Source organism: Cornus florida, unplaced genomic scaffold (genome assembly GCF_030987335.1).
Source record: "Cornus florida cultivar Cherokee Brave unplaced genomic scaffold, ASM3098733v1 CherokeeBrave_3.0.0_Hap2_Chr06, whole genome shotgun sequence".
NCBI classification, from domain to species: Eukaryota; Viridiplantae; Streptophyta; class Magnoliopsida; order Cornales; family Cornaceae; genus Cornus; species Cornus florida.
In genome coordinates, this window is record NW_026775576.1 from 30,474,482 (window position 1) to 30,546,570 (window position 72,089).

Sequence of the window (72,089 nt, forward strand, 5' to 3'; positions counted from 1 at the left end):
TTCCAGGATGTATTCCAGGAGATTCCAGGCTTGCCACCGAGTCGAGAGATAGACTTCGTCATTGATTTAGCTCCAGGCACTACGCCTATTGCTAAGGCGCCGTACAGAATGGCACCAGTGGAGATGCGAGAGTTGAAAGATCAAATTCAGCAGCTGCTCAGCCAGGGATTTATTCACAGGAGTACTTCACCATAGGGCGCACCAGTACTGTTTGTCAAGAAGAAGGATGGATCTCTTCGTCTTTGTATTGATTACAGAGAACTGAACAAGGTTACTATTCGCAACAAGTACCCGTTGCCCAGAATTGATGACCTGTTTGATCAGTTGAAGGGAGCTACTTACTTCTCAAAGATCGATTTGAGGTCTGGTTATCATCAGCTACGAGTCAGAGAACAAGATGTTCCAAAGACAGCATTTCTCACAAGGTACGGATCTTATGAGTTTCGTGTTATGCTTTTCGGTTTAACGAACGCTCCAGCTGTCTTTATGGACTTGATGAATAGAGTATTCAGAGAGTACTTAGATCAGTTTGTCATTGTTTTCATCGATGATATTCTGGTTTACTCTAAGTCGGAGAAGGACCATGCCAGACATTTACGCACAGTGTTGCAGACACTTCGAGAACATCAGTTGTTTGCGAAGTTTGAGAAGTGTGAATTTTGGCAGAAAGAGGTCAAATTTCTGGGTCATGTAGTGTCAGAAGAAGGGTTAGCAGTAGATCCAGCCAAGGTTGCGGCCGTTATGGAGTGGGGACAACCTACCTCACCGACAGAGATTCGCAGTTTTCTGGGATTGGGAGGGTATTATCGCAGGTTCATCCAGGGATTTTCCAAAATTGCGGGTCCACTTACTCATTTGACTAAGAAGAATGTACCATTTGTATGGGATGATTCTTGTCAGACTGCTTTTGCTGAATTGAAGAGTAAATTAACTTCTGCACCTGTCTTAGCCACACCTCAGAGTGGAATCGAGTATTTAGTATTTACCGACGCTTCTCTGAAGGGTTTGGGTTGTGTGTTGATGCAAGAAGAGCGACCAGTTTCTTATGGGTCTAGGAAGCTTAAGCCTCATGAGCTTAATTACCCGACTCACGATCTAGAGCTCGCAGCAGTGGTTTTTGCCTTGCGTATTTGGAGGCATTATCTTTTGGGGGAGACTTTTCGATTGTTTAGCGATCATAAAAGTCTACAATATTTGTTCACACAGAGGGAACTGAATATGAGACAGCGCAGATGGTTGGAGTTCGTGAAAGACTATCATTTCTCTATACAGTATCATCCAGGGAAAGCGAATGTTGTAGCAGACGCACTCAGCCGCCGACCCTATGTCAGCCTTTCAGCTTTGTTTGCAACAGAGTGGGATGCTTTGAAGACTGTTGATGAGTTAGCAGACGCTTTTATGGCATGTGTGGTAGTAACTCCTTCTATCATTCATCAGGTCATTCAAGCGCAACTCTCAGATCAACAGTGTATTGATCGGGTTTCGGAGTTAGCCTCCGGAGATGTTCCTTTTTATTCTATAGGGACTGATGGAGGATTGAGGTACAAGGGACGTTTAATTGTGCCTTCAGCTGACAATTTGAGAAATGTTGTGATGAGAGAGACACACACTTCTCAGTTCTCTGTACATCCAGGGGGAGACAAGATGTATCAGGACATGAAACGCCAGTTTTGGTGGGCCGACATGAAGAGAGACATAGCTATCTTTGTCTCTAAATGTAGCACCTGTCAGATGATTAAGATTGATCATCAGAGACCGCCAGGATCGTTACAGCCACTTCCCATACCAGAGTGGAAATGGGAGAGTATTTCCATGGACTTCATAGAGGGATTACCTACTTCACAGCATAATCACAACTCTATTTGGGTCATTGTTGATAGATTGACCAAGTCCGCTCATTTTCTGCCTGTTCGTTCAAACTTTACGTCAGAACAGTATGCTAAGCTGTATATTGCAGAAATGGTGAAACTTCATGGCGTACCATTGTCCATCGTATCAGATAGAGATTCGAAGTTTGTATCAGGATTTTGGAGGAGCTTTCAGCAGGCTTTGGGTACAGAACTTTATCTTAGCACTGCCTATCATCCTCAGACAGATGGACAGACTGAGCGAGTTAATCAGATTTTAGAAGACATGTTGCGGGCATGTGTTCTTGATTTTAAGGGCAATTGGGAGGAATATTTGCCGCTTTCAGAGTTTGCTTATAACAATAGTTATCAGAAAACTATTGGTATGGCACCATTTGAGGCTTTGTACGGTAGACCGTGTAGGTCTCCTGTCTGTTGGCTTGGAGTTGGTGAGAACAGCTTTTTGGGTCCTGAATTTATTAAGGACACGTCAGAAAAGATCGCTATCATTAGGGATCGGATGCGTACAGCTCAAAGCAGACAGAAAAGTTATGCTGATCGTCGAACTCGTGTTTTGGAGTTTAAGGTTGGTGATCAGGTTTTGCTTAAGGTTTCTCCCATGAAGGGAGTAATGCGGTTTGGGTCAAAGGGTAAGTTATCGCCTCGTTTTGTGGGTCCTTTTATGGTTACAGATCGGATCGGGGCAGTAGCTTATCGTCTGGCTCTACCAGATAATCTTCATAGGGTACATAATGTTTTTCATGTATCTATGCTGCGAAAATTTCTACGGGAAGAAGATCGATATCAACACATTGATGTGGGTGAAATTGAGTTGCAACTCGATGCAACCTATTTGGAACAACCTTACTGTATTCTCGATCGTAGGAATCAGATACTGCGCACGAAGACTATTTCATTAGTACGTGTACAGTGGAGTCATCATAGTGAAACAGAGTCTACTTGGGAAAGGGAAGATATTATTCGTGCCAAGTATCCAGAGCTCTTCCATATAGGTATGTAGTGAATTTCGGGGACGAAATTCCTTTATTAGGGGGGGACGAAATTCCCGTATTTTATTAAAGAATTTAGTTTATTTAAATTCATTTATGTGTGGATTTCTTTACCTATTATTGTGCATGCTACATTATTATATGAAGTTCATTGAATGGTGCATGTAAATTAATTGTGTATGTTAAAATAGTAAATTTATTCATTTAATTGTGCATGTATTATTATTATTAATTGTATTTGTTGATTATGTTTAATTAAGCATTATTATTTAATTAAAGTATTATATTTGTGTTATAAAGTATTATGATGATATAATGTATTCTTATGTAATAATAATAATAATAATTATAATAGTTTAATAATAATAATAATAATAATAATAATAATAATATAATAATAATAATATAATAATAATAATAATAATAATAATAATAATAGTATTAAATCATAAGTCATGATGAAATTAGAGATTAGGATATGATTTCATTAATGTTTATGGGTAAGACTTGAAGCCATATGGTTGGGAATGTGGTTAATTAAATGCAAAATTAGATATTTGTAATATTTATATTATATAAATTGTATATAAATTAGCTAGCCCACCTTAGAAGGAATGGAAGGGAGTTAGAAAAAGTTATAATTTTTAGTGAGCCATTGTAAAAGTGTGGAAAGGAAGAGAGAGAAAGAAAGAAGCTTGGACCGGTGTAGAAGAAATTTACCCGACTACGCGCAACCGACGGATTTATTTTAAATCCAAAAAGGCAAGTTATTATCTACTTTTCCCCTTTGAGTCCATAAATTATTCATTACATTTATTCGGCTATTTTTTTTTAGTTAGAAACCATGCTAGGACAATGCTAAATTAATTATTTAATTTATTAAAATAATGTGATATTAAATATTTAAGGGTTAAATAATTTATTATTGGCCTAGGTAATTAATTGAATCTTAAGAATTGTTATTTAAAGCTTTAGAATTTTTTCTAGAATTTTTGGGCAATTTTCGGAATTTTTCTGTATTTTCCGGCGACCTTCCGGCGAGTTTTCCGGTCGCCGGCAGTGGGGGAGATGACCGGAGTAATCCGGTGTGATACGGCGCACTATAGTTACTGTGCGCATGGATATCCGGCCGTTAGATGAGTAACTAATCAGCAGATTGATTCGGTGTAGTCCAATACACCATAGGATGGTGCGCGCGCGAACCAGGACCCTTGGATTAGAAGAACTAAGATAGAATTATCCAGTGTAGCGCGCCCACAACAAAGCCCATGCAACCACCGAATCAGGAGCCGCCGCGTCAGCAAGAAGCATTAGAGGGCGCGTAGAAGCGCGTGCGCGCGCGTGGCTGATGCCAGACGCGCGTGGGGGCGCGTGTAAGCGCGTGCGCGTGTGAGAAAAATGGCGGCGCGTGTGGGAAGCTCTAGGAGGCGCGTGAGGGCGCGTGTGGGGTCTCTACAGCTACTGGAAAAGTCCAGAATACCCCTAGGGCCTATTTTGTAAATTCCAGAACCTTAAACGTGGATTTTTTGGTACTGTGTTGGTATTTACGGGTTTAACGGGCCACGAAATTATTATTTTAATACCCGGTAATTATTCTTATGGCCGATTAGTCTTTTCTAAGCATTTATTTGCTCGTTTACAGTACGGATATTAATGTGATTTATTTAACGACATTGTTAAATATAGATGGTGTTATTATTTTATTAAATGATATTAATCATTGCTTTGAAATTTAATAATGCCATGGTTTTCGTCATATAAATTATCCATGTTATATTATGGGATGTTTATACTGTTAATCATATATAAACCATGATTATTAGGCTGTGTGCATTTCAGAGAATAAATGGACTGTTTTAATTATGTCGCATTTATATTATATGGATGTGTTGCCATATAGAACCATGTGAGCTGGCTAATAAGTTTAGACTCATTTATACCTTATGCATTCGTTGTGATAGACAGATGTGTGGCTGTCGGGGTATGTGGTTTAATATTATTGGCATGTGTTGCCTAATTGACATGCTCAGTATATTTAGTAATATTATTGGCATGTATTGCCTAATTTATATGCTCAGTATATTCATCAGTACTTTGAGAGGTGTTATCATTGTGTAGTTCGTTATAGTCTGTGTTGTCAGTACCGTGCACCATGTATAATAGCTGATCTCCCGGGTAGGGAAAGGCGACACTTAACCACCTAGTGTGAGTCTAAGTGATCACCGTCTATTCTGGTTGAGATCATGTTATACATTGGATAGTTCCCTTAGGATGTATACAGATATAGTACTCATCTGGATATAAAGGATTAATTTATTTGATTCTCTGATTTGGGTCATAGTAGAGAGGACTTGCTCGTGGGGTTGACCCACCATTGTTGTTATTTCAGGATACGGTTAGTACCCGTTCCAAGGTTGAGGTTAGCAGTGAGGGACCACCATCCGAACTCATCTACTCTTACGATCCAGTTCAGGGTAAAAGTTTTATGTATTACTTCAGTTTCAGTTTTTTTTTTACTTTTGACGTTGAACTCTCCGGTTTATATTTAGGGATCCTTGACATAGGATTTCCAAGTTGTAATGGAGTACTGTATTAAATAAAGGATGGATGGATGTTGTATTATTTAGTATTCCTTTCCTGTCTAAATTCTTTTATTACCATCATTTTGTATTCCATGCTTGTATATTGCCAATTGTTTTTGATATCCCTCGTTTTTCGTGTATAAGTCTGATCAACTTATGCGTGGAAAATGATGGGGGTGTCACAGTGGTGGAAGGTGGTGAAAGGCGATGGTGGTGGAAGGTGGTGCTAGTGGTGAAAGATGATGGTGGAATGTGGCGGAAGCCAATGGCGGTGGTGGCAATGTTGGTGGAAGGCAGTGGCTGTGGTGAAAGGCGATGACAGTGGTGGTGGTGGAATGTGGTAAAAGGTGATGGCGATGGTGGTGGTGGAAGGTGGTGGCGGTAATGGTGGTAATGGCGGTGATGAAAGGTGATGGCAGTGGTGAAAGGTGGTGGTGGTGGTGGTGGTGAAAGGTGATGGCAGTGGTGAAAGGTGGTGGTGGTGGTGAAAGGCGGTGGCGGTGGCAAAAGAAGATAGTGTCGGTGGTGAAAGGCGGTGGCGGTAGTGGAAAGCGGTGGTGAAAGTCGGTAGCAGTGGTGGAAGATGGTGGTAGTGGTTGTGGTGGTAAAAGGCGGAGGTAGTTATGGTGGAAGGTGGTTGTGATTTTTGGACTTAGAACATGAAGGGTTTTTTGGGAAGTTGATTTGCTTTTCTAAAAATTTTTACTTGGGAATGGAATGACCATTCCATAGGTTTAGTTGTGAAATTGATTTTCATTCTCAGGAATTGATCTTTATTCCAATGGAATGACCATTCTCACTTTAAATTGCATACCAAACAAATAAATGATTGGAATGAGCATTTCATTTCATTCCATTCTTGCACACCAAACACAGTATAAGGGTTGTGCCTCACTTACTCTGATATACTTTATTGTTTGTCCCACTCACCTTTTGACTTTCATCGTAAAAAGGGGGAGAAATGGACCTAGAACAAAAATTACTATATCCACCTTACATCAATGCAATCAAATTGAGGAAATTAATTGTGCAGTAAAAAAATTGTGGCTACAAGCACACAATCATGATCAAAAGAATATGTAAATTGCATCAACAAGCATAATATGGTAACATAACTAGTATTTAACCTAACAATTTTTATTTATCAAATCAATAGAATAGATAATGTTAATAGTTTTATATTTCGTGCGTCCTAGTTTCATACAATATTGCATATATAGGTCTTTATGTTAAATGTTATGATGAATTAATTTAATTATGTAATTATATACACTTTGCTAAGACTATATATTAATAATAGAAATAAATAATACAAGTTAATTTTTTTGACAAGTAAAAAATATATTTAAGCTAATATGCAACTCTATAATTTTTTTTAAAATTTTTGTAACTTCATCACTCTTTTAATTTCATTTAAAATTGGAATATCATAAAAAATAATAACAAAATAGTATTTAAAAAATTAATTATTATAATATATATAAACAAATTATAAAAATTGCTACGGTATTTTTTGTCACATATTTTTTATTAACATTCATTTCATTCATACTTTACCCGCACACACAAACACACACACACACACATATATGCATATTTTTACCATTTACATTTTCTTATGCCAAAATTTTAAAAGCATTTTTTAAGGAAAATCAAATTATACCCATACTAATTTTACTTAGGGATGGCAACGGGGCGGGTTTGGAGCGAGTTTCCCTAAATCCCACCCCGTCCCGTTTAATTTTTGGCAAGTCCATGCCCGCCTGTGCCCCGCAATGGATTGGATTTTCATATCCATCCCCACTCCGTTGGGAGATATTGTGCCCCGTGCCTGCCCCACTAACAATTTTTTTTTCACAATTTTCTTGGCTCAGAAATTGATCTGGTGTCCCCATTTGTCTTCCACAATTTTCTTGGTTGAATAGCCTAAATAGAAGAAGACGAAGAATAGATCAATCCCTATGCTTCTAAGAATAATAGATTTAATAAATTATAAAAAAGGGCGAAGAAGAATAGTCTACCTACGTGAGTGCGTACGTGGATTTACCTGAGGAAGAGAAACAGAGACTTAAGAAACAGAGATATTAAGCCTTAAGAAATTAGGGTTGTAAGAAATGGGTAACTGGGTAAGTCGGTAAAATAAGTTATTAATATATATATATATTAAATATAGTTATATGCTTAGTGGGGTGGGCGGATATGTATAAAAACCCTTACCAGCCCCGTGACCTGCAATGGGCACAAAATTTGTATCCATGTCCGCTCTAACGGTATAAAAAGTTATTTCCATATTCGTTATTAAAGGGGGCAGGACAGGGCGGGTCCTGGTGGAGCGGTAAAAATTGCAGTGTTTCTTGTGTAGGTATAAAACATAAATAAAAATAAAAGGTACGAGAGTATGAAAATCCTCTTTAAGAGGGTAGTAATGTCATTTTCTCACCCATCCCCCGCCCATCAAATACCCTAGTATCCCAGCAACCTCTCCTATATAAGGATTCTTTCATTCTTCACCGCCCCGCCTTGCCTCATTTTCTCTCTCTAAATCTGCATCGTACACCGGCGGCTGGAAGCCAAACTCAGAACCATGGTATGTCTCTCTATATTCTGTATTGTGTTTCTTTTATCTATATTTGATTACTGTATTAGTCTAACATATATGTTATTCGTACCAGGCTTCGGAGAAGAAACTATCGAACCCAATGAGAGAGATCAAAGTTCAGAAGCTCGTCCTCAATATCTCCGTCGGCGAGAGCGGAGATCGCCTCACCAGAGCTGCTAAGGTACTCCTTGTTATATCTCGGTGCACACCCATCTCACGATTACAGTCTCGTACTCAGCTATTGATCTAATTCCATATTCGTTCACTCACAGGTCTTGGAGCAACTCAGTGGCCAAACCCCTGTTTTCTCCAAAGGTGACTTTTCAATTTAATGCTTCGTTTTGTTGTTCAGACAATTTTGGGTCCTGGACTTTTTTTTCCCCTCCTTTTTCCATAAAATAGAAGTTTATTCTGAGCTGAGTCTAATTAGCATTACATATTTGGCTTATTCGATGTGTATATATCGTTTCTCTCTTTTTGGGTGATCTGAGCAACTCAATTCATAAGATTTATTATTATTTCTCTGTCTTCCCAGCAATCTAACTATGGGTAACTTTGATTGATTGGGTTTTGTCAAGCCTGTGAATTAATAATTATTTCTATTCAAATTTAATCTTATTTCCATTTGAAAATGTGGATAAGGGACAGGATGATAAATGTAGATAAATATATATATTTTTATTTCATCTGAGAAAGTATAGATCTTTTATGCTAATCGAAGCCTAAAATCAATATCAGTGGGCTGAGTTGAGTTTACAATTATTTGAAACTATATCAACTTAATTTGAGTTCAATGTGACAATGCTGTTTCTCCTTCAAGTAGTTTTCACATTTTATCTAAGTGACAGTACATGTGTTATGTTGCTGTTGCTGTGTGTAATTAGCTTATGTCTTTTTGGGTGATCGAAAGAACACAATTCATAAGATTCGTTATTAGTTCTTTGACATCTCAGCAACCTAATTATGGACAGCTTTGATTAATTGGATTCTTCTCAAATCTGTGATTTCAGTAGTAATGTTTCATTTTATTGGGATGAAAGCTTGATGAACCGTTCGAATATAATTTTATTTCCGAGAAAATTTAGGAGAAGGGAAGGATTATATATAAATGTGTATATACATATACATATACATATATATATACATATATATATATATATATATGTATATGTATGAATCTTTTATGCTACTCGGAGCCTAAAATCAATATTGGTGTAGCTGAATTGAGTTTTTCAATTATTTGAAATGAATCCACTTAATTTGAGTTCAATTTTGTTTCTCCTTCTATTAGTTTTCATATTTGCTCTAAGTGACAGTAAATGTGTTGTTGATTGGTTGAGCTCTTATTTTTTTTAGTAATTTTTTTTTTTTTTACTATCTATGATGTTATTTTTATGCGGATATCTGTTGTAATTGAACAGCAAGATATACTGTGCGGTCTTTTGGAATCAGGCGTAATGAAAAAATCGCATGCTACGTCACGGTCAGGGGTGACAAGGCAATGCAGCTTCTGGAAAGTGGGTTGAAGGTGAAGGAATATGAGCTGCTGAGGAGGAACTTTAGTGATACTGGCTGTTTTGGCTTTGGTATTCAGGAGCATATTGATCTTGGAATTAAGTAAGTGGTCTCTTTAACGATGTTTCATTTTTAATGAATTGAACATTTGTCACATTGAGCAGTTCTTTTTTAATTCCTAAGTAGCATAATTTCAATATATAATTGTGTGTTGTTTCTTCTTTTTTGAATATTACAAGTAAAGCAGTTTGGCAATAATTTCCCACAGTATAATGTATTGATCAACAAACAGACTTACGACATAAGTTATTTTCAGTTGATTATAGATCATTTATAATTAAGCTATTTGTCTTTCTCCCTTTCCCCAACTCCCTAACGGGAAAATGTTAATTTGTGGAATTTACTTGCATCTGTTGTTGAATGAGGTCGTAAGTTATTTATAAAAAAATTGTATGCGTAGCCAGGAACTTCTGTATGCTAGGGACATGATCAGAACAATCAACCATTTATGTGGACTGTGTATTATGCTTGGGAATGGGATATTTGATTGCTTAACATATTATTTGCATGTCGCTTTTAATATATTTTTAGGTTCCTGATCTATATGATGTATAAGTGTATGGAAGAAGTATTGAGGTATTGAAGAATTAAAAAAGGTCTATGTTTGGACGGTAGTTTTAGTGTTTCTCATTAGGTTCTTTCAAAGTCCAACTATAGAATGTGTAAAGACGGAAAATGGGTAGAATGATTTGCAAACTGCCCATATTTGGATGGGAGCCTACATAAATAATTGGACTGGGCTGTGTTTGGATTGGTTCCTCCATCATGAGTCAGATTTCATTGCCATCACTTGGTCAACCTTTTTCTGATCATGCCTAGTTGGGTTCTTTTACCCGAACTTGAGCTGATGACAAAATATGATCTGTATTGGCAAAATAGGACAGCAGACACTGCAATTTAGAAAGTATAATGTTTCAACATATACTTCTATTATATAATTAAATATATAACTATGATTAGTTTTTTAGATTTCTATATTGTGAAAGATGATCTTCCATAAATTTTGTAAAGGCTCTATTGTATATATTACTTCATCTTCTGTATTTCTGTCTTTACAAAATATATTCTTATCTTGTATTTAAAAATTTGGGAATAAACTTTGCTGAGTCAAGTATCCTATGTTAAAAGTGTCTGCTGGTTGCTTAACTCGTGATGATTGTGTGTGTGCATCTTCATAAAAGGGAGGTTAATCTTTTAAAAAAATATAACGATCTTGTTATGAGGATTTCGAGGAAGATATTTATTGTGTTTGTGCTGCAAAAGTCGTGCACTTAGAAGTCTCTGTAATTTATTGTTAAGTGTCCAACACAATGAAATTGATTTTGAATTATTGGCACATTCATAAAGTTGTCAGATACGTGTGTGTTTGTGTGTGTGTGTGTGAGAATTCATTAAGTGTCCTTTAACGTGTTTGTCAAGCACATGGCACCTATATAGTGTCCGTGCTTCGAAGGTTGCCATTGCCCGTTTCAACACAGTTGTTTTCTGAGTCATACTTCATGTTCCATTTCTAATATTGTTTTGCGATGATCATGTTGCAAATTTAGCAACATGCTCGCACACACTCTCCATGTTGGGCTTGAACTGCTACGGGGGTAGAGCTCGCACTACCTTGGCCAATGGCCCAATTAAAATTTCTTAAATAAAAAATTTCCTTTTGTCCTTTCTTAATAAGGTAGTGCCTCAATATCTATGTATTAACTGCATATCTATTTCTGGCTCCCTTCTTTTATTTGAATGGTTATATTTGCTATCAGGTATGATCCTTCAACTGGCATCTATGGCATGGATTTCTTTGTAGTGCTGGAACGCCCAGGCTATCGTGTTGGTCGTCGTCGTAGGTGCAAGGCTCGTGTTGGCCTCCAGCACAGAGTCACAAAGGAGGATTCCATGAAGTGGTTCCAAGTCAAATACGAGGGTGTGATCCTAAACAAGTCCCAGAATATCGGTTCTTAGATTTCAAACGGTATTGGACCATTTCGAAGTTTTGGTGAGCTTAAATTTATGATTTCTTCTAGCAAAAGTCATAATCAATCTTAGTTACAAATTTTAATTGTGTTGGTTTCTTTTGGGAACAAGCGCATATTATCATTATTCAATTTTCTTCTAAAGAGATTTCTGAGCTGTACTATTTTTGTAGTTCACAGTATTTAGACTGCCAAGACTATTGTGAGAAATGATGTTTTATGATTTTATGGTTGTTCTGGCTTTTTACTCTTGCCAAAAATTAACAAAAGAAAAATCCTACCTTTAGTCTTCAACTATTCTAAAGTTTGCAGAAACTTTCCTACCGTTTGTCCACTGTCAAGAAATAGACGATTGTAGTTATTATGTGCACAGCGCATGACCACATATTTTACGGTAATACACTTATGTTGGCTATCGTAATCTTTAACCCTTATTAATTATCATATGGTATAAAATCTGATCCATCTTCCATTTGCCTCGGAATAGAAATTCGTATTTGCCATTGTTAAAATTCAAAAATGTGTTTTACCCATTATATTTAGCTGCATGGAAGGAAATTTTAATTTATATTTTTGTAATTTTTTAACTATATATATTTTTTTTCTTTCAATTTCATGAGCCTGTTTGGGATTGGTTCTCTATTCTTTAAAAGCCGTTTGGGATTGCTTCTCTACTCAGTTTGGGATTGCTTCTCTACTCTTTAAAAGTGTGTTTGGTACTTTTAATGATTACCAAATTAAGCATGGTAGAGCGGGATTGCTTCTCTACTCTTTAGAAGTGTGTTTGGTACTTTTAATGATTACCAAATTAAGCATGGTAGAGTGACTTAATGAAGTTAGAATTTTGAATTTTTAAAAATTGAATATTTTAGGTAATTCTTTTTCATTATTCAACTATGTCTTTTTTTTTTTTTTTTTAAATAAAGACAATTACACTCCTTCCCTAATAAAGTTAGTATTAACAAATATGGTAATATTTTATTAAAGGGTATTATTATAAAATTAGCAATAAAAATATTTAAAAAACAATTGTTACAAATTAAATTAAAAACTAATTTAATTATGAAAAGTAGCTATTGATAAAAGTGCTTTTTTTTTCATTTCAACCGCAACCCCAAAAGAGACCAAATCGCAATTCATCAACCTGTTCAACTTCTCCAAAAATACAGCAATTCATCAACCTATTCAACTCCTCCAAAAATAGAGTCTCCTTAGATAGATGAGTGTTCTCTGTTCTATCGGAGCTTCTTTGTATGGATGGTTTTGTTTGCCATCTTATCTGTGTGTAGTTTTTTCTCGTTTTCGAATCACTCTAGCAAAGCTAACTATGTTTTTCAAGATATGGTGGAGCATCTTTCCTTTGCTTGTATCTTTTACCTCTTATTTTACTCATCTACTTTTATGGTTTCTTCTTAAAAATTGAAAGGCCATCATCATCACGTTACTCATTTTCAAAAGTATGAAGATGGCCATTGAAAGGCCATATTAGCATAATGAGTAAATATCCACTAATTACAAAAGTACACTGATACTCAAATATTATAATGAAAATTTAGAAGAAACATAAATGATCTAATTCTTTGTTTTTTCGTTTAATGGATCGTAAATTTCATTGATTTATAACTAAATTATGAACAAGCTCATCTCGAACTTAAAAACTAAGTAAAAGAATAAAAAAATCCCAATCATACTAATAGACCTGTAAATAGATCGAATTCGGACCGGATCAGGCTCCATCTAATTTGAATCTGATAAACATTTAGTCTATTCGATCCGATTCGATAATTCGACGGATATTTTGTAAGTTAATTCGAATCCAATTTGTTAATAAACGAATATTCGATCCGATAAAAATGTAAATTTTTTTATAACTAATATATATATATATATATATAAATTAATGTCAAAAGAGAATTAAAAAAATAATAATAATGATTATAAGAAAAAGATATAAAACAAGATAAGTAAACTATGAAAGGAAAAGAAAAGAAAAATTATTTACTCAGACAAAGAGTATGATATTATTAGTATGTTTATTAGGAGATTTATTAGTAACAGTATTATACATATAACATTATGAATTATTTTTCTATTTTTTGGCTTACCTTTAATACAAATCTAATAAGACTATTGATATATATATATACACATATATGTAAAATTATTGATAAATAATTATATATATATATATATATAATTTTATGAAGATCGGATCGGATTATTATCAAATCGCATCAGCATAATCCATATCTAATTTGTTAGGCTAACAGATTATCAGATTCGTATTGTAATCGGATTATTGGATTTTTTGTTCAAGTTAATTGAATTGAATTCGGATCAAGATCCGCTCCATTGACAGGCATAAGTACTAACATAAGATACAAGGATTTTGATTTAGCAAGCTTTATTATACAACATTGGTTATTAATAATCTAATGGCTTTAACTATGAACATAAACGTTTGCAAATATTAAACTTCTTTTTTTTCATCGCACAACGAATGATTTTTAAAATCATAGGTAGCATCTAGAGGGAGAACTTGATAAAGTTCACTAGGATGGCTACGACATAGACTAAAATGGTTAATGGTGGATGAATTATTAACATCAAACCACAAACGAGATGGGTACGACTGCAATATGGTTCAGTCCAGATATTTCTTTTACTCCCTCACCTCAAAATTCTTATGTTATTAAGAATAATTTTTCAAATTTATCCTTATTAAATGTTAAAGGAGTACTCCATGTGCCAAATGATAATTTGGAAATGTTCTAAAAAGTAAATACATTATTAGATGGTCCTGGTCTATTTGACACTTAGTGGACTAATTCAATGAAAACTCTCCAATCATGAAACTTTGTAATTTATTAATACACTTTTGTGAGACCATTTTTTCAATTCGAGAGTCTGTATTTTGAAACACACGTGCCTCCATTAAGGATCGAATTCCTGACTTTCCTTTGGAAAATAAGGCCATTGTCCGGTTGGTCACCTGAAGCAAAAATTAGGAAAAGAGAAGTGGTTTATAGATCAGTCACAAATACTATTTCTTTCATCCTGAGCAGGCAAAGCAGCCAAGCATTCTGTCCCGACATAAACAGCCTAACCTAATCAAACAACGGCTCAACGAAATCATATTCAAGTAGCAATTGTGCCAAAAAAAAAAAAAAAAAAGTAGCAATTGTATATTCTGAAAAGGTTTCATGACTGTCAATATGTTAAATGGCCCTAACCAGAAATAAAATTTTCTATTGATTCAAGGACTAAATCAGCCAGCAATATGATTCTTCTATATAATTTCTATTTGATTTGCCCCGAGAAAGAGAAAAAAAAAAAAACAAAAAAAAACTAATTCAAACATAGATAGCATGATTTCATGGCAACTTTTATGCTTCTCATAAATTTTGACTTGCATCAATAATTCTTGTCCCTCCAAATTATTCCAATTCATTGTCCACTCTAGGTCCTGTGAAGCCAATAAAGAACAAATTGGGAAGAGAACTGATTTTCATCCTCAGTAAGAAAATCAGCCAAGCATTCCATAAACAGGCTACTATAATCAGACAACGGCTCAATGTCATCACATTCAAGTAGCAATTGTAGATTCTGAAAAGGTTCCATGATTTTGTTTATATAATAAAAACAAATAAATTTCTCTATTGATTCAAGGAATAAATCAGCCAGCAATAGAATGTTCTGCTATCCTTCGACATGAGATATACTACCATGACTTCTTGTTGTAGAGGAAATTAGAGAACTAGAACATTCATAAAAGTCAGTATACTCACCAATACTAGCATGTTTCCACCCTATGACGGTGTATTGATAGTTCTTTATGGTACTAAAATCCATCAAAATTGTTTTTGCTGCACTTGTATGGAGAAAAAAGATGAGAGAAATTGCAGTGTATAATAGCAATTTACGATCATCAATCTTTATATTGTAAAGTTTTTACTTTCCCAAAATCACAATGACCCATCAGCCAGCATACCGCAAACAATCCGATGATTGAAAAAAATAATTGAAATTTCAGAAGAGAAAATCTGGAGAAACAAATGAGATTATTTTTACTTTCCAAAAATCACTAGAACATCAATTATGCTAAAGAGTTGGAGATATTTGAAACTTCAGGAGAGAAAAATCTGGACATTGACAATAACTAGTCAAAAACCTTTGAACTCACAAATAAAAGAATTTCAAATGACTCTTAAACACTAACTTCACCTATCAAATCCACAGGGAAAAGAGAACAAATTCAGCATACAATGCATGTACACAAGGTCAGATAAACACTAACTTCAACTATCAAATCCACAGGGAAAAGAGAACAAATTCAGCATTCAATGCATGTACACAAGGTCAGATAATCATTTAGATATTTAAACGTATATAAGGCTTAACTGTATGTCACTCAATTGAGATGACAATAGCAGTAACTCGGCCAATAACATTATCAGCTGTTGAATAACAAAGCTTGAAGCAGATAGAACTACCCAGAATTATGGTTAATCCCTACAAAGAGCGCCTCAGAGCAAGCAAAATCAGATGAATAACCATGGTCCCTACTAACAAGGTCGAAGTGCTAGAACACAAGTAAAAAAAAAAAAAAAACAATTACACTAAACAATGTATGATTAACAGATTGTAGAAGGGAAAATGTATCAACAACAGGAGATACAAACACGAGAACAAAAAATTCATCATCGATTCAACACAACAGGGCATACAAATGCAAGAACCAAAAGTTGAAGCAATTTTATTTTCACATTTGAGGTTTTCAATGTCAACATTGTGAACTACTCCTAAAAGCAAGCTTCTTCCTCAGTAAATCCCATTTCAAAATGTTATCTCTGGCATTCCTCTCCATATAAACCAAAGCAATCACCATACTTGCTCTAAAATCTATTTGCCACATTGTTCTAGATGGGTTCAGGATAAGTCAGCAATAACACCTTTGAAATACCAATTTCATTTTTCTTGCAAAATACATTTCCAATTCAACAACATAAAAACAGATGAGAGATGACAAACAAACATCTGGAGAAAGAACATGTCATGGAATGATGAGCTTCTTCCCAGCATAGATGGTGTCCCCTGTTAGCCCATTAGCCTCCTTAATTGCCTCAATTGAAACCTAAACTCAGCCCAACAAAGAAATTAAAAAAAATAATTAAAAAAATTAAAAGAAACACTGAATAAACTCATATCAACAACACCCAAAAATGAAACCTAAACTCAGCCCAATATAACGAAAATAAAAAAGAAACACTGAATAAACTCATACCAACAATACCCAAAAATGAAACAACCAAAAGTGAATTTTTCTAATGAAAAAAGAAATGAAGGAAAGTGGAGAGAAATTTTACCCCATATTCTCTAGAAAGACCCCAAAGGGTGTCTCCACTTACGATCTCTACTGTTCTTGAGGACGATTGAGGCACATTTTGGTCCGTACAACTTGTGGGTTTCTAAACCAAAATAAAATAAATAAAAATTTAAATAAATAAAAATAGAAAAATCATATATTTATGTGTGTATGTGTGATTGAAGAAATGGTGTAATACCTTGATGACGATGGGTTGTGGAGGAGGTGGGGTGTGGGATGGTTGAGGAGTCGAGTCGGGGAGTGGATTGGGTTCGTGATTAATGGGATTGATGTTTTTGAGGGTTGGGTTGTTGTAGGGATTGAGGGCTTTGAGAATACTCATGGCGATGCCTGAGAAGACCACGAAGCCGGCGGTTTTGGCCACGGATATGTCCTTTTCCTTGTCCTTGCCGTCGTCGTCGGCAGATCGATGGTCCGACATTGGGTGTTTGATTTTGCAGAGTTTTTGTTCGGAGAAAATATGGGGAGGGTTTTAGGGTTGGACAAAGAGGACTTCGGTGGCACTATGGTGTGACTCCAAATCTACAACAAATCACCTCTCCCGCAAGTGAATAATTTTGGAATTATCGTGATAAAACACACGCTGAAATTATATAACAATAAATTTTAAACTATACATGGTGTTACGGGGCTAAATTACACCAGGAATTTTTTGCCTCTGTAATGACACTTGGGGCCACCAAATCTCAGCCAACACTACAACATAATACACACAGTATAAAAATGTAAAGAAGGCACACACAGTTTACAGGGACAAGTCCCAACCTTTGCTCATATTACAAAGGAACATGAGTTCGTACAAGGAACCAAGGCTCATACCCTCCTCTCTGTTCCCTCTACAAAGCCCACCTTAGCATTATATAGGCCACTCTCAAAACCGCCCATAACTGCCCACTAAGATGATGGATGACACCCCCATCCACCTAGGATCATGCTGGCACCCTCTAAATGTGCCAACACTATAATGCAGTTGACAAGCCCAACTGCTAGACTTGTTGGCATGTTCTGTTCATGCCACATAACCACAAGAAGTTACATTCTGCATAGTGGAAGAAACCACCCTTAACTGCCTGTGTGTTGATCCTCTCAGAATTGTGCCACATGTTTGGGAGGTTACTCAGCACTCCCCCACTTCCCATGATGAGTGGGAAGTGCTAGTAACTTCCCCCAACCGACCGAGCCCACTTAGCCACCACCTCTTGTAACCGCAAGCCATGACTTTGTATTGTCCATGCTCTAGCCACATCTGAGTCAACCTTGTGAACCTAGCCCAAGCCAAGTCCACCAATCTGCACCCACATATATATGTCTCTGAGTGCACGGCGTGCCAAGCCATGCATGCCTGTGCGCACGCTCGGGTGCACACCAAAGTGCACGCCGACGTACACGCTAGTGCCCTTCTACACGCGCCATGTTTGAACCCTCATGCGCTCGTAGCTGTACTCCCATGTGCACGCCGAGCTAAATGCTCGCGCACACTAGGTTGGATTCCTGCCCGCGCGCCCACCTGCACGCCCGCACGCGCGCCGCTACACACCAGCGCGCGTGTCGGTGCCCATTTGTTTGCCCTTCAATATCTTGGATGCTCCCCACTTGTGCAACCATCTTGGAGTGGTGCAACACGTGCCCATACACGTTGGCTAAGCCCTCTAAGCAAGCCATGCCATAGCCCAACCGATGTGCTCAACAGACCCCTCCCTAGTATAGTCTTAGGGAAATCCAGCACTCTGACAGGAGTAAACATCACCCATGCTTGAGGAATCATAATAGCCTTTCAGGCCTTTCACGACATCCAAATTGAGTGCTGTCTGCGCCAGCCAGCTTCTATGGACTTAAGGTACCTCCCATAAAGATCCCGAGTCAAAACTCCAAGTTTCACTTTTTGCCATATTTACGAAAGTGCCACTGGGCACCCCCAGTGCACACCGACATCCTTTTAAGCATCTTGTGTGCACGTTGAGCATCTTGTGCACGCTGACAACCCACTGAGCATCCTCATGGCTGTCTAACCAAAGCCAAAGTATTCCCAAGACATGGCATGGCCTTGAAATGCCCATGTCTTCCCTTGGACAACCGTTAAGGGGCTAACAAACCACCCCCACCAGAAGAAGTCGACGCCCTCATCGACTTGTCTAAGTACTCCCTTACCTGTTTCTCAAACTGCCATAATGTCACATCCCTTTCCCAACTCGCCTCTGCTTTACTGCATCCTTTCCACTGCACCAAGTAATCAGTTCTGCGATTTTTCTTACTCTGACCCTGGGTCCGGTGAGACAAAATCTTCTCTACCTCCTTGTTAAACTGCAACCGAATAACAGGTGGGGCTCTCTTAGCCTGTTGTCTTGATGTATCTGTAGTGTCCTCATGAAAAGGCTTGAGGAAACTCACATGAAAAGTAGGATGGACCTTCAGTCTCTCAGGTAACTGTAATCTGTAAGCAACATTCCCCACTTTCTTCACAATTTCAAATGGACCATCATACTTCTGAATCAGCCCTCTGTGAACAGTCTTGCTGCTTATCTTCTTCCAAATCTGTGGAGTCAATTTCATCATTCTCGCAGCCTTGGCAAGGCTGTCATGTGCCTCCTCCACCATCTCTTGCATGGAACGGGCATATCGGTGTGTTGCAAGGCATCTTCCACCAGTCCTCTGCACTGCCACCTCCTGTGGTGTGCAAGGTTGTTGCCCTGTTGCCAACTCAAAGGGACTCATTCTTGTTGCTGAAGACCTGTGCAAATTATAAGAAAATTGTGCAGTGTCTAGCAACTCCTGCCAATTTTTCTGACTTGCAGTGACATAGTGCCTCAGATATTCTTCCAATAACTGGTTCATCCTTTCAGTCTGTCCGTCAGTCTGAGGATGGTTTATTGTGGAGAATTTCAGTTCAGAACCCATCAAGCCAAATAGCACTGTCTAGAACCTTCCTGTAAATCTGGTGTCACGATCACTAACAATATCCTCGGGCAAGCTAAAATATTTCACCACAAATTTATGAAATAAACTAGCAGCAACTTCCACTGGGCATGCATGTGGTGCAGCAATAAAAATTGCATACTTAGAGAATCTATCTACTACCACAAAAATAGATCTCATACCTTCCACCTTAGGAAAACCATAAATGAAGTCCATTGAAACTGACTGCCATGGACGCTCTGGTATAGGCAAGGGTTGCAGTAGCCCTGCCTCATTCTTCCTCTCATGCTTGTCTTTCTGACAGACCAAGCAAGTCTTGACATATAACTCTATGTCATCCTCCATCTTGAGCCAGTAATATGATCTGGATATCAACGCCAGCATTCTATCCACCCCTGGATGTCCAGCCTACTGAGGATAATGCATTTCCCGCATTAGTTCCCGTCTCAAACCTCCAACAAGAACATATAATCTACCTCCTCTGGCGTAGAGTAGATTATCTTCAATCCAGTATTTTCTGACTTCACCATCAGCAACCTGTTGCTTAAGTTTCTGATAGGCATTGTCGGACTGGGATTGCTGTCTAATTCTGTCAAGGAAATCAGTATACACCGTTGTCAACGACGCCATATACTCCTGCACTTCTTTCCTACTCAAGGCATCAGCAACCTGATTCTGCTTTCCAGGTCTGTGAACCCACACAAAATTGAACTCCCCAAAAAACTCTTGCCAACGAGCTTGCTTTGGAGTAAGCTTTTTCTGTGTCTTGAAGTAGGTATTGGCCACATTATCAGTCACCACTGTAAACTTGGTACCCAACAGATAGTGCTTCCATGCGTCAAGACAATGTATCACTGCAGTCATCTCCTTCTCGTGAGTTGTATACCTCTGTTCAGCATCCTTAAGCTTCCTGCTTTCAAAGGCACATGGGTGTCCTTCTTGGACTAGGACCCCACCAATTGCTCTGTCAGAGGCATCAGTATGCACTTCAAATGGCAAACCAAAGTCAGGCAGTCTCAAGACCGGTTCTGTAGACACTGCCTGCTTAAGCATCTCAAAAGCTTTCTGGCACTCCTCAGACCAAACCCACTGTTTGTCCTTCTTCAGTAAGTCCGTTAAAGGACTGACCTTCTTGGAATATCCCTTTATAAACTTTCTGTAGTAGTTTGCCAACCCTAGAAAAGATCTCAACTCTGTCACTTTGGTAGGTGCAGACCAATCAAGGATGGCTTTCACCTTTCTCTCATCCATTCTGACATGGCCCTTACTGATCCAATGCCCCAAAAACATCACTTCTTGGTGATAAAACTCACACTTCTCCTTTTTGACATATAACTGAAACTCCTTCAGTTTTGAGAAAACTAATCTCAAGTGTAACTCAATAAGAAAGGGCATTATAGTCATTTAATGAAATATAGCTTAGGCATTGGGGCATTTTGCAGCAAAATGTGATAGTTTAAGGGGTATTATGCACAAAATATAGTTAAGGGGGGTTATTTGCAAATTCGAATATAGTTTAGGGGTTTTTTTTTGCACTTTACCCAATTATATATAAAGAGTGGAAATGTCTTTGTGATTGTCTTTGAGGGTATATGGGTAAATTTTGATTCAAAAGTAAGGGTGAAAATGTCTTTGCAATAATAGGCAAGGTTAGTTGTGGTAATTCATGCTTTCAATGGCTAACATCATAATTGACCGGCATTGACCATCATCGGAAGGGGCAAACTGCTATAACGGAGCTAACTTTGAGGGAGATTTCTGTAATTTTTGAAATGTTAGGGGTACCGTCTGTAATTAGGCCTAACCTTGAGGGAGGCAAGTGATATTTCCCCATATTATTACCATTACGATGGTTGAATAAAAAATAATATTAATAATAATAATAAAAAAATTTGTTTTTACATTTATTTTTTGATTTCAAGTGTTACAATTTTTTTTCTTTTTTATGACAAAAAAAACAAGAGAAAACGAAGGAGAGAGAAAAAGAGAAAAGAGAAAAGAGAGAGAAAATAAAAATAGGATTTTGTTTGAGCGGGTTAAGATGGGTACCCTTTTTTAACCCACTATTGACCCTCAAATTGAATGGGTACCCATTTTTTACTCGTTATTGACTCACTCATTTAAATTTGAATACCCAAATTATTTAAATTTAGTGGGTGGGCTTGACCGGCTTAATGGATTTATGCTTAAATTGCCACCCCTAATCACAATAAACAAAATTGAATTATGATTCCTAGATATTAAAATTCAACCCTTAGGCATGACAAAAGTATATGTCATATTATAGAAAACTTGTGACTATGAAAATGAAATCGATGAAAGAAGAGTCCTAGTTGGCTTACTTAATTAGTATGATATATAGATACATTCAGAGTATTAATTTATTTAGTCTTGAACTTAGAAATTTCTTTTTTGTATCATATTATAATTGTTAATTATTCGCTTAAATATAATTAATTTAGCTTCTTTTTTTTTCTTTTTCTTTTTTCTTTTTTAATTTTACAAAATGTCTCTATAAAATTCTCCATTTTTTAAAATCTCTCTATAAAATTCTCCATTTTTAACAATCTCTCTAACTCTTTCTGTCTTAATTTTTTTTTTTATTCTTGCACTCCTCCTATATGATGTATGTGCAATAATATTTTTCTCTATTCTTTTTTTATTTTTTATTTTTTATTGTTATTTAAATTCCATTGCAATTCTATGAACTTATTAGCATTCATATTTACATTTTCTAACTTTTTTAACCATATGTTTTCTATAATATTGACATGTATATAGTATTTGAATCTTGAGTAGTGAAATTTTATTTGTTAATTTGCTATGTTGAATATAAAATAAAAAAATACAGAGTAATATTTCTGAATACAATAAGTATAATACACAATAGGATCTGCAATCTACATACAATCCTCGGAGGTGTGGAACTTCTGGGTTGGACTCCGCGATGCCTCACCACCCTGTGGGATGTCGGAGATTGCAGCCAACATCCGGCAAATGCTACCATAACGAGCAGGTTTGAAACTAAGCGATCTCTTCTTCTTCTTCTTCTTTGAGAAAATGTCCGATGAATTGGAGAGGATTAAATAAACCAGAGCTTGAACAAGCACAAAAACAACTACCTTCATCGCCGTATCTTCCATTGACATCTCCAATGCCATTCCTTCTATGCAAATTGAAGCAATGCCAAGTGCAGGACAATCGTGACATGCACAGGGGAAACGTGAAATGTATACAAGAAATGCTTAGGAGACCTATATGTATATTTATTATAGATACACACGCACATGCATGCGTTAGAGGTTGGCTAATAAAGCCGCCTGTGACTTTGCAAAGAAGTTGTTATTTGATGACCATATACGTGAATTGGTTGAGATTGAAAATGCCTTTTAGGCTAGCTTACCAAAACCATGACCTGAAATTGTCTTGGTCATTAATTTATGAGGTAGATATGACTAATGCGAGGATCACAAAAAGAGCCTTCTAAGTCTTAACTTCACATATATATTTTTTTATTCGACAAGAAATACATTCATACCCCTACTTCACTATTTCACTATGCAAAACTAGAACCCCTCGAACCCACGAAGAAATCAAAATAATGATAGTGATCAAACTGATTGGACGGCCGAGATCAATTCATTCTTATGCTACTTAGTTGATCAATAGGGGAAAAAACGACATGTCCGAGGAAAGTCTTGTGCAGTACTTCAATTTCATGAGGAAAGCAACGTATGGGAAACACATACATAGACTTTGCGTTTTGTATTGAAAATGGTTAAAGCAGTGGCAACCTAATCCATTGGGGGCTTCACATGCTTCATATGAATATGTATAAATCATAAAATCTCTCTCTCTCTCTCTCTCTCTCTCTCTCTATATATATATATATATAGAATATTCTCCAAACTTTTCCAAGGCAGCTGACAAGAAAACTTTTATATGCAGGAAACCTTATGGTAAATTTATACTTGAATTTAGAGAGGACATTATATACATCCAAGCGTAAATAGCTAGTCTTTTCCGGTAACTTATATATGCACACATGAAATCAAGAAGTGAAAGACACGTCTATATAAAAAATTACAAGTCGTTCCATCTGCTCAACAATAGAGAAAGAACCGAAGGAAAATGATTCTCAAGCCGAGAAATCTAACCGATTGGTTTCCATCTAGGGTAACTTTATCTTTTGATCTTATCTACTTCATCTACCGGATAGATAGTAGCATCGTCTTCGGTCCAAATTTGCACCATGTTTTTGCACCTTGTTTGGGATAATTGAAGTAAATTAACCAGACACTTTCCAAAGCTGACTGTACATAAACTGCAAATTGAAGAGCCAAGAAACAGAGTCAAACGAGTGAATTATATAAATAACCCATATCATGGTAAAAAATCATATTGTCAGAAGAAAAAAAAAAAATACAGGTAATAAATGTAATCATAAACTCACAGGAGCATAATAGAAATAATTTATTTGTTTTCCATTACGAGCAAACTAAGATTATTTAGTCCCATAACATTCGGCAATTTGGTAAACTCTCAAACCTCTCAACCCCCACCCTCAAAAAATAATATAAGGAGAAGAAAAAAGGCAATACAATAACGAAACATTTTGAAAAACAAAGCAACAATAGTAGTTCTTTCAATTTTCTTATAGAATAAGAATCAAATAACAAACCCACCAATTCCTTCTAGACATGATACCTACAATTTGACCACTGTGATATGATTGCTTCTACAGTCTAATAACTTTTCGACTATAAACATCACCAGTAATTTTAAATAACTGTTTTGAGCTTTGAACATGTCACAGAATAATCCTTCCATTTTGAACCCTGAAAAAAAATTAAAACAATTTTTTTGTTTTATGGCAATCACAATCCTGTAACAGTGAAAGTTCGTCAAATAAACTCAAACGAGGTTTTCCCATGAGTTTGGTGATATATGGACGACTGATGGGGGATTGGGATAAATCTTTCTTTATTCAAAGAAAATTTGATAAGAACAAAATTAGAGGACAGTTAGAGTTTAGCATGTAAACCAAACAAGTTAGAATGAAAACGACTTCCCAGGCAAGCCATTTACATGGTGACATAAGAGGAAAGAAATGAAAATGTTCACATGAATGCAAAGCTTGAACAACATTACTTTTGATTCATGATTTATTAATACTAGAAGAAAATCCTTCGTCATCTTCCTTTCACATTGTTCATCTGCTTTCTTTCTCCAAAAAAACATTTTGTTTAAAATAAGCATTTTTATTGGCGCATGTACACCAATATGGGTCTGAATCCTAGGTAAGTTAGGTTACTTTAGGCAGAACAAAAAGATTTGAGAGCCATGCAATATGATTGTGAATTTAATGGGGAAAGAGATGTTATATTAGGAGGGCCTTCGAGGGGCCAAGTTAAGACTCTTTCCTAAACGCCTTAAGAGACCAATTCTAGAGTATTTCAGAATTCCTTCTAAACCTAGGACTCGCTTTAACTAAAGATCGGATGGCCAGATTGAACAAAACAAGAAAGAAAGTTGGACCACCAAAAACAAAACCAGAGCTGCACAGCTGCTATGGAACCCATGACACCCCATAGGTTCCCAAAATCCCACAAAACAACTATGTCTTATTGCCTTCTTGGTGTTCATGAATTTAAAAAAATTCAAAAAAACATTTTTCTCACCTCCAACTTCTAGAATTCAGACACTCCAATTCTCAGGATCCATGCATTGTCAAAAATTTTGGAAGTCTATTTGTATTTGAATTTAGTTTGGTCAAAAAGCTACAATTATTTTCAAAGAAATGCTTAAACTAGAGCAAAATGGGTTGCTAGAAATATCATTTTAGGTGAATCACTTACATGCACCCTGGTACTTATGAGACTGACACCTAACGTGTATTGTTGAAAAGTTCTCGTCTCCTGCTTCCTAAATATCGTGTCACACAACCTTGGTCAATGGGATCAACTCTAGGATTATAATCTGTGTGACATTATTCAGAGAAGGGATGGGGTCGCTCTCAAACTTTGCATGCAAATTAACTGATTGAGAACAAATTCCCCTGCAATTCGCAGATCCACATGGAAGAAATTGTTCCATCATCTTCAAGCATGCATAGGGGAGTTCCAATAGTCTTGAGTCCACACGGAGTAGTCCAACATGACATAACATGCAGATCAAGGTACTTAATACTGAACTACTCCTTACAAGTTTATAGCAATTTAGGGAATCTAAATGATTGACATGTAAACATTGAAACCCTAGATATGCAATGCATGAACCCTAATTGGTGAGTGCATCAGTGTATCGTTTTACCTTTATACCCTTGTAAACAAAAATTACCAATATACCCTAGAATACATCATGAATCTCATATTCGACCTTGGGAGGTAACTAACACTAAGTAACTTTTGAACAGTTTCAAAACTAAATTAAAACAAAATATAGACTCAGTTTTGTTCTACAAAACTTGTCATCCCAAGTCCTAATGACCGAACACACTCCATTAAATCGAACCAAAAGACATGTCCAAATTAGCCGACAAAATTGAAATTAAACCCTTTAGTTCAATCAGAAAGGATTTGGAAGTATTAAGTATTGTAACAAATAAAAATGGTACAACGTTTGTGCCATGTAAACTAACAAAAGTAACTAAAGGTTATAAAGGCACATGAAGAACAGCTTGAAGGACATGATTTATGGAGAATATACACAGAACCTGTACATTAAAACCAACCACTTAATCAGCAGACATTCACCTTCTAGTCATCATATGATTTCAATTCAGAAGACTTCAGAGTCGTTTCACAATTCTAAGCCCCAACCATTGCATTAAACACTTTTTTTTTTTGTTAATTATTGCAAGTGCATGTGATTTTAATGAGTTTTGAAACTCGATCATAGTATTCAACTTGAAAAAGTTATGTAAGAATACTCTTAGGTCCCGTTTGGGTATCCCTTGAATTTCAATAATATCATTCACAATCTACTTAGCATTTTATGCTCGATTTGGTAGGAAGGAAGGAAGAGGGGTTGGAAGAAGATAGAAGGAAGAAACAAACTTCCTTCGTTTGGTAGAGAGAAGACAAGGAGAAGAGAAAAGATGATGAATGAGTCATCTTTTCTCCTTCACAAATTTTCATCCCTCCAAATATGGACGAAAGACACGAAGGAAAAAAGGCAAGGCTATTATAAAAGTTTTTAATTAACAAAAGTAACTAAAGGTTATAAAGGCACATGAAGAACAGCTTGAAGGACATGATTTATGGAGAATATACACAGAACCTGTACATTAAAACCAACCACTTAATCAGCAGACATTCACCTTCTAGTCATCATATGATTTCAATTCAGAAGACTTCAGAGTTGTTTCACAATTCTAAGCCCCAACCATTGCATGAAACACTTTTTTTTGTTAATTATTGCAAGTGCATGCGATTTTAATCAAAGTTTTGAAACTCGATCATAGTATTCAACTTGAAAAAGTGATGTAAGAATACTCTTAGGGCCCGTTTGGGTATCCCTTGAATTTCAATAATATCATTCACAATCTACTTAGCATTTTATACTCCATTTGGTAGGAACAAAGGAAGAGGGGTTGAAAGAAGATAGAAGGAAGAAACAAACTTCCTTCGTTTGGTAGAGAGGAGACAAGGAGAGGAGAAAAGATGATGGATGAGTCATCTTTTCTCCTTCACAAATTTTCATCCCTCCAAATATGGACGAAAGACATGAAGGAAAAAAGGCAAGGCTATTATAAAAGTTTTTAATTACAAAACTTTCCTTATAATTAACATTCTCTCTTCTCTTCTATCATAACAAACAAAATAAGGTATTATCTCATTATATTCTCTTCCATCCAACCAAAGAAAAAGAGGGAAGAACACAATTTCTTCCTTAGGGATGTCTCGCCTATCTCTTCTTCTCTCCCTTCCATTCAATTTTTGTGATACCCCCGAATTTTCGAATGCGGGTTGGCCAGGCCCACGCCCGAATACCCGAGGATATCAAAACAAATTGATAATAAACGAACACAGAGTACAAAAGAACAAAGAAGAATAAATAAAATGCTGACAAAAAAGAAAATGATAATCTAATAATAAACCTCATAATATATTTCCATTAATTAATAAACTCTTCTGATACAACTGATCCTCCAAAAAACAACTCGGGAATCCATACTGTGTGGACCCCTAGAAAATCCAAACTAAACAAATGACAGTAATCTAAAACAGGAAACTGAATCATAAAGGAACTCCTATGTAGCATCGGAAGAATGAAGTAGACTGATCCCCGCTCAGCACGAACAACCTCTACTCGTGACGAACACCTGAAAATAATGGTGGGTCAGGCCCACAAACAAGTTCTACTCTACTACAGTCCAAGCAGAGATCCGATACACGTATACATCCTAATCAATCCAACAGTAACTAATAGTCCGTATATATATATACACACACTAAAGGAACCTCACTAGACTATAGGGTTGTCTCAACCTGAATAGTAGGCAACATGCAAAACGCACATATAGTGGGCATGAGTACCTAGACCTACCAGGGTACACAACTACACTATATCTAGCTACACATCCCTGGCGATATACGCGCCCTAACCATTGATCCTGAGACTCAAGCTCATATCATGGCACCATATTTATATATATAAAATCTAGTAACCATCCTATCCAGTATAAATTAATCCTCCATAAGTCATTCAACTTGTTCAGCTGACCTGACTTGAATATAAGTAGGACTTAACATTTTAGTTAATCCATTCCCTTATATAATAAATTAATCCTCCATAAGTCATTCAACTTGTTCAGCTGACCTGACTTAAATATAAGTAGGACTTAACATTTTAGTTAATCCATTCCCTTATATAAAATAGGTAGGACTTAACTGATAAGTTAATCCATCCCTAGAATGCCACCGTCCCATACCGGTGCATTAAACCACACAATCCAACAATTGATGTAACAATTAAGGAAATACATCAAACATTCCATAAATAACTATGATAAATATGATATCAAGTTATCACATAATAGGAATGACTTATTATTTCTTTAAACTTCCTATATCATATGTCCTACACAAACTGAATCTTATACATAATGATATTTTATTATACCGTTAAATAATGATTCTCTATATCCAATTCATCCTACACATTTAATCTCAATTGCTAAAATATTTTAAAAGATTAAATCCATTCGTTTGTTTAAAACATTCAAATAGCAAGCATCATTATGATTGAGTATATTCAAATTTATGAAAACCCAAACCTAGTCCCTATTTAATGTTCAGGAATCCTAGGTATATTTCTATGTTCCATCATTCCACAGATATGAAAAATACATAATTTAAACATGTAAAAATTCACATAAGAAATCAAATCAAAATCATGCATTTTATCAATTCATAACACAAGAACAGATATAAACCAATTTCATAAAACCTATGTTCTAACCCAATTAAACATGCATAATTATTTAATTTTATGTGTTTAATAAATTCTGGAATTTCCTAGGCATGTACAGAAACACAAATCAAAGGGAAAGAGATAGAAGAAGAACTTGCCTTAAACTTTCGAATCGAAAGTTAAACTTCTTCTTCCTTGATCTTCTCTCTACAGGGTTTTCTCCTCATTCCTTCTTCTTTCTCCTTCTCTCTCTAACTCTTTCTCTATAGAATATATTACGTGATATATTTTCACTCATTTTTCAACCTATAGTTGTGTATTTATAGGCTAAATAATAACCCTATTCCTTTTCCCAATCCAAGTCAACTTAATAAAGAAAAATAAAAAATAAAAATATTAAAAAGGTAACTTAAAATATGTTACGTATATAATTTATGTATATCCTTATTATATAAATAAATAAAATATATACATTAGATTATTTATTAATACTAAAGTTACCATAATATTAAAAGGTAACTTAAAACATGTTACGTATATAATCTATCTATATCCTCATTAAATAAATAAAATATATACATCAGATTATTTATTTATACTAAAGTTACTATAATATTAAAAAGGTAACTTAAAACATGTTACATATATAATCTATCTGTATCCTTATTAAATAAATAAAATATATACATCAGATTATTTATTTATACTAAAGTTACCATAATATTAAAAAGGTAACTTAAAACATGTTACGTATAAAATATATGTATATCCTTATTATATAAATATATAAAATATATACATCAGATTATTTATTAATACTAAAGTTACTATAATATTAATAAATTACTTTCCTTTTTATATATATGTATATACATATATATCTATATATATACATATACAACTATCCATGGGTAATTATCCATACCCATCCAACCTCCTATTCAAGTAGTCCGTGGGACCCAATTAGTTAGTCCATTACCACTAATCATAACCATAAAATAAAATAAAATAAAATAAAACATTTAATCATTTAATTTATAATTAATTACAATTAATCAAATACATCATTTAAGTGCACAATCTAATTAAACAAATAATACAAATAACACCTAGACAAAATACAAATAACACATAGATAAGTAGCCAATGAACCAAGTAACACTTAAATCAATTAAACACATAAACAATTAGTCAAATAATCAATTAAACAATTAAAAAAATACAATAAAAATAAATAAATAAATACCGAGACTATCCTTTTAAAATTAGGGGTATTACAATTTTCTTCCTTTGTACCAAACGGAGCATTAGTGTAAAACTTCCATCATCTTGAATGGAACCATAAAAAATAATAAAAATAATTTGTAAAAAAAGAAAAAGAAAAGGAACTTCACAATATTTTTTTCCACATAAGTTCATTTTTGTGGTGGTTACTATTTCCTTAAATGGATCCATTCACGATGGCAAGTTTCTACATTGGACTGCTATGTCAAATTGTGAACAAATCCATTCGATTCAAGCGGACAAACAAACAAGAACTCTTAGAAATTTAAGGTAATTGAATATCAGATTCAATGAATAGTTTTGGACTGACCCAGTAGCCAGTGAAGTTTCAGACTTTCAGTTTCAGTACATCAACCTAGAAAATCAACATCAAGCTAGCTGCCATCTCTTCTACACTTAGCCCAATATAATAGGACATGACTAGGTCAATTTCTAGTGCCATCTATTACTTCTACATAATAGCAACTTTTGCTAAAACAACTCGACTCTTTTTCAGTAAAGTTTTCTGTCATGTCCCAAATTTGGAAAAACAATTCTTAGGTTTAAACCACGCAATACTGATAAGTTTAAACCAGGTAACACATTTAACAACCACAGAATGCAAAATAAATAATTCAAACAACAAGAACGACATGCAGTTGATGTAGGTCGGAATTGGTGTTCTGCTTCTAGTTAACATATCAAAGATACCAACTAGTCTATAGTTCTCAACCCCAACCACAAGTACACCATAAAATTCTTTTAAGTATTAACTGCAAGTTATTTCAACCAAAAGCTCAAACTCAATGACAGTCCAAGATTTACAACTACAATAAAATTTCACATAAACATATATCATCACATGAAAAATTAATGATAATACAAGTATCAAACAACAGAAGGTCACATACCAAAAAGACTGAGTCATGAGTCATGCATCAAGCATCAAAGTGTCACCATCTTCATCAACCATAGTATCACTCTCCCTTTGCACCAAGGGGCTTGAAACCGAGTCCTCACTATTTCCAGTCACTGCCAAACCACTCCCAATCTGCCCCATACGCGAAGAAGGCACCGACCTTATCCTTGCCTGAACAAACCCATTCCTTAACAGTGCATCATGAAAACCGCTCTCCTGATTCTCACCCCACCCCACCCCTCCAAGTCAACATTCCCCAATCTCACCACATAGCTCTTCAACTGCTTCGGATTTTGCTCCACCGGTAACTTGTACCGACACAGGGGGCACGAATTTCTCCTACCAAGCCACGGAACAATACAATCTGGATGAAAAACATGGTTGCACGGCAATTGATTCACCTCTGAAAAAAATTCAGAGTCATCCCTAAAGATTGAGCAGGTTCTTGGGCAAGAATGGGATGAAGAAGCATGGAAAAATTTGAGGGATTGTAGCGAATCGATGAATGATTTGGAGGTAGGAGATGACCGGTTGGCTTGGTGTTCTTCGTGTTGATTGGCGATACGATCGGTGATGGAGTTGAAGAGGTCCTCGTCGTCGGAGTTGATGTAGTCGGAGGTGTGGAGTTGGTGGGTTTGGGTAGGGTTTGGAGGCAGAAAACCGTGTCTTGAGATATGTGGAGTAGGGTTTGGACCGGTGGTGGTGGAGCGGGTCGACATGTTCCGTTGACGCGATCTAGAAAGACGACGTATTCGTCTGATATGTGGGGTAGGGTTTGGACCGGTGGTGGTGGTGGTGGCGCCGTCGGTGGTGATGGTGGAGCGGGTCGACATGTTCCGTTGACGCGACCTTGGAACAACGTGTGTGAGAGTAAAAAACAATACGATGATTCAAGGTTTAGTGGTATTTTTATAATGCCGAAACTAGCCTTCAAAATTAGATACACAAATTTGTAATTCCTTTCAAGTCCTTGTAACATAACATAGCATTACATAATCTAAAGTACCTTATCTAGAGAAGAAGCGTGTGATTGTTTCGAACTACGGCTTGAATCAGAGTCAGGAGGGTTCATGGTTTGTTAAGTGGTTGGCTTATAAGGGCTGGCCATTTTTGCTGCAGGTTCATTGTTCTCGCTCACAAGAATATTTCATGCATTCAGGGGAACAATTTCCTGAAACCTGAAAATAAAAAAAATAAAAAAAAAAAGCTACTGTAACTAATGGAGTGGTGATGAATTATCATACCCCAAGACATATAGTAACTGTACATGCTATAGTCATGTACAATTACTTTGTTATATGATCATTTTTTATAGTTTACATTAATTATTATATAAACCTACTTAGGGAATTAGTCCCACGTAAATTTTCAGCATTTGAAGGAGGGCAGCCCTTTCTCCCCTACATGGAGGAGGGCAGCCCCTCCTCCCTACACCGCCGGCTGTGTCTCCGAGCAAGCATGATACCCTTACTCAACCAAAGCTGTCATGGAGAAGTTGCTTTGCTTCTTCAACCTCCCCTTCTCCTATCTTTACTAATTTGCAATATCACAGCTCTTGTCGTGGATCAAAGGTGTTTATTTCTATTGAAGATGTAGCAGATGAAATAGAATATTGGAAGCCATTAGTGGTGGGATATGTGTTGGGTCTTCAGCCATACTACCACCATTTCAAGGCGTTTGTGGAGAAACGATGGGACAAAGATATCATGTTAGTATATTTAAAGAATGGCTTCTTCATGGTTCGGTTTAAAAATGAAGATTTGGTGCAACAAGTTCTGTCTAGGATTGACACCTTTGAAGGGAGATTGATAAATATGAAACAAGGGTGCAAGAATGTGGTCTTAGAAAGAGAAGCTTTGGATTTGGTTCCTATTTGGACTCGTATACATGACCTACCTATGCATTGTCGCAATGCTGTTTCGGTTTCAAAGGTATGTTCTTCATTCTCTCACCCAATTTATATGGATAATCCAGAAAAGTACAGAGACAAAGAAGGATTTGTTCGTGTCATGATAGAAGTTGGTATTTCTGAGGTTTTGCCGGAGAATATGGTGGTTGACATGCATGGGTTGGATTGTAATGTATCTTTTGAATATGAGTGGAAGCCTCGGGTATATTCTTTGTGTAAAAGGATTGATCATGTGGTCGGCAATTGTCCAAAGAAAGTTATACCAACCAAAATGAAGAAAATGGTGGGTGATAAAACAGAAAGGGAAAATGGTGGACACTGGAGTTGCCGAGAAGGTGGTTGATAAAATGCCTCAAAGAGGTTCTGAAGGTAGTTCTATTCCAGGAACTTCTAGTATAGCTACAAATTTGGAGGTGTCCAATTCTTTTGATGTGCTTGGTGAGCACACAGAAGATATAATAGAAGAGTATGAAGAAGTGAGGGTTGACGAGGGATTGGTTTTAGATTCTTGGGATTTGCCTTTTGAGAATACAACAGCTATAATAGAAGGGAATGAAGGTGTGAGGGTTATTGCTGAACTGGAGTTTGGTAGCCCTGTTCAAGGGAAGTTGATTCCTAATATGGATGTTACTTTGAAGAAGAATGATGAAGAGGATGTGGGGATAACTAGGGTTGTGTATGATTTGACAATCCCTGAGGATGAGGTCTCTAAGGAAGTGAGTTTAAAGGAAAATTTAGAAGTGTCACAGCAGGCCATATATAGTGAGGAAGTTTCAGCAGTAAAGCATGGAATTTCTTATTCAAAAGGGGCTAATCAAAACAATGAAGGTAGTGTTAAAGGTGGAAATAGTACTGGTCTAGAGTTACAGGAGCAAACTAAAGAACAGAATCTGAAACCTAAGAAGAGGTATCAAGCTCCACCTTCTGATAAGGTTACTAGAGGTAAACAAACTGGTGGTGTATAAATTTAATCCTAGATGGAATTGGTTGGATAATTATATTTCTCATCTTTTGGGAAAAATTTGGATTGCTTGGGATCCTGCGGTGTTTGAAGTGCAGCTTATTAAGGAAGATACCCAAGTGATGTTTTTCAAGGTTAGACATGTTGTTACTGGAGTGGTTGTCTTTATTTGTGCCATTTATAATGCCAATACAATGCAAGAGAGAAGGAATTTATGGAGAAACCTTACAGATCAGGCTAATGTGACTGATTGCTATAGGGGACTGGAATATCTCTGGTTCCATTGTGAAAATATAGGGGGATTGAGAGTGCCTCAGCATCTTTTTGATGAATTTAATCAAGTGATCAAGGATATCCAAATGGAGGAGCTACCTATTAATAATGGTGGATGGTCTTGAAGCAATAAGCAAGAAAGAAATAGAAGGATCAATATAAGGTTAGATAGAGTTCTTGCAAATGAGGCATAGATACATAAATTTACTGACACTAAAGTGAATTTGACAGCTGCTTCTCTATTAGACCACTATGGGATGGCAGTTACTTGGTATTTAGACTGTGCAGTTGGGCCAAAACCGTTTAAGTTCTTAAAAATTTGGTGTTTCCAACAAGAAGTGGAGGAGTTGGTGTTCAAAGTGTGGAATGATTCAGTTGTAGGGAACCCTTTACATAAGCTATAGAAGAAGCTTGGAGCTATGAAAGCTGCTGTTAGAGACTGGAATAAGAAGAAGGGTAAGATTTCTGAGCAGGTTCAAGTAGTTACTGAGGATTTACATAAGGTTCAAATGGAATTGCTGGAAGATCCTATGAATCAAGCATTGATTTCTAAGGAGAGGGAGGCCACTTTGAAGCTGCAATCAACCCTGGACTTAGAAGAAATTTTATGATATCAGAAATCAAGGGTAAAATGGCTTAAAAAAGGTGACAAGTGTTTTGTTTATTTTCATAATATGGTCAAACAAAGGAGATGTTACAATGTAATAACTTGTTTGAGCATTCTGGTGGGGATATATCATCTGATCCTATAGTGATCAAGGATTGGTTTGTTCAATATTATGAAGAATTGTATGCTGCTAAGGTTTCTGTTGTGTCAGAAGTTGCTATCCCTAAAAAATAGCTAGCGGTTGAAGATTTGCAAGAATTAGATAGCGAGGTTACATCTGAGGAAATTAAAAGAGTGGTAATAGCTTTTAGTCCAGACAAAGCCCCTGGTCCAGATGGCTTTCCAGCTAGATTTTTTCAGAAATACTGTCAATTTGTAGGTCCTAATTTGATTAATGCTGTTGTACATTACTTTACTACTAATGTGCTGCTTATGGGTATACATTATACTTTCCTTGCTTTGATTCCAAAGCAAAATCATGGTGATAAGTTAGAGAACTACAGACCTATTGCTTATGCAATCTTAGTTACAAAATTATCTCCAAAATTTTGGCAAATATACTAAGTGTTATTCTTCCAAAAATTGTGGGGCTGGAACAGTCTGCTTTTATTAAGGGAAGAAGAATCCATGATAATATTATGTTGGTTACTGATGTGATCAAGAATTTTAGGATGAAGACAACAAGCCATGCTATGGCTATAAAGGTTGATTTAAGGAAAGCTTATGATTCAGATAGTTGGGAATTTATTTATAAGACTCTTCAGGTTTATGGTTTCAGTGCTTAATGGATTAAGTGGATTATGCAGTGTGTGACCTCTTCTAAGTTTTTTGCTCTTTGTAATAGGGTGCCCACTGATGAGCACTGAATATTATATATTCGAGCCCCTAAATATACGTAGTGTTAAGGCCTAAAGTGATACTTCTATCCATTGTTAGACTGATTTATGCTTATTGTGTGTTTATAAGTACTTTCCCAGAGAAACAGTTAAAATCGGGACTTTATGATGAAAAAACCTGATATCGAAACTTACAGAGTTGTTGCCGGTCATTCAATGCAAGCCGAAAGCTTAAATGGCAAAGTTTGGAAGAATTCAAGTACCAAAGCTCGAGCCTAAGTCTTGAGGCTCGAGCCCTGCAAGAAAAAGAAGAAAATCAACAAGGCATTGAAGCTCGAGCCTTGTACCTTCAGAGCTCGAGCCCTACTCAGTGGTGCTCAAGCCTTACCCAGGGTGCTCGAGCCTTGGCCCTCAAACTTGAGCATGAGGCGTCGAAATTTGAAGAGTTGATTTTAAAGAAAAAAACCAAGCTCCCAGGGCCTCATGCCAAACCTCAAGGATCGAGCACCATCATTCAAAGCTCGAGCCTTGAGTACCAAAAGCTCGAGCTTGGCCAGAGGCTATGAAGCTTAGATCGAGCAATGTTAAAAGAAGATAACCCCAAAATATTCTAAGTGTTGAAGGGAAAGACATTTTGGAAAATAGTTGAAGAAATTTGACTAAGTACAAAATTAAAGATCGAGCACCATCCATTGAAGCTCGAGCAAGAATTCCAGAAAGCTCAAGCTTTGCTCATAAAGCTCGAGCTCCACTTCTTAAGCTTGAGCCTTCTAGAACAGATCAGATTTAAAGTTACGAGATTATTCTTTTCTAAATCGTATCTCACTCCAAATGGGCCAGAGACCTAAAAGCCCATCAAACCTTTATTTTCTTCTATAAAAGAAGGCACAGGTCTTGATAGAAGAAATTGTTTATGCTTGTATTATTCAGAAGGCTAATATTGTGGTGGAAGCTTTTAGGGTTTCCATAACCTTAGAAGATGAATATCTTGAGAAGAGAAGTGCCGTCCGTGACTGATGCAACCCATCTGATGATATTCTGCATCGTCATGAGTAGCTAATTCCTCTTTTAGGGCACTGATGTAACCCATCTGATTACTATTGTTTGATTATTTTAACTCTGGATATTTTTAATATATAGTATATTTCTGATTACATGATTATGAGCAATTGAGACAACTCAATTGGATCTTTAAAGTTTTAATAGTTTTTGAATTGTTATTACCTTATGTTAGATATAACTGTTTATTAACTATACTCAACATAAGAATAGAAATCATGTAATGGTGTTCCAATGTTTTTTATAAATGAATGTTTTCATAGTCTATGCTTAGGAAAGATGGATTGTTTACAAAATTAGTTAAAGTAGGTAGGTGGATAGTCCATGCTAACCGCAGATAGGTTATAGTTAATTACAATTTATAAAACATCTTTCTTTAAAAACCGAATTGAAAGAATGTTGTTGAGTTCAATTCATTTGAAATATAAATTGTTAAATCCCTAGAGTTGAAATAGTTAACCATATTATGAAGGTTGTGGTAAAGTCAAAGCCCTAAGACCTCTCTCTCTGTGATCACTTTAGTTTAATTTTATTTTATGTTCATGACAACCAAACAATTAATTAATTAAACCAGTTATCTGTAAACCAAGATATTAGTTAAAAATAAAGCAAAGAAAACTCATCTCCCTGTGGGATCGATACCCTCTATATAGTATTATCCTACAAAGATTTGTGCTATTGCGAGTGGTAATAAACTGACACACATCACCTACTGGTTTTTTCTCTGTTAAGAGAAGGATTAGACAGGGTTGCCCTCTGTCCACTCTTCTTTTTACCCTAATTACTGATCATTTCTCAACCCTTATACATGAAAAAATTATGGGAGGACATATCAAGCTGTGCAAGGTGGTTCAGAAGACTGGTATGTTAGTTTCTCATTCCTTTTATACAGACGATTTATTTATTATTGTGAAAGTAGATATTCCTACTGCTAAGATAGTTGATGAGGTGCTTCAAAGGTTTCATAGAGTTTCTGGGCTTGAAGTGAACAAAGATAAGAGTTCAGTTGTTTTCTCTAAGGCTGTCAGAGGGAAGAGAAGGATCTTACAGATACTGCAAATGAAGAATGAAGATTTCCCTATAAAATATCTTTGTATTACCCTAGTAAATAGAGTTCTGAAGAGTGTTGATTGCAAAGGTTTATTTGACAAAGTTAATGCTAGGCTGGATCATTAGAATACAATAAATTTATCACTTGCAGGTAGAATTGAGCTTATCAGATCAGTCTTATATTCTTTCTTGTATCACTAGGTTTTTGGATTCAAAATTCTATGGGGCTGTATTACTACTTTAGAGAAAAAATTTAAACATTTTTTGTGGAGTGGGAAATTGGATTCAAGAAAAATGTCTCAACTTAAATGGAGTCAAGTTACACTTCCTTATGCAGAAGGTGGTTTTAATTTACATAGAATTTCTTATATAGATTTTGCAGCTAAGGTATCTATTTGTTGGGATTTTTCGAGGAACAAAGAGACTCTTTGGGTGTAGTGGATGCATGCTAGATATTTACAACAGCACAACTTCTGGATGGTTTCACCACAAGTTCAGGATTCAAGCACATGAAAATAAATTCTGGATACAAGAGCCTTCATGCAAGAAAATGTGGTGTTTAAGATTGGAAATGACAGTTCTTTTAATTTGCTATTTGATCCTTGGTGTGCAGGTTTCTCTCTGGCTAAGACATTTGGAGTCACCATGTTCAGAAATTTTGATAAATACGCTAAAGTGATACACTTCTTGTTGATGATGGATAGGTTTTCCCTCATTTCTTTCCAGAAAGTGCAACTGAATTTGTTACTAATGTTACTTTGAAGTCTAGAAATGATGAGATTAATTGGATTCATGGTGAATTCAGCTTGAAGAATGCTTGGACTGCTTGCAGAGTTAGGGGGCAAGTGGTAAGGTGGAAGGATCTGTGCTAGAAATATTGCAGACCAAGGATTACTGTGACTTTTGCAATTATTATGTGTTGACCATAAGGGTTCATCCAAAGACAATCTAGATGTTTTGATGATAATAAATCATTAATGCTGTTTAAGGACTAATGTCTACATTGAGTGTTATAAATGATTTACATTCAAAGAAGAACCTCAATGAAAATCACAAAGATCATTCAAGGTATTCCTCTCAAGATCACATCATGGAAAACAAGAATACAAAGAAAACAAGATTATCTCAAAGCCTACATGATCATGGACAACGCATAAAGAAAGGGGTAGATAGGTTGATAAGTGTTTATAATTTATTGTCAAAGAATTTATGAATCAATTTGAAGCTCATCTCTCTAGGACCATGCATATCATTACATCATTCATATGCTCCTATATTTATTAGCAATAGACTATGCACTTCTTTCATATCTAATTGACATATGAATTCATTGTTAAAGATTGAGTTGGTTTAAGCTTACTTAAGTTTTGAAAGGACTCAACACTTGTGCTAGAAATGCTAAGACCATGCACATAACATATGATTCATATTGGTCAACGATTAAGGCATGAGAAGCCTTCATTACCATGAGTTGGTAACGGACATTAGGACCCCTGAATGCGAATCAAGAAAAATTATGTTTTTGGCTAAGTGTGAAAAATGAATATTTGAAATAATGATTATTTAAAAATAATTTTTCCCAGTAATAACTCCTTACACTTCAAATAGCCTAAATTGATTTTATGACATTTTTTTGACCAAGTCTACATAAGGATTCATTTTTACCAAAACTCTCGGAAATCCAAATTTATATTAAAACTAAATTTCTACATTTTGATTTAGTTGGATTTCAATTTTATTATATTTTTTATTGAATCCAAATGGGGGTACTTCCTTATTTACATTGTAAACTTAAAGTAAATGGACATATAAATACTGTAAAGACATTTACTTAAATGGAAATAAGGTATCTGCAGATATCCTGTACTGAAAGTCTTGTGCATAAGTTGTCATCTATCAAAAATGTCCAAGTACCAAAATTTCACATCGACGCCTACAGATTTCCCGTCGACTGGTTTGTGCATACGTCAACTGGTTCATTCCAGTAGCCAATTTCAGAAGAGAAACATTTCACGTTGACCGAAAGGCCAAAGCGTTGACCGATTTACTTAAAACCGTCTACCGGTTCATACAAGCGTCGATTGATTTATGGCTAGACGTCAACTGGTTTCAGAAGGCATTAACCGATTGAAATGTTGCACTTCACGTCCACTGAAAATATAAGGTGTCGACCGATTTGCTAAAAACCGTCAACCGGTTCATCAAGACGTTGACCGATTTATGTGAATGCGTCGACTGGTTTGAAGAGACGTCAACTGGTTTGTTCTTAGATCTGCAGAATTCAAAATTTAAACTGATTCATTCCATCTGGCGGTACTCATTCTACTCTAACAGCTATGTCAAGCCTCATATCTCTATAAATAGAGTGGGTTGTCTATAGAAGAAATTAAGTACAAGAGGCTACAATTAAGAGACATCATCTAGCATCCAAGGAGAGCTTTTGTTCTCACATTCTCTAGAGTTGAGAAGTCTACCATTTTCGTGAGCCTTAAACAGAGATTTTGTTATGATATTTGCAGAGCTTGTGTTCTGATTGTTTCCTCATCATCTTTCATACATTTCATACTTAGAGAAAGAGTTTCACTTGTATTCATTTATTCTCTATAGTGAGTGAAATCTGTTTTGTAAATCAGAGCAGATAGAGATATATTTGTAAACATTTTCATATTTCCATCAAATCTTTTATAAGCCTAAGAGAAGGAGGTTCTCTTAGCAAAGCTATTATAAGGGTTGGTTTGGCCCAAAGGAAGCCTAAGAGAGGTTGTCTCTTAGCAAGGAGAAGCAAGGAGTTGCTTCAAATCAAGGTTTGCTCTCCACCCGTAAGGAAGTGCACTAGTGGATTAGGAAGTCTCAAGAGGGGTCTTGAGCCAAGGAGTAGGAGTTTCCAAACCTTATTAAAATCATTGTGTCCATGTTTGCAATTTCTCTATCCCTACTCTTTACATTTCAGTTTACTGCTATTTACTAAATTTTTTTAGCATATTTCTAGACAACTAAAAATTGCATATTGTGCTGAAAATTGGAATTGTATAAACTAAGAATCAGCCATTGCTTATAGTACATTAACCTGCTGATTTTGTTTAAGCACATAACTGTATTGTTGATTAAATCATGTAATTCTATAAATTGCAAAAATTGGCCATTGATTCTATTCACCCCCCCCCCCTCTAGAGTTAATTCTTGGGCAACATTATGCACAATAAAAATTTGTCATTCGTTAATTTACAGAGAATGGGGTTTCATGGATCTTCAGTTTGTCATAATTGTTTTCAGGCAGAAGATAGCAATAACCATTTATTCTGTACTTGTGAGTATGCAGTTGATGTATGGAAACAAGTTGTTCTTTGGCTTCATATCACTGATATGCGATTTCAGGAGCTCAGTGTTTTTGTGGAGTGGATACTTCAGATTACTTAGGTTAAGGGATACAAGTCCAAGCTGTTAAAAGGACTCTTTGTTGTTTTTGTTTGGAAAATTTGGATGGAAAGGAATTCTGCATTACACAGTGGTTCTAAAGTTTCCTCTGCTGCTGCTGCTAAGGATATTGTTTGGGAAGTTTTAAACTTCTTCTCTCTTGGGATTGCTGATTTTCTAGCTATTTTTGATGTGGTGTAATGCATTATTGCTAGTTGTTACCTTGTTTTGGAAATGAATTAGATTCATTTCATGTTCTTGGTAAAGAGGGGTATGCCTCTCTATTGTATCCTGTACTATAACTCTTAATTTTGATTTTATAAAAACAATCCATTCAGGGAAAAAAAATATAAAAGGGGTATAATAGTAATTTGGTTATTATCCTTTTCTTTCTTTTCTCTTTTCTATTTTATCCAAACAGGAATATTATTATTCCTTTGTTTTTTCTCTTGTCTATCCAACATGAATATAAATTATACTTATCATTCCCTTTCTTTTCTTTTCTTTCATAACTAATGTTATCATTTCCTTTATTTTCTCTCGTGTATCAAAACGAAGCCTTAGGGTTGGACAAAGAGGACTTCGGTGGCACTATGGTGTGACTTGAAATCTACAACAAATCACTTCTCCTGCAAAAATAATTTTGTAATTATCGTTTATAATGTACTAACACACACTAAAATTATATAACAATAAATATTTCCAAATTAGAATTTTTTTTAATGATCATGTGATAAAATGAACAAAAAGTTTGAAATTGCAATGCCCTCTATATGGTTGGGCCACCCTACTTACTCGGGTGGGCTTTTTCGAACACCTCCATACCAGGTGTTTGGCGTGACACTGAATCAAGGATTGAGTATGGTTTTGATACTAACTGTAACAGGTGGACACTTGCCCATTTATTCAAAAACTTAAACTATTGGGTAGTGTTGCATACCCATCCATTTATACTCATCTCATTTCCCATCTGAATCCGATGTGGGACAAGTATCTCCTGTAACACTTACCAAAAGTTCGTCTCTTCTAACCTTTTTGTATTACAATTAGGGGTGGCAATAGGGGGAGAAAGATAAAAAGATAGAAAAAAGAGAAGTGGAGGAGAGATAAAAAAAAAAAAAAGAAAAAAGAATAGAGAGAGATAGAAATAGAAAATATTAATATTAATAATATTAGAACACCACCACTTGCATTAATATAATATTATTAAGGGAAAATATCACTTACCTACCTCGAGGTTAGGCCTAATTACAGGCGGTACCCTAACGTTTTAGAAATTACATAAACCTCCCCCCAATGTGACCGAAGTTAAATTCCAGTGGAATCCTTGTTAAATGACTAAAATACTCTTATTTTATCTATATATATATATATATATATATATATAACCAAATTATAAAATGACAAAACTATCCACTAAACTTTCTCTCTACATCTCTCTCCTCTTACCCCATATCTATTCATTTTCTCTCTATGTATATCACTACCTCCACTACACACCTTTGCCGCTCCAACCACCATCACCATCACCATCACCATCACCCACTACCTACCATCACCAAGCCCAACAGTATCACCATACTCCACCACCAAATAGTTAAATTCAGAAACCTCACAAAAAAGTTGAATTCACCTCTATCCCCATTGTCCACCACCAACACCGTTGACCACCAACCACAATCCACCACCTATCAAACCCCAACCTCACCTTTATTTCCATGGTCCACCACCACCACCACCAACCACCAACCACACTCACTTTGTCTCCATATCATAACATCTCACAAAACCTAAAATCAACACACAAGCCACAAATATACCAATTTTCGTTACCAATATAGGGGCGAGAGAATCAGAAACGGTTATTATTACCACCACGAAATACACCCATTCGATGGCAATTATAAAACCTAAAATCACAAAATCACCCTATTTTCAACTGTAATCGAACCAAGCATAACCCTCAATTATAATAATCGCAACAATTGCAATTCTTTTTCATCTCAGTTCTCTAGCTCGTCTACTATTTGCATCGCACCAAATTCTTCAGTCTTAGATTATATTTGCATCCACTAGAGGGTATGATTGCAGACGGCGGATCCGAGGAGGAGAAAGATTGCTCCGTCGGCGGCGAGGGACCCCATGGATTCTAGCGACCACGGCTTCCATAGATTTCAGGAAGTATGTTTATATGAATGGATCCGATCCTCTACTCATCAACCAGTATGTGTGTATATGTGTATATATATATATACCAGTATATATATAAATTATATATATAGAGTGAAAATATCTTTGTGATTGTCTTTGAGGGTATATGGGTAATGTTCAATTCAAAAGTATGGGTGAAAATGTCTTTGCAATTATAGGCAAGGTTAGATGTGGTATTTTATGCTTAAAATGGCTGACATCATAATTGACCGGCGTTGACCATCATCGGAAGTGGCAAACTGTTATTGTTATGGAAATTTAATTTCATACACTAAAATATTATAAACGAATCACACTAAAACTTTATATAAATATAATTGATAATTAAAGTAATTTTTGCAATGTTGGCCTTAAGGATTTCATGTAAAGGATAATCTAATTGTTTTGATGATTACAAACCATTAATGATGTTTAAAGTACTAATATTATCATTCAGTGTTGTATAGATGATAAATATTCAAGGGTAAACCTCAATGATGAGCTACAAAGTCTATTCCAAGCAATGTATTCAAAGTGATGAGCTATAAAGAATATCCCAAGCATTCCAAGCAATGGATACAAAGTAGCCTTAAAGTTACAAGAAATCAAAGCCATATCCAATCAAAGAAAACTCGGACTACAATGATCATTCAAGCATTTCAAAGAAAGAAAGCAAGTATTCATCAAGCCTAAACGATCATGGTCAAAGAATGAAAAAAAGGTTAGATAGAATGGTTAGAGCTTAGGACTTAATGTCAAAGTATATTTGAATATATTTTGAAGCTCAAAATTATAGGATCATGCATATTCACTCTAATTCAGTTTTCAAATGCCTAAAAATTGCTCATGAACTTCATATATACACTTACACATTAGCTCCACATGATAGAAAGTGCATATGACTCAATTCAATCCATATTTAGTCGTACACAGCAATGGAGCCGCCTTCATGAAGAGTAGAGCAGGCTCTTTTTACTCCAGTAGCCAATTTTTGGCATAAGAAGCTCACTTCCAGGTAGAGAACCGCCTCCCAAAATTGGGAGCAGCCTCCATGAAGATAGAACTGCCTCCATAAAAAATAGAGCCGGCTCTCTCAAGGCAAAGGGAGCTGCCTCTCTTTAGGATAGAACTGCCTCCCTCTCTCTCTATCAAATTCAAATTCAACGGATATCTTTGCATTTAATGTCTCCAACCACCTCTAACAGCTATATTGAGCTTTGAATTTCTATAAATACAGAGGGCTAGTCTGCTGAATATTTACACCACTTGAAAGAGCATTCAAGAAGAGCATTCACGAGCTATAAATATTTTCCCTTAAGCATTTATTTATATCACTACATTCTCTCACATCATCTTAGAACTTGAGCTTCATTTATATTCTTATCTACTCTAATTGTGAGCTGAAATTGTACATCTTTTCTTTGAGAGAGAAATAATCTTGTATTTCACTTATATTACTTCAAACTTGAAAGGGTTAGTGTGACCCAAAAGAAGCCTAGGAGAAGGGTGTTCTCCTAGCAAGGAAGAAAATCAAGGTCTTGCTTCATTTGAAGGTTTGCTCTTCACCATTAAGGAGAAGCTCTAGTGAACTTGGGAAGTCTCAAGGGGGATTTTGAGCCGAGGAGCAAGAGCTTCCGAACCTCACTAAATCGCCGAGTCATTGTTTTCAGTTTCTTACCTTTATCTCTTTTATACTTGTGCTATATATTGCTTAACTATCTCAATTGATTATTGCATGATAGTTAGTTAGAAATATATTTTTTTTTAAATTGCAAAAATTGGCCATTGACTCTATTCACCCCCCTTTAGAGTCAATTAGTGGTTAACAATAGAAATTAAATCAATAAGAATATGGTAGTTTTGCATGATATTAGTTGCATGCAAATATATATATATAGACACACAATTTAAATATAATTGTTACATATAAAAGACAATAAAATAAATAAAATATAAAAGTAAAGTTAAAGAAAGACTGGCCAGATATAGAGAGGCACGTGATAAACACGCTAACCTAAAGTTGATAGCCTTCCCTTTCGTGTAGGTGCGGACGATGCTAGTCAACTCCAAGATTCAACTCAATCAGCTCTCAGCGGTGCCTCCTCAATGTGCATGACCACAAGAAGGCAAAAGGACCAAGTCTCCAATGTTGAGTTGCCCAAAATATTGAAATATAGGTAAAATGTATGAAAGATATCGATATGATAATCACTGAAAAATAATACGCAAATATGATAGAGCATATTGGTATATCCCTTTAAGTGCATCCCGTTCCTCCTCAAAGAAGCCAAAACGGCTAACTCTTTATTTGCTATAATAAAAACCCAATAAATTCTATATGTTATAGTATAACGTTCATGTAAATTAATTCTGTAAATTAAAATATAAAATTCAAATAATGAACTTAAATAATAAAAGGGATATTGAAATATTTTAAACAAGTTTTAAAATCTTTTAAAAAATCTCAACAATCCCCTATAAGATTTTAAAACTTTTTAAAATCATAAATGTGTATATAATATATAAAAATAATAAGGGCAACATGATACTATGCAATGGGTGTAGGTGCTTTCTGAGTTTGAACCTTCACTTAGTGTAATTGTCTCCATTTGAAGAACTAGAATGAACTATGTCTTGAATTCGGCCCTTTGAACCAAACTTCAACACATTACACACATAATATCGATAAGAAACTTCGGTCAAGCGGGGTAGCGCTATTAATGGCCACACGCTGATATCTTGATTCTCATGAGAATTACTAGAGAATAGCCCAATTCTCATAGTTGCCGCCTCACGACGGCTCTCACTTAGGTGAATCCTCCAAAGGTACATGTGACCTATACCCTGCAAGAGTATGCTTGCCTTGGAATCATTCAGGGTAGAGCCCTTCCTTAACGTCATATCACAACACTGATGCCATAGGGATGAAAATGAAAGAATCTCCTCGAGAAACCTCCTAATAAAATAGTGTTGTCAATGAGTCACGTAGTGCAAATTGTTTCTACCCATTGAACCTTTCATTATGTGATTAAATCACCAATCAGAAGGTTAGGTTACCTCCGTAGGTGACTCCCTTGGGGCTTAAGCCCATCCCCATTGACATATCTAGGACAATCTTCCTAGAAAGACCCTTGGTCAGCTGATCAACTACATTTTTCTTAGATCTTACAAAGTCTAATGAGATCACATGCCTACTCAATAGGCTTTTCACGGATTTATATCTCACTTGTATATGTCTATTTGCCTTCTTGTTTGTATGTGATTGATTCAACAAATCAATAGCCGCCTTACAATCACAATGTATTGATATTGTAGGCATAGGCTTATCTACTAAAGGTAGATCTAGTAATAGCCCTTTGATCCATTCAGCCTCGCTACAAGTAGTATCTAAGGCTATGAGTTCAGATTCTATAGTACTCCTCGAGATAATAGTTTGTTTCTTAGAACTCCAAGATATAGTGGCTCCTCCAAGAAGAAATAAATAACCACTAGTTGATTTTACTTCTAGATTATCAGTTATCCAATTTGCATCACTATATCCTTCCACCACATTTGGAAAACCTTTATAGCACAAGGAATAATCTATGGTAGTCTTGAGATATTTAAATACTATATCTATCGCCATCTAATGATCCTTACTTGGATTATCCGTATATCTACTAAGTCTACCAACAACATAGGCAACATCAGGCCTAGTTTTATTTGCCAAGTATAAAAGAGAGCCTATAGCTTGAGAATATTTTAATTGAGATATAGGTTTGCTTTTATTCTTCTTCAAGGGTACATTTGGATCATATGGTGTCAAGACTTTATAACACTTGGTGTAGTTAAATCTCATTAACATATTCTCAATCGTACTAGATTGATTAAGGGTGATACCTCGAGAAGTTCTTTCCAATTTCATACCTAAGATTACTGATGCCTCTCCTAAATTCTTTATTTCAAAATTCATTGAGAGGTAGGACTTTATATCACATACAATTTCTAAGTTTGACCCCAAAATTAATATGTCATCCACATATAAACATAATATAACATTTTCTCCATTATTCTCCTTATAATATACACATTTATCATTATCATTAATCTTAAATCCATAATCTAAAATTACTTTGTCAAACTTCTCATGCCATTGTTTAGTAGCTTTCTTAAGACCATATAAGGACTTAACTAATTTACATACCTTATTATCTTGTCCTTTTACTATAAATCCCTCGGGTTGCTCCATATATATTTCTTCATCCAAACAACCATTTTAAAATGCAGTTTTAACATCCATTTGATGCACAACTAAGTTATGGATAGAGGCTAAAGCTATTAGTATTCTAATGGATGTGATATTAGTCACAGGGGAATATGTGTCAAAATAATATATTCCTTTCTTTTGGGTGAAACCTTAAGCTACTAGTCGAGCCTTATACTTATCTATACTTCCATCGGGCTTTAACTTCCTTTTGAAAAACCACTTACAACCTATAGCCTTATTACCAAGAGGTAAATCGGTTAAGACCCAAGTGTTATTATGTAATATAGATTGAAACTCATCATTTATAGCTTCCTTCCAAAAAGGAGCATCTAAAGATGACTTTGCTTCTTTATATGTAGTTGGATCACTCTCGACTAGGTGTGTAAAAAGGCTATCTTTAAAGTTCGTTTTTACTCTATGTCTCTTACTTTTTCTAAGTTCTTGTGGTTGAGAATCTTCCACTAATGGTGTACTAGTAGAAGATGCTAAATAACTATAATAGGCTGAAGATCTATCAACTATTTGACTTGGTATTCTAGACTTATAAGGAAATATATCGTCAAATTAGGTAGCATCTCTAGATTCTATTATTGAATTTTTTGCTATATCACTAACTTCAGAGTTAAATACTAAGAATCTATTGGTACTACTACATTGAGCATATTCTATAAAGATGGCATCTATGATTTTTGGTCCTATTTTCTTTCTTTTTGGCTCGGGTAGGTGTACTTTAGCTAGACACCCCCACACTTTTAGGATTTGAAGATTAGGTACTCTACCTTTCCATAACTCATATGGAGTTCTATCATTAAGTTGGACAGTTACTCAATTGAATATGAAACATGCGGCGAGCATAGGTTCCCCCTACAAATTCTCGAGTACACTACTACTTAATAACATTGAGTTAACCATGTCCATGAGAGTTCTATTTTTCCTTTTGGCTACTCCATTTGATTGAGGTGAATATGGAGGAGTTACTTCATGCATAATTCCATGTTCCTCACAAAAGTCTCTAAGTTTGTTCCAAGAATATTCTCCTCCTCTGTCGGACCTCAATCTTTTAATATTTTTTTCCAATTGATTTTCTACTTCACTCTTGTAAACTCTAAATCTATCAAAAACCTCATCCTTAGTCTTTATCAAATATACATAACAATACTTAGAAAAATCATCAATAAAAGTCACAAAGTATTTATTGCCACCCCTAGTTGGCGGTCTATTGGAATCACACACATCACTATGTATAAGTTTTAGAATTTTTGTATTCCTCATAACTACTTTGTGAGGTTTCCTAGGTTGTTTGACTTGTACACATATCTCACACTTATGTCTAAAATCTACCTTGGACTTTGGGAGTAAATTAAGATCCATCAATTTTTTAATTTTCTTCAAACTAACGTGTCCAAGTCTTCCATGCCAAACATCACAAAATTCAACGCTATAAACTTGTGGAGAGATTCCATTCACATCGAAAATAAAATTCAACTTAAATAATCCCTCACTAATATAACCTTTACTCACAAAAACTTTGTTCTTTGTGATTACAACTCTATTTGACTCTATTACAATTTTTAACCCTTGTTGAACTAAAGAAGGTCCACTAACTAAATTTTTTCTCACTTCGGGTACATATTGCACATCCTTTAAAGTTAGAATCTTCCCAGAGGTCATCTTTAATTCCACGTCTCCAATTCCATAAATTTGTGGGATAGAATTATTTCCTAAGGTTACACTTCCACCATTAAATTTTTGATAAGTCTTAAAACAATCACTACTAAAGCATACATGTACATTTGCCCCCGAGTCTAACCACCAATCAATGTTATCATAGGTAAGATTAATCGAATGATTAAATCCTAAGGCGATCTTGCTAGAGTTTCCCATCTCTATCATCGTCATTATATTATAAACCTCAAACAGAATTGGATATCAAGTCTACTTACGTGAAAGTTGTAGGGTCAATTTCTTATTGAGATTAAAGTCACTATAAATTTTTTAACAAAATATAAATCTGCAGATCGTCTAATTAAAGCAAAAGGATGCACAATATAAAATATACAATTTAAAATAAGAATATTAACTTTTCACGCTTAAAACAGTTTCAATACTAAAGCAGTTTCAATACAACAATTTAAATGTCCAAAAAAAACTGATTTCAATAAATTGACTTAAACTGTTTTCTAATAATAACCTGATCTGGTTTTTTTTTTTTTTTTTTTTTTTTTTTTTTTAAATAAACTGCCTTATATATAACTCAATGCTAAAACAATTTTAAAAACACCAATTTAAATTCAAAAGTGCTGAAAAACTATTTTCTCAATAAATTATTTCGTTTTGAAAATTGAACCCTTTCCAAAAAAATTGACTTTCTTATAAAACAAATTATAAATTAAATAAAGTTGAAACTGTTGTATATTTTAATAAATTGAACTCGCCAAACAGAATCATTATTTATTTATTTATTTTTAATATTATAAAACAAATTGTAATTTTAATTTTCAAAAACAAAAAAACAAAACACGTTTTGTTTTTTTGTTTTTGAAAATTAAAATTACAATTCGTTTTGTTCAAAATAAAAAAAGATTTAGTTCTTTTAATTAGGCAATATGTCAAGAAGCTATTTAGAGAGGATATCAACTTTAGACTGTTATGGAAATTTAATTTCATGCACAAAAAATTATAAACGAATCACAATAAAACTTTATATAATTATAATTGATAATTAAAGTAAGTTTTGAAGAAATTAAATCAATAAGAATATGGTAGTTTTGTATGATATTAGTTACATGCAAATATATATATAGACATACAATTTAAATATAATTGTTACGTATAAAACGTAATAAAATAAAATATAAAAGTAAAGTTAAAGAAAGACTGGTCTAATATAGAGAGGAACATGATAAACACGTTGACCTAAAGTAGATAGCCCTCCCCTACGTGCAGATGCAGACGGTGCTAGTCAACTCCAAAATACAACCCAATCAGCTTTTAACGGCGCCTCCTCTATGTGCACGACCACAGGAAGGCAAAAAGACCAAGTCTCCAATGTCGAGTTACCCAAAATATTGAAATATAGGTAAAATATATGAAAGATATCGATATGATAATTACTGAAAAACAATACGTAAATATGATAGAGCAGATTGGTATATCCCTTTGAGTGCATCCCATTGCCATATATATAGGCCTCCTCAAAGAAACCAAAACAGCTAACTCTTTATGTGATACCCCTCGTTTTTAGAGCCACGGGTGATTAAGTCTGAGCACAGATCCGAGGGATACCAAACAATTAAGTATATAAACAAGCATTTGAATACAAAAAGAATAATAAATAAATAAATAAATAATAAGCTGAAGGAAACTAAATATTAAATCCTTATTTTAAAATCCTCAAATAAATAATAATTAAAAATCCTACACTAAAATCCTCCAATCCTCTGATATCAGTAATTAATTAAAACTATAACTTGGGAATCTATATTGTGGACCCCTAATAATATCCTAACTGAAATAACTGAATTGGAATAAAACTAATAATTAAACCATGAAGAAGAGTCCTACGTAGAGTCGAAAGAGTGAATGACTGTCTCTGTTCGGCACGTACAATCTCTAAGACTAAAACTAACGAGTACCTGAAAAATAATGGTGGGTCAGGCCCACAAACAAGTTCTAATCTACTACATCCCAAATAGAGACCCGATACACGTACACATCCTAATTAATTCAACAGTAACTAAATAGTCCATAAATAGATATATACACACTAAAGGAACCTCACTAGACTATAAAGTTGTCTCAACCTAAATAGTAGGCAACATGCAAAACGCACATATAGTGGGCATGAGTACCTAGACCTCTTAGGGAACACAACTACACTATATCTAGCTACACATCCCTGGCAATATACGCACCCTAACCACTGATCCTGAGACTCAAGCTCATATCATGGCGTATAATAATATATGTAAAATCCGTCCTATCCAACCATCAAAATAAACTATCCAATTATTATTTTAATAATATGTCATCCAACTGTTCCATTGACCTGACATGAATAAGTAGGACTTAACACTATGGTCAATCCGTTCCCTTATTAAAAATAGGTAGGACTTAACTCTTAAGTTAATCCATCCCTAATATGCCCCCATCCCATAATAGTGCATTAATCCATATCATAACCAAATAAAAGTTTCTAACCTAAGGATAATATAAATAATATCTAATATTCCAAATACGCATGATATAAATCATATACACATCATTTGCATTTACTTGAGCAAAAACATCAATTCTAAGTAGCATGCATTTAATTTACATCACATAATATTAAAATGCATCTCAACTAACTTGTACATCTCCATGTTCGAATTAAATTAATTTAAATCTAAATAATTGATTAAAATAATATAATCCAACAATATCTAATTAATTTATCCTTTTAAAATTAATTACATTCCATACTTAAGCATTTAAACTTAAATTATGCATTCTAATTCTTAATGAATCTAATTAAATTAAATAAATATTTAATTCAGATTCATCAATCAACAATACTAATATTAATTTAATATTCTTGCATTAATTAGATTCACATACAATTTATTTAATGCAAAACTAATACTGTTGTATCAAACTGAGTTATACTTTATACAAATTTCTTTCTGCGTGTACACTTTATGAATAAAACAAATTTCAATTATAATTATATTATAAACTAGTTTATGTTAAAGTCATATCTTGCTGCAAACTGATTGTTGCTTACAATTAATGCGTAGAATTCTAGAATGCAAAAATGACCAAAACTGATGGTTGCTTCCTCGTTCGACGTGCCGAATTTACAAAGAAAATTTAGTTTTGAATTCTTATATACTTCATTCATAAACTGATTAATGGAAACATATATAGTTGACCTCGTTCGGCGTGTATACAAGGAACCACACAAATTTCGTATATATATATAACTGGTTCATGCCAATTTGATTCATGCTAATGCTAAAAGATATTCCTCGTTCTGCGTGCATAAAGGGAAAATAAATCTGATTTCATCTAAGCAAACTGTTTCATGCTAAAACCCATAATATATTACAACACATGATTAAAGCACAAAATATATTACAACACATGAAAGTTTAATTTATCAAAATATGAAAATTATCCCAAACCCAATACTAAAACATATGAATTGAAATTTCCAAATAAATCCATGTAATTAGATTCAATTAATTTATTTGAAGAACTTAAAATTAATCTAACATGCATAGAGTATGAATGAAAGAAGAAGAGAAGAAATAAAACTTGCCTTTAGGGATTTGATAAAAAAAATCCTAACCTCCTTCTTCATTTTTCTCTTCCTTTATCTTCCTTCTTTCTCTCTCTAAAATATATTACGTGATTATTTTCTAACCTATAGCTACGTATTTACAGGCTAAATAAAATAACCTAATCATTTTCTCAATCCAAGTCAAACTAATAATAAAATAAAATAAAATAAAATTTAAATACTAAAAAGGTAACTAAAATATATTTTACATATAATCTATGTGTAATCCTTTTTATATATAAAATATAAATATACACATCACATTATTACTAAAGGACTTTCCTTATATATATATATATATATTTATTTATTTATTATATATACATATACAACTATCATGGGTAATTATCCGTACCCATTAAACCCCTTATCCAAGTAGTCCATGGGACCCAATTGATTGGTTCATTACTACTATCCATATCCAATTCCTCAAAATATAAAAATAAAAATAAAAATAAAAGAATTAAATTCCTAAACAAATACACATTAATAATTAAATCAATTAAACGAGTCAACAATTAGCCAAGAAATCAAATAAATAATTAAAATGCAATTAAAATAATTAAAATAATACCGAGACTATCCTTTTGAAATTAGGGGTATTACACTTTATTTGCTATAATAAAAACCCAATAAATTTCATGTAAATTAATTTCGTAAGTTACAATAAAAAATTTAAATAATGAAATTAAATAATACAGGGATATTGAAATGTTTTAAACGAGTTTTTAAAATCTTTAAAAAAATCTCAATAGTTATAACGGAGCTAACTTTGAGGGAGATTTCTGTAATTTTTAAAATGTTAAGGGGTACCGTCTATAATTAGGCCTAACCTCGAGGGAAGTAAGTGATATTTTCCCATATTATTACTATTATAATTGTTGAATAACAAAAAAAATAAATAAATAAAATTTACATTAATTTTTTGATTTCAAGTGTTACAATTTTTTTTTTCTTTTTTATGACCAAAAAAGGAGAGAAAACAAAGGAGAGAGAAAAAGAGAGAAGGGAGAGAAAATAAAAATAGGATTTTGTTTGAACGGGTTAAATGAGTACCCACTTTTAACTTACCATTGACCATTGAATTGCATAGGTACCCATTTTTTACCTATTACTGACTCATTCACTTAAATTCGAATACCCAAATGATTTAATTTTATTGGGTGGGCTTGGGCGGTTTAATGGGTTTGGACATAAATTGCCACCCCTAATCACAATAAACAAAATTGAATTATGATTCCTAGATATTAAAATTCAACCCTTAGGCTTGACAAGTTAGTATATATCATATTATAGAATTTTTTTTTTTTTTTTTCCCTAGTTGGAACTCACACATATTACCTTCACTGAGGTTCGAATCCTTAACCTCTCTTTGAGAAGTAGGAGCCTTGTACCGCTAGGCCACCTATTGGTTATTATAGAAAATTTGTGATTATGAAAATGAAATGGATGAAAGAAGAGTGCTAGTTGGCTTACTTAATTGGTATGATATATAGATACATTCAGAATATTAATTTATTTTGTCTTGAACTTCAAAATTTCTTTTTGCATCATATTATAATTGTTAATTATTTGCTTAAATATAATTAATTTAGCTTCTTTTTTTTTCTACAAAATTATATCTTGATTTTATTACTAATCAATCAGTTTTTTAAAATTTTGTTTTGGGTATAATAACTCCTTGACAATTGATAAATTAGAGTTACATACAATTAACAAGATATGTGATATTATTGAAAAGTTTCTTTAAAATTTGATGCTATAGTAAATTATTGGTCCGTTTTCATTTATATCCACATAAATAATTGGAAATAGACCAAAGGCATTGTTTTTGTATATAAAGAAATATATATATGATAAGCGCTAAAATGTTATACATTTGAGCCCTTAACTTGCATATTTTATTCTCTTGGTAATGGTTTTATTTGTGATTTTATGTTGTTTTAGTGTATTTTGTATTTTTAGACCCTTAATTATAAAGTCAGTTAAAACAATGGGTTTTGTGCATTAAAGATGATATCAAAAAGATTAGGGGAAGATCACACTCATTGGGCTGAGACATGATGAAGATCCAAGTTCAATTAGATATGGAGAAGAGTCCAAAAGAAGTCACAAGCTGATGAGCATGGAAACAAGAAGAAAAGGAATAATCTTTCTCCAACTAGGAAATTCTTTCTTGATTTAGAAACTGGACCTGTTTTGGTATTCCGGCAGTATCTCCTTGTGTGAGTGTCAAAATGGCTCAAATTCTTATATATTGAAAGGAAATTTGAAGCTCTACAACTTTGTATTTCACGAAAATTTCGTGAAAATGAAGTTTACTATGTTAAAACTGGGCTGTAAGCCTAGATGGGTAAGGATTATGGCCCATGAGTGTATTAGTGTTATATATATATATATATATATATATATATATATATATATATATATATTAATGTGTGTATATATGTGTGTGCTGTGGGTGGGTGCTAGTTGCCGGCAATACTACCTTACTGACGAGTAAGTGTGGGCGGGCTCTAGACACTGTCATGATACCATACATTTGAGTATGTTGTGGGCGGGTTCTAGTTGCTATTCATTATTTTGGAGTTCTTTTGGTGATTATTTTTGGATTCGTATGTTGATTCAGTTGGTGATGTGTTTCACGATTCGGTAGTTCCATGTTCTTTTATTTGATCTTACGATTTTTGAAGTTGTCCTTTGAGACTTGTTGAGGTGCTTCTGGATGTGACTTTGTGTTTGGTCCTGGTTTGTTTCTCCTTAGAAGGTGTTCTGATTTCGGGGACAAAATCTCTTTAAGGAGGGTAGGTTGTGATGACCGTGTCATTTTTTTCTTTCTCTAGCATTTTTCTTTCTTTTTATTTATTTTATTTTATTTATTTATTATTTCTTTTCTTGTTACCTTAGGGTTTTGTAGGACCCAAGGTAGGGTTTGGTGTCCGAAATTGATTTTCGACATTTCATGCATTCACTTTAATTTATTTTATTGTTATTGCATAGTTTAATTGTGTAACAAAGCATGCTAGCTTATTTTCATTTCTTGGGGGTATAACTGCATTATTTCTTTGGGAGACATTTTCAGTTTCGGGGTTACTTGTGCGATTATCTTTTTAGAGTATTTTTTTATTTAGGGGCCTTTTGTAATTATTTTAGAAAGATATATTGTTCAAGGACCTTTTTGTAATTTTAAAAAAGTGTGACACGTGTCATTCTCTCATTGGACCATGTGTTGATTAATGATTGGTGACATGTGGAGGGTTTGGATGATGCCAAGTGTAGGGTGGATTTAATGTATTGTGAGGATGCCTTGGATTGTGACAAATTGAGGGTTGTGATTAGAATATTTGTGTGAGAGGTAGTGCTAGCATAGTTAAAGTGATTTTGTATATCACAAAGTGGATTTTCTAGACTTTTCTTCTTACACTTCATCTTCCTCCTCTCATCTTCTCTCTTGGCCACCACTAAAGATCACCTTAGACCTTGAATTAACCTACCTTCCCCACATATTTTGGCTTAACCCTTGTAAGATAAAAGCTTCCTTACACTTTCCACTACAACACCATTCTCTTGGATTTCATTTTGCACACCTTTCTTTTGATTTCTAGAGATTCTTTTCTCTAGTTAGGTAGGGGGTGTACTATGTTTATAATCTTAATGTTTTATTATGTTTTTGAAGTCTAATATATATTGTATGCATGTTATGTAAGTTGTAGGATGGCATATAGATGAGGGTTATATATATTGTGACTTAAGCTTTTATATTACTCAAAGCATGTGTATGGTTTATCTCTTGTAAAGTTGTTATCTTATTGGTAGAGGATTATATTACTAATGATTCCATTGAGATGTATTTGTGGCATTCTTATGCCAATTAATCTAATTATATGCTTGTGTAGTATTATGTTGGTGTTTAACTAGATGCTTAAGGATTGCAATATTAGCATGAAAAAACGTATCTTAAGTTGATGTCATTGTACTAGTGTAGTTTTATTCATATTGTGGACTTGTCATTATAATGCCATATTAGTCTTAAAGACTAAGAGCATAGAATGTATGGTTCCAACCTTGACTGTGCATGGAAAGTGATTAAGTGCATTATATACTTATGTACACTTTGTGATATTATTTATTAATTTTTGATTCTTGGGGCATTTGTTTCGTGACTTGGCTAGAGTATGTAACGACCAAGGTTTTATTCAACCCGATGCTTCAATGGTGACCCGAAAGTTGACCCGGTAACGGATCCAGATGCGGAAGCAAGAAATAAGACAATGGTCTCCCAAGGCAAAACACACCTCTAAGACACTAAGATGACCTTCCATGAGATCAAGGAACTCAAAGGAAACAACGTGTGAAGGCAAAAGATCAGAAAAATAACAATTAAGCTCCCAGGGGCAAAGTAGTTATTTTTGAAAGTATGGATTCAGATGCCACCAAGTACACCACTGGAAGGAAACGAAAAACTAATCAAGATGGACTTAAGAATCTCATGATTTGGAGTCCGATCGAAGAAGAAATGACAAGATGAAGAAGAACGAGCAAAACCCGTTAATTAAGGGCAAAATGGTTAATTTACAAATGACAAGGGTGATTTGACTCCTAACAAGTCAAATGAGGTCCATAAATCCTATACTAATCATTTCACAACATTCCAAGAGGTTCTAAGAACTTTGGACGTGAATCCCACGAAACTCCCTTTCCCGGTTCGAACCAAATTCTGACACTACTTCACTAAAACATGAATAACTCTCACTGTGATTTGAATCTGAGAATTGCATTGGTACCATTGGAAATTTGACTCAAAATTCATGAATTTAGGCTCAAGAATCACCCCATTTGGGTTAGAAATGAAGGAGATGTGGTCGTTTGAAGTTGGAACAACAGTGCTAAAACAAAATTTGGAGGGCAGCTGAATGTGGGCTATTTTGGTCGATCGACTTTGAGTTTTAGTCGACCGAAACTCACAGAAACTTTCTTGAAATCATGTTTTTGAGGCTAAGTTGGTTTGGTAGACCGATTTGAGCCATCGATCGACCGAAATAGAGTTTCGGTCGACCGAAATAGAGTTTCGGTCGACCGAAACTCCTAGAAAACAGCTGAAAACTCTATGAAACATGTGAGATTTGTAATGGGACCAATGGGGTTCATTCCACCCACATGCAAAAGTCAAAAACTGATTCTTTTTAAGGGATATTGAGCATATGAACATACACGCAAGTGTAAAATGGCATATTAGACGCGTCCCAATAGTCTGCGGCCTCGAAATAACCCCAATGCAAAATATGACCTCTCAACGGCCAAAAATGTCTAAAAATGAAATAAATGAAACCAAAATGCATAACCTAGAATGAAATGGTGTTTGGCCCTTGGCCACAACTCATACATGATCATGGAAACCCTATGAAAGAAAAAGAATGGAATTCCCACATCCGATGCAACCCTGGCAAAACAATGACTTAACATCATTCAATATTTTCATAATAAACCTTGGAAGCAAAAGTGCATAGAATACAAATAAGATGCCATTGGCCTATGGCCTCAACTCATACATGTCAAATACATTGTAAATAGTATACTTATGTACACATTACATAAATAGAATCAAATATACAAGTTTTGATATACAAGACTACAAAAAAGACATTTTATGCCAACATTTGCATGAAATGGAACTTAAAAGCTATAAGTCATCCCAATGAATGGTGAGCATCACGAACCAAGTCGTCGTACCTGAAACAGTCCCCCAGTAACTTCGGGGTGAGTAAACAAGTTTACTCGTAAAGAATGAGCATGCATGATTCGATTTCTTTCAAATTTTTAGACTAACATGATACAGTTCAAAAAGGTCATGCTACCTAACGTCTATGTCAAGATGAGACTCAGGGAGCATCCTAAGCTACCCTAGAGTGTATAAGCAATAAGAATCATGATATATATACACATATGAAACAAGTCATAGTTGGGATAATCCAAGATCATGACAAAAAGAATACTAGGATACAAGGATTTCAGTTATCAATGCAATTAATATGGTTGGAGCATTCCAATTAACAAGACAAGAAAAGTACATGGAATCAAGGATAATACATAATATCTATGCAATGAAATAAGATTGGAACATTCCAATTAACAAGATAAGAGTTATACATGAAACCAAGAACAAGGCATAATATCTATGCAATTTAATAAGGATGGGACATTCCATATAACACGAAAAGAGTCTTAAATCTTCAAGGAATACAACACTTAAAATTTAAGGAGTTAAATCACGAATGAAGCATAAAATCTATGCAATGAGACAAGATTGGAGCATTTCACATACACGACAAGTTTAAATCTTCAAGGAATAGCAACTTGAAATTTAAAAAGTGAAATCAACCAATGTGGAAACTCAGATATCGCCCGGATTAAAACCGTACTCTTTTGATCACTTTAGGGCTACTAACCCATGGGTACCTTTCCCCTAGTGCGCACTATAATGTAGAGGGACATTCCCCCATACTAGAACCAAGTCCTAGCTATGTCAATTCTTGATTGATATCCCAAATCCCAAAATCAACAAGTTGTGCAAGTCAAGATTGTATCAAAATACAAGAAAATGCATTAACCACATTTCATGCACAACCAAGATTTTGGAACATACAAGTCATGCCCTAAGTTCTCAACTATGATGGCATATGAAATGTCAAGAAATCAAAGTATGCATCCATATAAACTAGAACCAAGATATATAGCACGAGAAATCCATCGAAGCAAATATACCATAAGTATAAGATACATGATTCAATTGTATACAACACAACACATGTGTATATAAACCGTTCCAAGACAAATGAGCATGTTTATTGAGTACATTAATGAAACCAAGATACAAGAAGTCTAGATACATGATATCAAGGTGTGATTAACTCGAGGGAGACATAAAAGGAAATTTTATCTACTTAAGGGATTAAATTATCAAGGTTACATGGCAAGTACAAATGTTCTACGAACAAGTTATGTCAAGGATCATGTCAATGCCAAGTTCAATGTCAAGTTTTGAGTTCATTTCATACACGACACAACCATGTGAGTTAAGTTCCATACAAGAGAAATGAATAAATGTAAATTTCAAAACTTATCCGATTATGCTCAATGTAATACACGTGAAGGAACTTATCAAGGAAATCATGAATACAAGGTTAGAAACTTAATCAAGTGCATAGAACCATTGAATGGATTTTAATTATTTCATTTAATTAAAATCCCTAGATTTTGAAACTCGTCCAAATGATTTCAAATTAATGTATGTTATTAAACATGTCAAGACTTGATTTACTAGCACGATACAAGTGACTTCCATGCAATGTACGGCCATGAGTATTAAACTTTAATACTAAAAAAATAATAATAATTGAAAGGTTTCAAAACCTAATTAAATATTCTAGATTTAATATATGTGAAACTATATGACATGCATATCAAGAATATCAAGTCGGAAATCCGATGGGATGAATAGTGCACTTGAAGCAATTTAATTAATCTAATCTAATTAAATATTTTTAGATTTCAAAACACTTCCGATTACTCTCAAATTCACCTATGTTGAAGAGCATGCTAGGGCCTAATATAATATGCTAACACATATTGATTTCAAGCTAATTAAGGCCACATGATTTAATATTTTATTCAAGATAAATATTAAATAAAATCTTCCATACTTGTCCAAATGATCTAAATTTAATATATTTCAATCAATATATCAAGGGGTAATATTCTATCATGCCACATGTTTAAACAAAGCTATGGACAACCGGGAAAATTAAATCCTTCACAAGAAAAATAAATAATAAAATCTCTAGATTTTGTTACTCAAGCATGTAATCAAGTTGTATAAGCATCACAAGCATGTAATATAGCAAGAAAATAAATTATAACACCCCCTACCTCAAATTGAGATGAAAATCTCAAATCCCCACCGATAGAAAAGTGTTCCGAATCCGCCGAAACTCTTAGGTTTTGTCGGGGACAACAGGATCTACATCAATCCGAAGGAGGCCCCATGAAAATCCAAACTTGAACTTGAAACCCAAACTCAAATGTGGTTAGAAATGGATTCCAATAAGGGTGAAAGATGCGTATCGCCAAGACGAGCAATAAACACAAAAGCCCTACTATGTTTTGACAAAGGAATGAAGCTCAAAAGAGGAGAGAGAAGGTGGCAGCCACCTTGGGCAGCCATGGGTGCCTCTGGTCATGCAAGGTGAATGGGAAAGATGAAAAAATGAAATATCTCATCCCCATTTTATAGAAATCTCAAAAAGTGTCCCGTAAGGGTCCCGCCGGGTCCGGAAAAGTGGAATTTGAGAAAACGCGCTCAAACGGCAAAACTACATGAACAAAAAAGATTCAAAATGAGAAAAGATGAACAACAGAAGAAACAGCATCAAAAATCGAATCCTGAGCAAAGAGATATGCCCCGAACAAGTTCGACGGCAATTGGGTCCAGAAACTCTGAAACTGGAAAAAAACGACCAGAAAGAATTTCTAAGAGTACACGACTCGACAAAATGTGAAAATAAATCCCGTACAAGGATCCAGGCTCCAGACGAGGTATTTTGCAATAACTTTCGTTAATTGCACAATGGCCCCAACAAAAAGGGTTAACTGCGAAACTGCCCCAGAATGAAAATATCTTCCAAAAGATATTTTCTTAGATACCTCTGAAATAAAATATCTTCAAAAGATATTTACGAAAAACACCCCTAGAAAAGAAAAAAGATTCTGAAGAATTGTGCATCTATGCCCCTATGGACACCAGGAGCAACCAGAATACTTTCTTGCAAAAGTGAAGATACGTATTTCGAGGAAACCACCGAAGATGAAGATACGTGAAGTCAAAAACTAACTCCGAGCACGAAAAGTGAGGTTGTGCCAAAAACTGACAAACGGAGATAAGACAGAATAGGAAAAAGGATGAAATAGGGAAAATGACAAAAGTGAATAGTGTCCGAAAAGTGAAAATGTGGAAATGACTCAGTCCTCAAAGGAAGTTGTCAATACACATGAAAGAGTCTCAGAAATCAATTCCAAGCACTCGAGACGACACTATGTGACAAGAAACAGAACTCGGAAAAGAAAATTAAACGGAAAAAATTTATCCGTAAAATTTCAGGAAAAAGGAAAGGAAGAAAAATGACCGGGTTATTACAGAGTACGGCTCTAGTGCGGGAGGTACGAGTTCTCCCATATATAGTGGCCACTTGGGTAGTTACCGGCGGGTTTGTAATCCAAAAAAGCTATTTCATTTGGTTTACAACCGGCGTGATGTCTAAGATATTCCTATTGTTTGATTTCATATTTCATTTTCAAGTTGACAATCCAAGTGTAATTGTAACTTGTTAATTTGGCATTGGAGGTTCCAATTTGTTTAAATGCATTACTTATTGTGGATTACGTTTAAAATGCTTCAAAGTTAGTTTTAAGATGATTCATTAGCTTCACCTTGAAACTAGACGTTAGGAGGAATGATCCATATGTAATTGTCTATATTACGCTTACAAAACCTTTGAAACTTTAAGTTATACATATGCATCATCTTACGGAGTAATTCAAATTACTCACCCTAGTTGATTATATGTGTTTCAGGTAAGGAAGTACTTTTCTTGGATGTGCACCATCCTTAGTCTAGACTCATGCTTATGTTTTGATTATCTTCTAGTTTATGCTCACATGCAAAGTGTTTAGCATGTTGTATGTATCTTTTGGTAATATTGATAATTTTGTGTAGTATGTGGTACATTAATTTCTTTTGAAGGGGGGAAATGGATTTGGGACTAGTGGACCTCTTGGTTGAGTCCCAAGGTCATTTCCGCCCTAGTTTATCTTTTATGTAACCTTGGATTACATGTAATGAGGCCTTAGAGCCATCTTCTGCAAATTGTGTCTTTTGGGCTAAATTACACACTTATGCATGTTCCACACACTTTCAATGATTTTCAATATTTTGGGAATTTGTTCATCATTGTGGGATGCTTTGAAACCTATTTTGGACCACTTAGGATGCATGTGTAGGGTTAGAAATGGACCAAGACCAGATTTCACAGTCTGCAACAGACCTTTTTTTCTGCTATCTGGTGTTTTAGTCGATTGGCAACATCTTTCAGCTGGCTGATAGTGGCTCGGGAAGTGAGTTTGTAAGCTTGAGAGGTCATTTCGGTCGGCTGACAAGGGCTTTCGGCTGGATTCTGATGCTATTTCGGCTGGATGATCCTCACCATTGTCCTGCTGATCCTTCCTGGAACACACCTACTTTTTCAGTTTCTTGGAACAATTTTGTTGCACTGACTTTGGATGACCATATTTCCTTCATTTCTAATCCAAATGGGATCATTATTGAGCCTACCTTTTAGGATTTTGAGTCAGCTTTCCAATGGTACCAATTCCATTCTCAGATTCAAATCGCAGTGGGACTTATTCATATTTTAGTGAGATAGTATCAGATTTTACTTAAACCGGGGATGGGTTCATGACCAAAGTTCTTAAAACCTCTTAGAATGTGGTGTAATTATTAGAATAGCTTGCATAGACCTCATTTTACTTTTTTAGAGTCAGATTTCTCTTCTTGTTTATGAAATAACTTTTTTACCCTTGATAAATAGATTTTGCCTATTTTGTCTTTAGATTCCGCTTTTGCCTTTAAGATGAGTCTTCTGACCTCTTATATGATTCTCTTGTTGTCCTAGAGGTGTTGTTTATCTTTATTGACTTCCTCCTTTGTTTTTGTTTTTGCATTTTGGACTCGTTATTAGGTCAGGTTTTGGGTTACTCGCTGATGCACCAGGTTCTAAAAATTCGGGCTGTCACAGTGAAAGCTTGCAGGGTCCAAATAGGGTTGTTTAGGATAGGGGGAGTGCAGAGTGCACTTAATGGTGCTAGTATGTATGCAGAGGCTATGAAAGCTAGTTTTTCATCTTATACAAGGGTGTGTGCAGAGAGTGAGACAACTGAATGTGTAACTACTTGCATATAACTAGTGGAGATTTTTTGGCTAATGACAAGAACCAAGGTTTTTCCCAATTGATAGGGTTTTCTTTGTAAATACACTGAGTACTTGTCAGTGTGTGTGAGTTTGTTGTTTTAGCCTTTATTCTTATCACATTGTATTGATTATACAAAGAAGAAAAGTTTATACAAGAACCAATTCACCCCCCCTCTTGGTTCATCAGATACACTTCGGCAAATTTCATTTTTTACTGAGCCATTCTTCTGATAGATTAGATGATCCATCTAACTGTTTAGATGAGGTCATCTGATTGGTTAAATGAACCATCTAACTGATAAGATGGACTATCTGATCTGTTAAATGGACCTTGGCAGTAGACCTTTCTTCTGGACCAACCATCTGATGGATTAGATCATGGGATCTAACCGGTTAGATGGCCTTCCATTTTTTATTTTTGCCTCTATTGTTTCTTCAAACCTCATTAATGAACCAGGCCTTTACCATATCACTTGTACTCATATAAACCCTTAACTTTCATTTTATGGCCATTTTACCCTTGACCTTGACATTTTACCGGTTTGTCCTTAGCTTCCGCATTTGTTAATCGTGTTATCAGGTCGAATTATATTCTTTTGGTTGATGAACCGAATCATGGGATTTGGGGCGTCATACCCACTACTATAGTATATCTCTTACAAGCTTGAAGGTAGTATACATCTTCTTTTGAGCCTCTATGCACTCAACCATGTGAAGATGATGCTCAATATTATTCTTCCACTGATAAGCTACTTTCACATCTGTGGAACTTGAAAACTCCAGTGGGCTCTCCTTTATGAAAGAATTCCTGACCTTCTCCCAAGGGTTAGGTTAAACCACTAGTAAAGGTACAGGTGTCTGATGAATATGTGGTTAATTCAAAAGTGCAGCTACTACTCCTGCAACTACAACCTGAACGATGATGGCAACCATCTGAGGAGGATACTCTGGATCCCTTCCCTAATCGTGGCCCTGATCTTGTTGCTCTTGGTACTCCTTCTCCTGCTCCTTAAACAAAGGCAACTGCTGATCTTCTGCAGCTCTCTGACGCTGAAATAGGTTCTAACGCCTACGCTCCAGCCTCCTTTGTCACCTTTCTCTTTGAATCTATTCCCTTTCCCATCTTCTCCCAACATTAACCATTTTGTTAACACAAAAAGCTAGACATTAGTATGCATTTAACGGACCATAAATAGAATACAATGAACCCTAATACTTAGGCTTTAAATTAAAGAATGCGTTACGTGGAATTCGTATAACAAAGAACCCCCTAAAGAAACTTGAACCTAGATTGCTCTGATACCAACTGTGATACCCCCAATCTCCAAGCGCGGGTTAATCAGATCCTCACCCAAAAATCGGGGGAAATCAAACAATTAATAATAATTAAGCACAAAATACAAGATGAAATAAGAATAAATAATTAATCGCTGAAAGGAAAACTAAATAATAATTAATTAGTCCTTTAATACCAATAATTCCCAATTAAATCCATAAATGAAAATCCTCCAAAGTACAACTCGAGAATCCATATTACATAAACCCCTAAATAATCCCAAAAATGAATTAATATTAAAGTCTAAATAACCAAGTCTAACAATAAATAAACTATGAGATAATGTCCTACATTGATAATCCAGAAGAGTGAATATGGATGCTCTCTGATCAACACGAAGAACCTCTAAGTCTGGAACTAACGTAGACCTGAAGATATAAAATGGCGGGTTAGACCCACGAGCAAGTCGTTTCCACTACAACCCAATTAGAGAACCAATAACCGATACACCTCTAGCTAAACTCATGTAATAGTTATATAGTCGATACATATATATACACACTATAGACGCTCACTGAAATATAGAGAAGTCTCAACCGGATAGAGGATATCTCATGAAAAAATCGAACACAATGTACTCAAGAGTCCCCTTTATACCAGGGCCCATACATCTCCTATATCTAACTACTCATCTTCGGCAATATACGCCTCAGTCCTAACTATTGATCCCGAGACCTTAAGCTCGTATTAGGGCTCTCATATAAATATATAATATCATCATCAACAAGCTATATCTAACAATGGCATAATGTAGCTAGTCTTGACTTATTAGTCAACCTACCTACTCATCAAAACATCAAAACTATATCTAATAATGACATGAAGTATTAAGGAAACTAGTGTAATAGGTGGGTACTTTGCGATCTAACCCAAAAGTCTAAGTTATTAAGTAGGGCTAAAAGCCAGCCCATATATACCTAATCACTCTCCCATCCGGATTCGATGTGGGACAAGCTCCCCCTTATTACATTCTCCCCCAACCGAACTCGCAATGCCCTCATTATGGCTTAAGCCACCCTGACTACCCGGGTTGCTCACCCGGATGTCTTCCAGATCGGGCGCTTGGCATCGCACCAGATCAAGGATTAGGTTTGGCTCTGATACTAACTGTAACAGATGCGTGCTTCGCGATTCGATCCAAAAACCTAAGCTATTAGGTGGAGCTAACACCCAGCTCATTTACACCCAATCACTCTCCTATCCGGATTTGATATGGGACAAGTTCCCCCTTATTACAACTTGCTTATTAACTATCTCAATGATTCCATCACAAACAGAAATTAAATCCATCTAACCATATCTAACAATAGTAAAACATATAATTACAACCATAATTCATGCTTGTAAATCATAAGTACATCAACAACTATGATTATAATCATAAATTCAACTAGTCCATTTAATTATACATATTAAACATCATAAAAGATTAATTCGTAACTTAATAGTTAATTTAATCTTTTCCATCATAGTACGAAACATAAGAGTATAATATAATTTTATGCATTTAAATCTAATAACGTTGTTCCCGAAGCTTTAGGACATGTTTAGAATCAAATAAAATCAATTTGGGGACATTCGGAACAAGTTTGGGGAAATTTGGTCCCCAGTGCTCAAGCACACCCTTATTGTGCTCGAGCACTATCCCCTAGTGCTTGAGCACTGGTTCACAAAATGGCCAGTGCTCGAGCATTAACCACTGTGCTCAAGAACTGGTTCACAAAACTAGTTTGGCAGGTCTGTTTCAAGCCTGAAAATCCATTAATACGGGTCCTAAATCATGCATCTATTTCCCAATTGATTTCCATAATTAATAGAAAGCAATTATACATGATTAGAGTAATTAAAACCATGTTTTCATGCATCAATTAATTTACAAGATTAAACATTGTATATACATATATACACATATATAGTCCAATTACAGGTTGAATTACACCATCAAAACAGGTTTATAATCTCTGTTTAAAGTCCCTAAAGTCAAGCTAATGATGCATAGATTAAAGGTACTAAGGAGTAGAGTAGAACATAGAACTTGTTTAAAGGTTTTTGGATAAAAAACCAACTATTCCAACTCCGGTCTTCTTCTCAAACTCTGGTAACTTTATCAGTCGTTTTCTTCCTCCCCCTCTCTATCTCTCTCTCTCTTTTTCTCCTTGTGTCACAACCCCTTTTCTTCTTTTCTCAAATCTCACGTATAGCCAATAATATATATATATATATATATACACACACACACACATATGTAATTATATAAACATATACACACATGGGCCAATAGTCTTTCACCCAACTAGGGATTTCTTCTTCTAAGCCCAAGCTCATAGTCCATTAACTTAGCCCAACTAATTTTAAACTAAAATAAAATAAAATAAACCACTAATATGCAATTAACAACTAATTAAACTAATACAATTAATTTAGCAAGTAATGACAACAATTCAATTCTCTAGTAAATACCAACAATTTTATAAACAATTAAATACAAACAATTAAATAACAACTAAATTAATTAAATCAAATAACAATTAACAATTACATCATATAAACAAACATAATTAAATAATTAATTCAAATTAAACAATTTAATTGAATACAATAAATACTCCAAAAATTTGGGGTATTATTACATTTCCTTTATCTCTTTTAGAATATTCCTTCTTCTGTTTCTAAGAGGATAGAGAGATTACAGAATAACAACTAAATTAATTAAATCAATTAAAAATTACATAATATAGACAAACATAATTAAATAATTAATTCAAATTAAACAATTTAATTGAATAAAATAAATACTCTAAAAATTAGATGTATTATTACATTTCCTTTATCTCTTTTAGATTCCTTCTTCTGTTTCTATGACGATAGAGAGATTATGGAGGAAATTTCCTTTCTATTTTTTTTTGGGGGGGGGGGGGGGGGGGGGGGGTTGTAATACCCCTAATTTTAAAAGGACAGTCCTGGCATTTAATTTAATTTTTTAAGTACGTTTTTACTAAATTATTTGTTTAATTGTTTAATTTTCATTGAATTGTGTGTTTTATTTATTTGTTTTATTTATTTTATTTAACTGGCATTTTGTTTAATTAATTTGTGACTGGTTTAAGTATGTGGCTATTTAAATAAATTGTTTTTTAAATTAACTGTTGTCCGTGTTTTGGTTGCTATGTATATTAGATGTAGGGTTTTATTTTAGTTTTAATTAATCATATAAGGGATTTAGCCGACTTAGGGTTGGTTTTATATTAGAATTAGGGTTGTGCTGAAGTCTATAAATACAGTATTATACGTGGTTTAGGGTTACAAACAAAACCCTATTCACTACGGTGAGATGGAGAGAACTTTGAGAGATTTCTAGAGCGGTTCAAGGATAACTGGACGGAGTGCTTCTGGGTTGAACCAAGAGCACCGGAGGTGTAGAACAGGAGTCTCGGACGTGGACGGAAGCTTCAGAGACAGTGGTTTAGAGTTTCAAAACTGAAACGCAAGGCAAGTTTCTATTATATTCCTTCCCTTTAATTCGTGTTCTATGCATACCTAGTCAGACTCCAAGGATTAATCAAGCATTAAAATAGATTAAATTGAAGTTAATATTAATCTTGCATTAATCAAACTATTAAATCGTTGCATTAATCTGTTTTGTGTTGGAAGTTGTTCTCGTTTAAGAATCTGTTTGCATTGGTTTTAATCTTGCTTAACCTTGGCGTATTTGGGATTGGATGCATGCTTATAATTAATTCCAGGACATCAATTGAACCCTAAAATAAGTTATAAAAATTGTACGGTGGCTCTGAACTTCACCGGAGGCGAAGAAGACGAACAGGTTAGGGGATACGGCTCTCAAAGAAGGAGAGCCTGCTCACCAAAAGAGGGAGTCGGTTCTAGGGCTTGTAGAGCCGGCACTACAAGGGGTAGAGCCGACTCCACATGAGGTGGAGGCGGCTCCACCAAGGGGAGATCCGGCTCCTTTGTTTTAGGAGGCGGCTCTACCCTCTTCTCTTCAGTTTTTCGAGTTCTGGGTTTAGTTTGGACTGTGAGAGTTGTTTCTAAATGATTCTAGTGGCTATGAATGAGATTTATATCTGTTACAGACTTGTAAATACTCTTGGGAAGTATGTGGATGTTAATATGTTGACGGAGGAAATAATATAAGGTTAAACAATAAACCTATATGTGGAAGGTTAGATTATACATTGAAATTGCTTATTATTTTTCTAAACCAATTTGGTTTATTCACATGATTTTAAACTGTTAATCATGTCTCAATTGTGTTATAAGTATATAGTTATTTATCTGGAAAAATAAGTATGCTTAAATGGAAATTAATTGATGTTTTAAAGTCGACTGTATATTGCATCAGTTATGGTACTGTTTGGAGGAGTTGTATACGTAGTCCTACTTTGTAAATTTAAAGGACTGGAATATGATTTCTAAATCTTATATTGGATGTATAATTTTATCATACACATATTAAACTGGATTTATGCTAATTCTGGAGTATGGTTGATAAGTCTCTATTACTGTTTTGTCAACTTTGTTAACTGGAGGATTATATGTACCGGTATGGGACGGTGACATACTAGGTATGGACTAGTTCAAACACTAAGTCTTACCTAATTTGGATTAAGGTATGGATTAACAATATAGGTTAAGTCCATCACCTACTTGTGTCATATCGACAAAATAGTTAAATGACTTAATGTGGTTTCATGACGGATGATTATGCATATATTAGACCACTACATAGATAGATGGTATTTTGTATTAGGAGGAGTACGGACTTTATATATTTAGTTTATGGTGCCATGGTATGAGCCTGAGTCTCAGGACCATGGTTAGGGTGCGTATATCGCCTAGGATGGATAACTAAACATGGGTGTTGTTCCCTGGTAGGTCTAGGTACACATGACCACTTTATGTGCGATTTGCATGGTATCTCTACTCAGGCTGAGACAGACCTACTGGACTAGTGAGCGTCGTATAGTGTGTACTATATATACATATGGACTACTCTAGATATTGTTGGACTCTCTAGGATGTATCTGCGTATCGGATTACTGTATGGATTGTAGTAGAATAGGACTTGCATGTGGGCCCAACCCACTCTCTTATTTTTCAGGTGTTCGTCAGTTTCAGGGTTAGAGCTTGGACGTGCAATGCAGATACAGACATTCATTCCTCTGACTACGTAGGAATCCTTTCTATGTTTAGCTTTAGATTCTATATTTGATGTTTTAGTTTCTATTGGGATTTTTAATAAGGGGTCCACTGGATGGATTCTCGAGTTGTTAAACTTATGGAGTTTTGGAGTATCGGATTTTAATAATTATATTTTGAAGATTTTAAATTAGCATTCCTTCAGTTTATTACTTCTATTTCTTATTTCATTTTGTATTTCGTGTTCGGTTACATATTGATTGTTTGATATTCCCTCGGGTTTGGGCCTGATCAACCCGTATCTCGGATCCGAGGGGTATCACAATTGGTATCAAAGCACTCCAGGTTCAAGTGTCTCTAGGATGTTTCGTATTAAGACTTCCGCGTAGCGTTTTCTCTTGATTAAAGCTTAAGTTTAGGATTCATAGTATTCCTTTACGGTTCGTTTAAAAAGTACTGATGTCAAGATTATTCTGTAATTGCAGAATGTTTGGCACTAGGAAAAAGATGGGGTCCGCGATGAAAACAAAGACTGGCCCAAGGCCAAGGAAGGTTACTCCGGTGATTCCCTTACGAAGGCCGACCAAGAAGGGGGAATTAGAAACCAGGGAGTTGATTCCAATAGGCATCGCTTCGGAGTATAAGTCAAGGAAAGTTTCTTGTGTGTGGGATTGGCCACCATATTGTGGACCTAACACAACTTCGGTGATGCTCGAAACTGAGCCAAATGGAGAGGAAAACCCCGAAAAAGATCAGGATGGGGGAGATACCAGAGCATCCGAGATAGAGGGCACCGGAGTTCAAGGATGATTGCTCTTTTAGGAGTACTTATAGTTCCTAGTAGTGGAGGGGGTATTAGTAAGAATGTAGTACGGTTTTAATCACGTACACTAGCATTATGTTAAAAAACACCTTACGGTTATTTGTTTGACAATTTTGGTTTGGAAAAATTCTTAATAAAGTGAACTAATGGTTTTGGCTATTCTATTGTGTTTTGTGATGGCATTGTTGTGATTTATACACATATGGTTTTATTAAGCTGTATTAGAATGTGTATGTTGGGCTAAGAGATGTCTATCACAGTGGAGTGATTGGTTTTGAACTGGCAAGCAGATATTTGCTTATACGTACAAAAGAACTAGTGATTGGAGTGATTGGTGTTGAGAAAGGATGATTACCAAGAGGTTTACAAAAGAACTAGTGTAAATTAATATGGTAAGTTTGGTTTAG

At 35.0% G+C, this 72,089-nt stretch overlaps 4 protein-coding genes across 4 annotated transcripts; 2 read left to right on the plus strand and 2 right to left on the minus strand.

The window, feature by feature from the left end:
- The first annotated feature begins 7,905 nt into the window (after nucleotides 1-7,905).
- Nucleotides 7,906-11,806, plus strand: LOC132311268 (large ribosomal subunit protein uL5). The gene is made up of 5 exons (XM_059809104.1): nucleotides 7,906-8,026; nucleotides 8,112-8,219; nucleotides 8,311-8,353; nucleotides 9,460-9,655; nucleotides 11,371-11,806. The coding sequence occupies exons 1-5, from the start codon at nucleotides 8,024-8,026 to the stop codon at nucleotides 11,567-11,569; spliced, it is 549 nt and encodes a 182-aa protein (XP_059665087.1). The 5' UTR covers nucleotides 7,906-8,023; the 3' UTR covers nucleotides 11,570-11,806.
- Nucleotides 11,807-16,255: 4,449 nt separating this feature from the next.
- On the minus strand, nucleotides 16,256-17,515 carry LOC132311269 (uncharacterized). Its single transcript, XM_059809105.1, has 3 exons — nucleotides 17,145-17,515; nucleotides 16,947-17,048; nucleotides 16,256-16,714 (listed from the first exon to the last, which is right to left on the minus strand). The coding sequence occupies exons 1-3, from the start codon at nucleotides 17,385-17,387 to the stop codon at nucleotides 16,634-16,636; spliced, it is 426 nt and encodes a 141-aa protein (XP_059665088.1). The 5' UTR covers nucleotides 17,388-17,515; the 3' UTR covers nucleotides 16,256-16,633.
- Nucleotides 17,516-31,666: 14,151 nt separating this feature from the next.
- On the minus strand, nucleotides 31,667-32,197 carry LOC132313914 (E3 ubiquitin-protein ligase RING1-like). The gene has a single exon (XM_059812849.1). The coding sequence runs from the start codon at nucleotides 32,195-32,197 to the stop codon at nucleotides 31,667-31,669; it is 531 nt and encodes a 176-aa protein (XP_059668832.1).
- A 42-nt stretch (nucleotides 32,198-32,239) lies between these two features.
- LOC132313915 (uncharacterized) lies at nucleotides 32,240-33,730 on the plus strand. Its single transcript, XM_059812850.1, has 2 exons — nucleotides 32,240-32,373; nucleotides 33,031-33,730. The coding sequence occupies exons 1-2, from the start codon at nucleotides 32,240-32,242 to the stop codon at nucleotides 33,728-33,730; spliced, it is 834 nt and encodes a 277-aa protein (XP_059668833.1).
- The last annotated feature ends 38,359 nt before the right edge of the window (nucleotides 33,731-72,089 follow it).

Excerpts from the sequence above, each read along its gene's own strand:
- LOC132311268 (XM_059809104.1), top strand. Across the intron at positions 8,220-8,310 it reads GCCTCACCAGAGCTGCTAAG|GTCTTGGAGCAACTCAGTGG; the intron begins GTACTCCTTGTT and ends GTTCACTCACAG. Across the intron at positions 8,354-9,459 it reads AACCCCTGTTTTCTCCAAAG|CAAGATATACTGTGCGGTCT; the intron begins GTGACTTTTCAA and ends GTAATTGAACAG.
- LOC132311269 (XM_059809105.1), bottom strand. The coding sequence starts at position 17,387 with ATGTCGGACCATCGATCTGCCGACGACGACGGCAAGGACAAGGAAAAG. Across the intron at positions 17,049-17,144 it reads CACAACCCATCGTCATCAAG|AAACCCACAAGTTGTACGGA; the intron begins GTATTACACCAT and ends ATTTTGGTTTAG. Across the intron at positions 16,715-16,946 it reads GTCTTTCTAGAGAATATGGG|GTTTCAATTGAGGCAATTAA; the intron begins GTAAAATTTCTC and ends GGCTGAGTTTAG.
- LOC132313914 (XM_059812849.1), bottom strand. The coding sequence starts at position 32,197 with ATGTCGACCCGCTCCACCACCACCGGTCCAAACCCTACTCCACATATC.
- LOC132313915 (XM_059812850.1), top strand. The coding sequence starts at position 32,240 with ATGTGGGGTAGGGTTTGGACCGGTGGTGGTGGTGGTGGCGCCGTCGGT. Across the intron at positions 32,374-33,030 it reads AAACAATACGATGATTCAAG|CTCTTGTCGTGGATCAAAGG; the intron begins GTTTAGTGGTAT and ends GCAATATCACAG.